This window comes from Oculina patagonica, chromosome 6 (genome assembly GCF_052425735.1).
Source record: "Oculina patagonica isolate OP01 chromosome 6, crgOcupat, whole genome shotgun sequence".
Lineage (NCBI taxonomy): Eukaryota > Metazoa > Cnidaria > Anthozoa > Scleractinia > Oculinidae > Oculina > Oculina patagonica.
This window is the reverse complement of record NC_135763.1, coordinates 22,400,433-22,472,521: the sequence shown is the minus strand read 5'-3', so window position 1 is coordinate 22,472,521 and position 72,089 is coordinate 22,400,433. Positions and strand designations below refer to the sequence as shown.

At 38.0% G+C, this 72,089-nt stretch overlaps 2 protein-coding genes and 3 long non-coding RNA genes across 5 annotated transcripts; all 5 read left to right on the top strand.

Moving 5' to 3' along the window:
- The first annotated feature begins 5,485 nt into the window (after window positions 1–5,485).
- Window positions 5,486–12,884, top strand: LOC144658853 (uncharacterized). The gene is made up of 7 exons (XM_078519333.1): window positions 5,486–6,273; window positions 8,185–8,294; window positions 8,982–9,032; window positions 9,179–9,220; window positions 9,746–10,168; window positions 10,562–10,696; window positions 11,249–12,884. Exons 1-7 carry the CDS (start codon window positions 5,625–5,627, stop codon window positions 11,423–11,425), a joined length of 1,587 nt encoding a protein of 528 aa, XP_078375459.1. The 5' UTR covers window positions 5,486–5,624; the 3' UTR covers window positions 11,426–12,884.
- An 8,377-nt stretch (window positions 12,885–21,261) lies between these two features.
- Window positions 21,262–46,855, top strand: LOC144657928 (uncharacterized). The gene is made up of 34 exons (XM_078518268.1): window positions 21,262–21,503; window positions 25,051–25,200; window positions 25,485–25,647; window positions 26,259–26,476; window positions 27,004–27,153; window positions 27,433–27,595; window positions 28,161–28,420; window positions 28,952–29,101; window positions 29,381–29,543; window positions 30,117–30,376; window positions 30,907–31,056; window positions 31,336–31,498; window positions 32,196–32,455; window positions 32,994–33,143; window positions 33,424–33,586; window positions 34,269–34,528; window positions 35,066–35,215; window positions 35,496–35,658; window positions 36,338–36,597; window positions 37,129–37,278; window positions 37,559–37,721; window positions 38,331–38,590; window positions 39,121–39,270; window positions 39,551–39,713; window positions 40,302–40,561; window positions 41,092–41,241; window positions 41,522–41,684; window positions 42,271–42,530; window positions 43,063–43,212; window positions 43,540–43,702; window positions 44,826–44,882; window positions 45,525–45,636; window positions 46,047–46,080; window positions 46,637–46,855. Exons 1-33 carry the CDS (start codon window positions 21,291–21,293, stop codon window positions 46,063–46,065), a joined length of 5,829 nt encoding a protein of 1,942 aa, XP_078374394.1. The 5' UTR covers window positions 21,262–21,290; the 3' UTR covers window positions 46,066–46,080; window positions 46,637–46,855.
- A 2,781-nt stretch (window positions 46,856–49,636) lies between these two features.
- Window positions 49,637–55,317, top strand: LOC144657204 (uncharacterized). The gene is made up of 4 exons (XR_013571475.1): window positions 49,637–49,713; window positions 54,212–54,314; window positions 54,622–54,745; window positions 55,094–55,317. It is a non-coding gene; the product is annotated as an uncharacterized LOC144657204 (long non-coding RNA).
- A 4,920-nt stretch (window positions 55,318–60,237) lies between these two features.
- LOC144657207 (uncharacterized) lies at window positions 60,238–70,474 on the top strand. Its single transcript, XR_013571477.1, has 3 exons — window positions 60,238–60,549; window positions 69,498–69,633; window positions 70,332–70,474. It is a non-coding gene; the product is annotated as an uncharacterized LOC144657207 (long non-coding RNA).
- On the top strand, window positions 64,962–69,491 carry LOC144657210 (uncharacterized). The gene is made up of 3 exons (XR_013571479.1): window positions 64,962–66,636; window positions 67,598–68,406; window positions 69,341–69,491. It is a non-coding gene; the product is annotated as an uncharacterized LOC144657210 (long non-coding RNA).
- Window positions 70,475–72,089: the final 1,615 nt, after the last annotated feature.

Here is a 72,089-nt window from a genome sequence, read left to right as displayed (position 1 = left end):
GAACACAATTGGGACAGGCCTAATGGTGGAAAATTCACCATCCTCCTCCCTTTTCATTTCCCAAAGTATCAAGATGTTAAAATTTTTGCACAGCTAACTGTCCTTGTCAATGGCTGTGGAAGTTGAGCAGTATCATCCAGATCAGAAGAATATACTTGCCCGGTGACCGGCGGTTCGTTGAAATTAGACAAAAACAACAACAACAACAACAACAAGCTTTAGTATATACTCAAACAGTGGATAGCGTTTTTGGCGTGCGCTGATTGGCTACTCAAACTCCGAATATCCTTTGCTATTCACCTTCGAGCAACTCGCGCAAGAAAACTACACTCGTTAACGGAATAAACTGATCAAAAGTCATCCTTTCAGGCTATATTATTATCTCACTGTTTGAGTATATACTAAAACAACTATTCACCACTTCGGTGAATAGTTGTTAATTATTTGCATGACCATTAATACATATAGTATTGCAAAAGCATAAACAGTCAGAACATAGAGCTCGTCAATGATTAAAACTACAGTGTTTTCAAAATCAAAGCTTTAGCAAGAGACAAAAAGGCGATCTTATCAGGAAGATTGACAAGACAATTTGTATCCAATTTTTTTTTCTTGCAACTAATATACTGTGACTTTAATGTCCATTTGGTTGCTGTCATAAAGGCGGCGAGTTTGCAGAATTAGAATATTAACTGTTCCTTTGTTAAACCAGAACTGCATTCCATATGCATGTTTGAAAAATCAGTAAAATTAATCCTGCGCAATGGTTCCGAGCCCCTCCCAGGGGTTTTAGGGAACGAGGGAACTGGAGTACTTATTTTAAGGGAACAGGGGATATTTTCCAATTATTTTCAGGGAACAAAGGAACTCTTGGGTAGATTGTTGGGAACAAGGGAAAACTAATCTACTTTCGATAATATATATATATATATATATATATATATATATATATATATATATATATATATATATATATATATATATATATATATATATATATATATTTAACTTTACGAGCCCCTAAAATATAAAATATATTATGTACTTTAGTGTCAGGCGAGATAATTTCGAGATGATCGTTATTACGAGCTGCACAAGACATCTTGGGAATGTTTTTAACGATTTTTCAAAAAATTGACAGGCCAAACATAACTCCTATTGGTCAAGATAGTATAACTTTGTCGCCTTCAAACATTTGCTAACGAGTACGTCCTTTAAAGACCTCCCCTTTCGGTATGAAAGTAAATTTCTCTAAGTAAAGGCTGACTTTGTATCAAATGACATTTGCTCACAAAGATGATTTTAAGATTAGGCACTGAAGGCGGTACTCTGTTACAAACGGTAAATTTTGTTGTCCGTTTTTTTTTCTGTAGGGCCGACATTCTTTCGCTAAATTTAACTTCTGAGAGAGTCTTGTCTAGAAGGTTATCTGGGTAACCTCTGTCGCGTGATCTACGCTTGAATTATGTAATGTTTTCTTCAAATGTAGTTTTTGAAGAATTGGTTCTCAGGAGCCGTAATCAATGGTAATGCTTCGCCTTTGATAAAACCTTTCCAGACACCTGGAGGGTGACAGGAGGTAAAATGCATGTATTGGAAAGTTTCTGTCGGTTTAAAGTTCGTGCGCACATCAAGAATTGAATCTTTCTTTTAAAAATCTTACGCCCTTGTAAAAAATGTTATTTCTGTATCTGAAATTTCAGCCATGAATTTTATGGTCGGACGATAGTTATTTGCTAGCTCTATCAATGCGTTTACAGTTGACTCCCGATATGATTGGTCTCCCGACTGGGTTTGCTTTGAGAATCTTTGTAAGGGTATGGAATTCGTGGCAGATTTGGTGTTAGGGATAGCCATTTTCCTGTCATTTCATCAATAGTGTGTTCATGGCTGGCATATTGGAGGAGTGAAACAATAACTGAAAATGATTTTACTTTGGGAAAAAAACCATTTTATGCAAATATCTTTTATTGTTTGACTCCTCCAACATGGCTGCCATGAAAACACTCTATATGGTTACCATGGCAGAGCGCTTAAACGGTTAAACGGGCAACAGAACTTTCATACAGAAAGGGGAGGTCTTTGAAGGATATACTCGTTAGAGGAAAACTTTGAAGGTGACAAAGTGATACTATCTTGAGCAATATAGGAGTCGTGTTTGGCCTGTCAATTTTTTGAAACATCATTGTAAAACAAGTAAACAAATATGAGGAACTACAATAAACATTTTCGGGGATCAAGGTAACAAAGCAAAAATTTTCGGGATCAAGGGAACATGAGCTAAAACATTTTTGGGAACAAGGGGTTTTTATTAATGGGGAACAAGGTATTAAATCCAGGGAACATGGACCCCCCTGGGAGGGGCTCAACTTTCGAGCAACATTTTGAAAAATATTGGGCAACTGTTTGGGAAATCTCCAGAAACTTGTGGAAACCCCTAACTGATTTGCTAGAAATCGCGTCTTTCTGGTAGGACAATAATACGCCCGATCGCAACTATTTGATCAACTGCGCATGTACAGAATTAAAATTTTGCTTTTCTCAAATCCTTGAGCGTGTGCACTCGACGACGACGATGACGATGATGATCCAAATCCGCTAGAATGAGGGTGGGGGGGGGGGGGAAGGGTGGGGAAAAAACTGTTGATAGTCGATTGGCCTCTCTTGGCAAAGCGCGAGAACTCTCCCCAGTTTACGCTATCGCAACGCGCAAGGCTAGTTCATTTCGTGCTAATCCAGTCCCTCTGAATACAGTATTCAATCCCTCGCAACTAGGCTTGTCCCGATTGTGCTCGTAAAATGCTGGTAAGTTGCTAAAAAAGGTGCTCCAAAAAAATTAAAAAGGTGGTTTTAAATAAGAAAATTCCCCAAATATATGCTTCCCTTTTAACGCAGTGTAACTGCAACAGAAATATCTAAATAACCGATTTAAGGCTAAAATATGTTGACGTCGTGTTTCCTGACGAGTTTCTAATGAATCCGAAAGTTGAAGCATCTTCTGAACTTCCTCGGTGAAATCGTCGACAAATTTTGTTTGTCTTTAGAAATGTTCAAAAAATGCTCGGAAACGGGCCCTTCGGACAACACTCGGTCAATCTTCGGTCTAAAAATTGCAAAAAGTTGCTCGAAAAGAAAACAGTTGCTCGAAAATGGAAAAGTTGCTCAAAAGATCTCAAAAGTTACCGAGCACAATCGGAACAGGCCTTCTAACAACCCCAGGGCAACTGCATTGTGTTTTGTTTCCCCTGTAGCCTGTTAAGTGTTAGCAAGCCCGGAGGGAGGTAGAGTAAATCTCGTAACGTACAAATCTTAGCTTGTCTGTCGTAATTGGTAAATTTTGTGAACTTAATAATAATATCCTTCCGACCAGTTAGTAAATACAAAGAATGTCAAGAATACCAGTTGTGAACTATTCCACACTCGAACGGTTATCAGTTTAATGTGAGAATGTATAGCATAGTTTAACATAATATGTTTTTCAACCTGGACTCCTTGGAATTTTAATCATCTAATTATTTCCCAAATGCGAAACACCTTGTGAGACCCACAAAAAGCATCTAAAAAGTAAACTTTTAGATGATTACCAACTGAAGTCAGAAAATAAGCTTCGCGAGCCTTTCTGACACGTTTGCTGTGTTTTAGTTCAAACGGTATGAGGCGAAGGTCGTTGACTGAGCCGCCAGGTTGTTAAAGGTAGCGATACCGGAGTGGGGGGGCCCCCCGGGACCGGAACTAGGAGGATTATCCCCCTACGGAGGTGTCATGTATCCCCCAGGCCTGGAAAATAAGAAAATCATTCCCCGCGATCTCCGGAACCTCCCTTTCACTAAAGTAGTGGGTAGAATTGATTCACGGGAGTGAGGATATGTAACTGAAATGGTAGGCGGCAAGATACCGGTTATTTCGTAATCATTAAAACAGTGCAGTACGTGATAAAAACAAAAACTAATGCGAACAAAGGGTGTTTTGGTGGTTTTGATTCATGTCGATGCATGAGGCGTGGGCGACTTGTGTGCACGTGGTAGCATGTGGTAGCAGTACATGTAGCAGCTCTACATTTTGAGCGCAAAACAGCACGCTGCTGTACGTGGCTTCAGACTGTTGCTCCTCAGTCCTCAGTACATGGTCGATCTCAGGCAACAGTCCGCTCCTCCTCGTTCGGCGAAGAAGTGCGGGCTCATCTTTAGGTTGGCCAATACAAAGCGTGATCTTATTTTATGCTCGAAGAACCGGAACTGTTCTAGTGCAACTTATGTCTGTCAATCATGCCATCCACCCCCTGACACCCACCCAACGGCTTTGACGTTAATTCGGTTCAGTATCAGGCAAGACTATACTAGGGTGCACGTAGCAGGTTATAGAAGGACAGTTTTGCGCCTAAAACGCGAAGAAAATGGGGATTGTAGAAATATTCGATCGTTTTGTATCATTCCGTAAAAGAGAGAGTGTGAGACATATCCGAGAAGCACAATCGTCGACGGGAATTAATGTTATTGTTGCTCAATTATTCCTGTCACCACTGACTAATCTTCTAATCGTTTATGGTCACGGAGCACACTGCATTTCCCCCCAAAACCAGGCCCAAAACACAGCGGTTGTTTAACTCCGGCCAATTTTTATTAACTTAGTAAATATTCAATTTTCCGCTGTCGTCACAACATGAATGTATACGTACGAGGAAAGGACAACACTTCATTCTGTAATGTGCGCGCAATGCCGTCAGCAGGATAACGCAACTAAGAGGTGGTGATACTTTCCTTCTTAAAACGTGCACATACCGAGGTCAAGCGTAAATAACTGAGAACATTTTTTCACGGACAGGTTTTTCATTCTACCTCAAGCAATTCTTGTTAAAATTAGTTACCTAAGAATGGCACAATGTGCGTAAATGGTTTTTGTACATCGTATGTAGAAATAAACGCGGTTCTGGCTTTCCGTGATAGTACACTCTTGCTTTGATCTGGCTTGAAATGATAACAGGACATCGGAAATGCCAAGTCGCTCATCATTAAATTGACCTCATTGGTGGTCGTTGAAAGCCAAGAAGGCAGATTTCTTTGCAAGGTAAACAAGTAAACAATTTTAAGAGTCAGAAAGTAAACAATGCCGGCAATTACATCTGAGAAAAGAAATGTCTTTAATACACGGTTTGTTTCATGGTCTTCATGATTATGTTCGTACCGATAAAATATATATGCGTATGCCCAGGTGCCGGAATACATGAAAGCTAATATTATGTCTGTAACGGAAAATTCCTGCTGTTTTTTTGCTTGTGAAATTTAAACATGCTACCGGTGAAACCGCTGTGAGAAGGTACATTATGTTGCGCAAATGATATGTGTGTGTCTCTGGCTGGCCCCATGACCCTTTGCATGAAACAGGACATGTCAATTATACTCGACAAGCGGAAAAAAAACTATCACACGTGACTGGAGAGGGTTCGCAGGAGGTCGTGTTGCGCGTATTTAGAGCGTAATCAACTAAAGTATCAAATAAACCACTTATGATCAGAACACGTACGTTAGCTCTTATATGTTAGGTTTCGACTGCTGATTACACAGTAACAGCAAGGGGAGCAATAATAGCTAGACAACAAAAGTTTCCAACTTTGGCGAAATATATTCATGGAACCAACGATGTCTTCCACGAGTGGACAAAGCATGGATTATTTATACCCGCCATATGCGAAATCCAACAGTGGTAGCCTACGTAGCTACGACTCAATCTGTTCATCGATTTCATCCAGAGGAGGAGGAGAAGTACACATCAATGCCGCTTACGATTGTTCGGAAAGAAGCGATGTGATGTCGAGTTCACATCACGATTATGAAGACTTACAAAGTGTAAGAACAGACGTGAAACAACTACCCACCCAAGGTCCGAGAAGAAAGGCAAACGATCTTTATGAACCAACAGGACCTCTGAAGGAACGCGTCAGACAAATCACACAATGTTTAGACGATGCAGACTTACAAAGTATAAGAACAGACTTTAAAGATCTATCAGTCCATAGCCCAAGAAGCAAGACAAACGACCTTTACGAATCAACTGGGCCTGCTATGAAACACCGCGTCAGACAAATTACAGAATGTTCAGACGATTCGACCGCGTCATCCGTGTCTACTGACTCGTTTCCCTGGAAGAGAGACAGTTGCCTCAGCAAGTTGATCCTGTTTCTTATCCTTGCCTTTTCAGTAGCAGCGTTGGTGCTAGTAATTTTACTCATTAACGGAACAGTGGGTCCCAACTGTGGATGTAAGGATTTCAACGCAGGTATGTCACTGTACCTGGGGGTGTGTCTAGTTTTATTATTATTATTTTTTCAGTATACCAAAAAGGCAAAACCTGTTTGAATGAAAATCCATTCTTGCGTGCATGTGATAGTACCTTCTAAGAGCAGTGTGCCAAGTGCGCGTCAAATGTCAATACGGCTGTATATGCATACTCACACGTACTAGGAATTTTCTGGGGAGTGTCAAAGTGGTTAGACAGTTTTTTACAAACACCAAAACCTATACGGGAAACTTTTGCTGATTACTTCTGAGAAGAAATCATTTAAGTTTAGAGCACGTGGAGAGGCGATTCATTCATTTATTGACTTACTCATTCATTCAAAAGGAATTTACAAATGTCAATAATTTTATCAAGACGCGCTTTTTTCGTTCATTAACCGGAAGTCTTTGAAGCTTTGTGATTCACCCGTACCCCACGGTTTTCCTTTTGATAGATAAGATAATTTATTTAGCTGCGTGGGCCTTGCATAAAATACAATGCGAGGTTCTTTTATTTAATTCGCCGTCAGTATGCGCTTCCAGCCAATGCAATAAAATACAATGCGAGGTTCTTTTATTTAATTCGCCGTCAGGTATGCGCTTCCAGCCAATGCAATTAAGTGTCAAAAAATGGAAAATTGCATAACAACTGAAAAATCTTTAATCGTTTATAAGTCTATTCTTTACTCTAAATTGAAAATTATGCATGCTTGATGCTTTGAGGTGCCGCGTGTACACGAAAAACGGTGGAATTTCTTGTTTTGCGCCAAAGTACTTTTTTCAAATTTCCAACCTTCTGTTATCCTGTAAAAATTCATATGCTGCCTCTTGTCAAAGTTTTATTGAACATGGGGAGTAAAACAACAGAATGTTTAATTCATAAATGTATCCGCCCTATACAAATGCCTGATGAAAACAGTTTTATTCGGTACCGAGTTAGGTATGTAGCGTGTGAAAAGTGCGAAGATCTTTGATAAAAAAATGCCGCCTTAGAAAAGAGAAGGTCACATTTATTGCATTCCAATGAACCCACAACGGAAAAAGGAAAGAGAGCCTGTTGATTCAACCATGGGATGTAGAAATATGAACTGTCTTCCCAACACAGCAACCCGCAGGCAGGCAGCGATCCGAGCGGGAAAACAAACCCGCTTCTGGGTGGTGGCATTCTGTAATGTCTTTATTTCTGAGAATGTCCTCTGAGCTATTTTCTGACTAGTCCTAGACCTTTGTATAAACAATTTCGCTTATTAAGATTCTGTTTGCAGTTGGATTAACATTTTTGTGTGGTGACATCAATAAATAATCCACAACCTTTTCTCTCATTTTTTCCTGTTTCTGCAGTTGATAATCTGATCTTGGCGAGTTCAAAATTCTAGGCGTTCTTCTGTTCCTATTTTAAGGCTATCAATGTTTTGGCGGGAAAGAGGGTGTCAATGAGCGGGTCACAGTTTGGGCGGGAATTGCGTGTGTGTCTAGAGCCCTTTGGCGTGCTATTTACATTCATAGCGTACCGTGTATTTTATTTAAGGACAACCTTCTGTTCTTTTCTCTTTACCTATGCATGGTCTTTTTTCGTTTGCTAATAACAGGCTTGGCAATAATGGTTGTGTGTTGTATCTCCAATATTTTTTAAAAATATAAATTTATCTATTGATGTTCATTTAAATAAAACACATGTTTATTCTATTTATGTGGCATTCTCGGTTGGGGTTGTTGTTAGAATGCTCGTGAAGTGGTGTTTACTTTCCCAAACTCATGTGCTGATAGTCTCATTTTGTTTCTGTCCTGTTCGAGTCATGTGTTTGGATTATAAACGTTCACCTGCAGTCCTCTCTTGGGCTAAATTTCCGGTCAGACCTCCAACTTGGAAACACTATTTTAAATTTATTATTCTTTCCGTTTTACTTCTCAGAAAACAAGGATCCTGCACCAAGCACAGGATTGCCGAGTGTCTCGATACAGAATTTGCTGAGACGAATTGAAGATTTGGAGAATAACATGATGGCAATGGAAGCTAAAATGGTACGAAATTCTGTAAAATATAACGTTATAAAGATTACATTTTGGCGGAATGCGGAAAATTAATTCACATTTCCTGAACTTAGCCGACGTTGAAAGCAAATGAACCTTCATGGTTTGGTCGGGTTACATGCTTTGATCTCTACTTCAGTCGAATCGGATATCTTTTTGGGGACAGTGCGCCTTAGTGTCCCCTGCAGGGAGCCCCTAGTTTACAGTCTTGAGAGTTCTTGTGTGGCCGTGACAGCAGCTCTTTGTTCTTTTCAGTAATACCACTGAGGTTTTCGGCCTGTATTTTAAATTATCGCCCCTCGGAGAGAAGAAATGGTTTACAAGGGATAAAACAAATAGCGTCAAAAAACACTTTTGGGTGTTTAAAAATAACATAGGGCAAGCCATGCCATAACCTGTTTGTTCCACTGCTCATCTGTTAACCGGCTAGCCCTATACCTTAGAATAAAGGTTTACATGACTGGTCTGCAGTCCAGCTGGTTTTTCACTAACTCGGGCACCCACCACGCAATTAAGGCTGAGTTTTGGCCAATCAATGATCAATTTATATCTCTACTTTATCGTTCTAAGGTTTCACAAATTGGTATACCTTACATCTTTGGACACATGCTTTTGATTTAGCTTCGGAACGAATGTTCTTAAAGTAATTAATGTTTGTTTTGTTGTTTCTTTATCTAGAAAGCAAGAGACAGCGCAGTGGAGATGTTTGTCACAAAACATGAACGTCAGGTTGGTTTGTTTTTTTTATTGTTGTCATTTACATGAGCTGCAAAGCTACGGGCTGTGTAACAGCTTTTTCAGTAAAAATATATTTCTAGAGCAAACCTCGCATTGCCACAGATGTTATATCACGGATTTCTTATTTTTACCGACAGGTCAAAGTCCTGCAGGCCCAGGTCAATAAGACTGCCGACAAGGTATGTTCTGTCAGCAATATTGCATCTCTTTATTCTCTATATTTTGCGTGGGAGACGGCATCATCGTAACACGCGCGGATATAGGGCGTTGTTTTTAGAGCTTCGCGCGGGACCAACATTTACGTCGTGGAACTTCGTGAAACGACATCTTGCCCTGTTTCTGCCTCCTGTCGCACGGCTTTTTTGTTTCTTTTTTTTCTCTTACTATTATATTTTTTTCTCGTAAATGTGAATTTGTGCGACAAAGAAAATAAACTAAAACTTAAGGGATTTTATCATATCTGGCTGAGGAAAAGAAGAAGCTTTTTTTCTTTTTTTAAAACTAGTGACTATTTCAGCATTTCATTGCCGATAGTCGATAGAGTTAAGTAGCAACAAAAGAGAGCGAAACTCGTGGTCATATTCATAGTCATTAAATCGCCTCCACGGCAACCACCCTTGTTGTTGGTTTTGTCTTGCTGTGGTATTTTCTTTTTCTGAATTGTTTATTGTTTACACCGCTCATACAGAATATTTCTCTGTCAGGTTGCCGTTGTGGATGGTGTGTGGGTTAACATGACCAACACACGAGATGCCTTTGAGAAGAAACTTGACACTGAGTTTAAACAACTAAATAAATCAGTAAAGGAACTCAGTAACAGTGACAACAAGATAACATCAACAGTGGATGAACTGAGAGAAAATCAGATTCTAACAAAGAGGATGAACGAGAGGTTGGCCGTCAATGTTACACAACTCAAGTCACATGTTCAAGAGTTGAGAAAAACAGGCAATAATATCAGCAACAGAGCAGCGAGTTTGGAAAAAGGATATACCAAGATGAACAATTTGATGAAAACACTTCAAGCAATAAATGGTGCACAGAATGCTTCTCATCAAGACCTTCAGTCTGTGCACAATCTTTTGAGAGACTCTATAAATGCAGTTAATACAACATTGTTTGACAAGGTAAGATAAGAAGATATTTAAAAAAACTTTTGCATTCGAGCCAAAGTACCGCTGGACGGTGTATGCCGATTTCCGTAAAAACCGGACAACATCTAGGACTGCTACAGTCCATCGCAAGTTTCCTCCAGCATTAAACAAGACTTAGAATAGTTAGGGAATAATACTTAACGATGCATGAACACGCGAAGATTTCTATTCGAGAAATGTCCACTAGACTCTGGAGTTCTCTATGCAATAAAATAGGAAACAGTGCTTTAACATAAAAAAGAAAAGGAAAAACTGAAGTTTTGTCAACGCTATCCTTCATTTTAAGAGAATTAGGTTCAAACGCGTCAAATAATTTATTGATCTCTTTGAATTTTTTCTTTCTTTTGTTTTTCGTTCCTTTTCCAGCTTAAACCTCTTGGCTCCAACAGCGGCAAGCCAGCTGCAAACTTCAGCACGTGCAAGCACAGGCGTATAGCAGGGACTGCTACAACAGCTACTAGCATAAGCGGTACATCAGACGTTTTTTACCGTGAACCAAAGGTAAATATTCACAAACTCTAGTTTTATAATAAATTTAAGTCCCCGTCTTGCTCAAAAGAAAATACTGCATTGAAAGAACTTGTTACAACATAATAATTATAATAATAATAATAATAATAATAATAATAATAATAATAATAATAATAATAATAATAATCGAATGTTTATCCAGGATAGCCCTTCAGTACATGCGTACTGTTATCAACTGGGTCCTGCTAATTAAAAAATTAAAATTTTAAATTACTAATAATGTGAAGACTCGGGCTGCTTTGTTAGTTAATCGAGTCCTGGTGGTTACGATCAGACTTTCTGCTCTCATCTGTCTAATGACCTTGCAAATTTGCAAATGCATGCTTCCCACGGGCTCAGCTAGACAACATAAATTTGTGCATCCCTCCGCCACTATTTCCACCCGCCACCACCCCCCTCCCACTCCCATGCTACATGTGTCTGAAAATGAGGTGCGGTTTATTTATTTATTTATTTATTTATTTATTTATTTATTTAAATTATTTATTTATTTATTTACTTGTTTATTTTATTTTTTATCAGGGTCAGCGAGCTATGGGGATAACATGTTCTACTGATTATGGCCGACATTACAAACTGAGTGAAGTTACTCAAGGACCATACAAATTCAGATGCATCTGCAAACACTTGTCTCCAGTTTTCGGTTCTAAGCCAAAAACGATGAGGTGCTATTTACATGTATGGGAATGTCCTATTTGATCATTTTAGAACAATTTCTAATCTCCAATGGTTCTCAACGAATTTCTGGTGAAAGCATTAGAAACTTTCTTACCAGAAACAGAATAGAAAATAAGCCAAGACACTCGGCCTTACCGTTCCTTATTCGACAAGGATTATGTTGTCTGCATTGTCAAATACATTTTATAAGATTCAAATAAATATATTTTTCGCAGTATTAAATTAAGCAAAAAAATATTTAATAGATATTATTGTATTTGAGGCCTAATGAGGGGCTTATGACGACAATGATGAAATTATGGTTTCAATAAACAGCAGCGACAAACTCAGCATGTCACAAAATGAATTCCACCACTAATATCAAAAGTTGTACGACGGACAAAATCTTCTCATTTAACTGATACATTGCGAACTTCCTGTTTGCTATTAAACAACTCTATCGTACTAGTTTGATAACATGTTGTTTTCCAAATCAAGTAGGCTTAGTGCCGAGTGATAAGGTCATTGTCCATCAAAAAAATCAAAAGAAAAAAAAAACGATTATTTTATAAGACGAAATAATTTTAACGACGAAGCTCGTAACTGAGCCAAACAAAGGGTAAATAAACCCAGCGAGTGCAATCAGCTTGCAGAAATTAATTATTTGAGCAACATGGACATGAAAATGTTTTTAGGGCTATATTTAATTCACTTCATCTGATAGTATTATTCTACAGCAGAGTAGTGATAATGACATGTTCACAAATTGCCTCAAGGCTTGTAAATGTAGCTTAAACAGGGATACATATTCTTTACGAAATAAGTTTGTTTTCATTTCATTGATTTCGACCATAAAAGCAAGCACAAAGAAAACTAATCTCCTAAGAAGAACAGTACAAATGACCTGAAAAAATTTAGAATTTTTTTATAATTGAAACAATTGTTTTTATCAACATATTTTATACCGTGATACAATGTACATAAGAAACAGCTTAAATGATGATATTCGCTAGGTTTATATTATTAAGTTTTAATTATTAGTAATTAAAGAAAGTAAATTAAAGAAAATCTTAGTTTTTCGCCTGTTTTTTTTTTTTATTAAAATGACAGCAAAACAGTTCCATTAATTGTAAATAATTGATTGAATAAGTGTGAACATGATTGGGTTGAAACACTGTAAAGTGTTTATGACACTTCTCTTGGATCTTTTGAAAAAAGACGGACTCAATGAGTGTTTTGTTAATTTTTAAATGATTATTCGTAATTCAGATACCTTACGTTAATAAAAAAAAAATTCGTCTTGGGATTGTTGTATCTGATATTCAGGAATATTGTCCTGCAAACAAGGATATGTAAACTTGGTATAGATAAATTAGAGATAGTATTATGTCTATAGATAAATTACATGCAAGTCAAGGATTGATGATATATTTCTAATTATAGCGTTATATAGCTTGAGGACTGTTAAGTTTTTTGTTCTCAGAATAAATATCTATTTTGATATCATTTGTCTAATACTTAAGCAGACGACTCACGCAGAATCGGTTCATACCGGTTCTTGCCTTACCCACAGACCACCCACAGCCACCTCCCCCTCGGATAAACTGTGTAAAGTAAACTATATGCTGCGATTTTGATGAAGACGATGAACTGAAATTGTTTTAAGTATTATGGAAATCGTCAAAACTTTTGTACTCATACGAGACCCACCACTATGCAATATGCAATATACCCCCCTTCCCCACCTTAAATGATGGTGTCTTGTTTGTATAGCCCCCACTCTTTCAGGAGTAGAAACTGAGCCTGCGTAGCAGGTGTACCCCCGCCCCTAGCCTGCAGAACAGGCGGATTATTTTTCGGGGGGATTTTGCGAGTCGCTCGAAGCACGAGACCGACTTCGCGCCCCGCTCCCGACTCGCAAAATCCACCCGAAAAATAATCGGCCTGTTCTGCAGGCTACCCCGCTCCCTTTTTACGCATGCTTGTAGAAACTAAGAAAAAGATTAAAAACCCATGTCTCCAGCAGTGCAAGTTTCATGCACACCAAATATTAAAATTTCAACTGAAATTTTGAGGACAATATTTTTTCCGTTTGGCTAATTAGACAGGTGGTATCTTGCATAGCCCTTTACCCCTACACGAAGTAGGTCCTCGTTGAGTACACTTGCTATGACCACTTCACAAACGGACCATCTTGAGTTTCTCAAAACATCTGTAAAGAAGACGAACAACTCAGTACGGCAAGGAAGGCTGTGCTTAGATTTATTCTTCAACATGCAAGCACTGTGTCTTTAAAATGAACTGAAAGACAGCCTCGTATGCAAAGTCGAGAAAATTACTTTAATTTGAGAGGCCATTTCATATATAGAATGTTTTATCAGCTTAAAATAACCTCATTCTTTGGTTGTCGCTTAAAGCGAAGACTTGCGTCTTGGTAGCCACTTTCTTTCATGAATAATTCGTTTGGTTAGTACCGAATTTTCTCGATTAAACACCTCTGGCGTTGTTTGCAGTCCTAAATATAGCATGCTATTATATCTCTAGCATGTCAACACCTTTTTATTTTAATCTTTTGTTCTATTAGTAACGGTCTAAAGCTCACACTGTGAGTAATTACTGTTCTAGACAGTACCAGACAGTACCTGCCACTTTGTAACGGCTTTACCGTTATCTTTTGTTATTGTAATTTTACTTTGTATACATTTCTATTTTTTGTATTTGTAGCTTGGGTATATACACAGGCGGCCCAGGCTCTCTCGTTAATTATTTGCAACGGTCGTTGTCGGTTCGGCTCAAGCGATCGAAAAATATGCTTCATAAATTGACGAATTTGAGATCTTTCGTTCCTAAATTACAATAAACTGTAAGCCATATAAATAAAGATCACTTACCTATTGTTGATTGTCTGCTTTTGTGTGATTTTGAGGGTTTTGGGACGTTTATTCCCCACTTGCCCTGACGCCCCCTACTAATACCAAAGTATTAGTAGGGGGCGTCAGCGGAAGTGAGGAATAAACGTCCCAAAACTCCTCAAAATCACACAATAACAGAAATCAACAATAGGTAGTGATCTTTATTTATATGGCTTACAGTTTATTGTTATTTAGGAACGAAAGATCTCAAATTCGTCAATTTATGAAGCATATTTTTCGATCGCTTGAGTCGAACCGACAACGACCGTTGCAAATAATTAACGAGAGAGCCTGGGCCGCCTGTGGTATATATATAGCCCTAGATTTTAAATTCTCAATAAACTGAAGATGGCATAAGTCATGCCGAAACATGTCTTTAAAAAGTTGTTTCGTGTTTTTAAAATTAGTAATTTTATTATACCTCCAATAAATACTTGAGGGGCGTACAACTCTGCCTTGAAGACCTGGCATTTATTCGGTTACAGTGTAATTCAGATAATTCCTACTCTTGCTTCAGTGAGGGATCAATCAGCTGTGACGGAAGACCAATCATCTATTCTCGCCACAACCACTCGCTGGTAGCCGAAAGAAAAACACTGCTTATAACGACCAAGAGAGCCTTTCACTGTAATATCACTAGTTGCTATTTTTCAAACCAAATCCCATCGGACACAATGACTCCCCTTAGTACCAAACTCTCCAGTTCACAATCCTTCTCTATCTCCATCACGCAAGAAAAAAGAGACTTAGCCTTTGTTAACTAGTATTCCACAGCCCAAACGTTCACCTTAGAAGGCCTGAAAGCTCCCACTAGGTGATGTATAGCTGTATAGCAGGACACTTCAATGATGTATATGAGACCATTGGTGAGTTTTGTTTCTGCAAAAATTAAAACATTTTATCGCGAGTCCCGGATAATCTCCAACGACCAGAAAAGAGCAAAAGTATTACCAAAAAGGCCGGCTGTCTATTGTGAACAAAATTTGATTAAGGTGGCTATGTACAGTGATGTGCAATACAGTCAACTCTCGTTATAGCGGACACGCTCGGGACTTCGTTTAGTGTCCGTAATAGCGAGAGTCCGTAATAGCGGGGTGTGAGAAAAAAATGGCGTTAACATAAGTTAAATAGTATGGGCTATGACGAGCTTATCAACAGTCGTGAAAAGACTCAGTAGTCGTTAGGTATGGAGAATGACAATGGTCGAGGGTTTGAGGGTTTGATCTCTCAAAAGGAGTCGTTTGAAAGAAAAGGGCGCAAGCTGAAGTGAAAAAGCAAAGTCTGGTGTACAGCTACTGACGCAATTGATGCAAAAATAATTATTGCAGAAGACTTCTGAAGTGTGTTTCGACAAATAGTATTTAACACACTGCAATTTTCTGCAATAATGTTATGTGAGAAGTTCATGGTGTCCGCTTTATCGAGAGTCAAAACAATAAAATTGTTCTTTTGGTACCACGAAAGTGTCCGTTATTCCGTAATAGCGAGAGTCCGTAATAGCGGGAGTCATTTCCAGTCAAACCTCTATAACTTTCGCCGGGGATCTGAATTTTGTCCGTAATATCGAGCGTCCGTAATAGCGGGGTGTCCGCAAGGCGAGAGTTGACTGTATAAGGTTGTGCAAGGTACTGAGACTGCATGCATTAAGTGATTTATTTAATCACAAGACCCTCAGTTGCGCTGAATTTCCGGTGAGACCTTTACCTTGGAAAAAAGTTTACTTAATAGTATGCCTTTCTTGCTTTCTTAAAAAACAGACTTACACCAACAAGAAAATGCAGAATTTCTGAGACGAATTGAAGATTTAGAGAATAAAATGTTGGCCATGGATGCTGAAATGGTACTAAAGTCTGTGAAACCTTATGACATAAATATTTTGGCGGAATGAGGCAAAGTAATCCATATTTCCTGAAACTGGCAGGACGTTAAAAGAAAATAAGCCTTTCATGCTTGGTCGTGTTACATGCTTTGATCCTTGCTTCAATCGAATCGGATACCTTAATAGAGACCATGCAGGGATTCCTTTTCAAAATAACGGAGTTTATAGCGGATATAGCGTTCTTGTGTGGCCGCTACAGCAGCACCTGCATTTCAAATTATTGCCCCACAAAGAGAAGAAATGCCGGGCCTAAAAGATGTAAAACAAATAGCGACAAAAATAATTTTAGGTGTTTAAAAAGAACATACCGTAAAATTCCGGTTATAAGCCCCCTCGCTTATAAGCCCCCCCGGTTATAGGCCCATCATCCTGGAAACAAAAAAATACATCCGATTATAAGCCCCCCCCCCCCCCCCCCCCCGGATATAAGCCCCTCCGCTTATAAGCCCACCCAAAACCCCTTACGAAGTTGTATAAGCCCAGGGCTTATAACCGGAATTCTACCGTGTATGCCAAGCCAAAGTAACATCTGTGTTTCATAACTCGTTTATTCCATCGCTCATCTGGTGACCCTTACACCGTTTATATAACCGGTCTGCAGCCCAGCTGGTTTCTCGCTAACTCGGGCACCCGACACGCAATCTTGCTGAGATTTGACCAATCATTGATTATATTTCAGACGGAAAATAACTGAGATACGACGCGCGCTCTAATTGGTCAAAAATCCCACGAACTATTGAACCAATAAACATTCGGCTTCCGATGTGGCAACACTACACACGACAGGACAAAGCAATAAGTTGCTCAATTCCAGTTTAATATCGTGTCTGCAGTGGTCGATCAGATTACAAACATAGAAAAAAATAGTTCTATGTGTTATTATAGGCTTGATTTCCGCCGCCTCCTCGAGTCCGGTCTTTGTTCCTCTCCGAGAGAGACTTTCGGGGGGAGGAGTTTTCCCGAAAAGCGGCTGGAAATCGAGCCTAGTGTTATTAGGGCGATCAGTGTTTGACATAATAAAAATTTTAATTTTTATTGGTTTGTATCTGATCTTAAAATCGGTTTAAAAAAGGTGGTAAAAAACGTAGACTGAATTTTCGGTAACTCTCTGTTACCTTCATCAGAGTTAAAATAAGTTCAGTTTTGCATAATAAGTGTTTATACACCGCCGGTCTCTAGGGATGTTCTCAATGTTAAATAACCTTGTGGGAAATGCACATGCTCATTCACAGAGTTAATGTCCTGGATAGAATGTAGCGCTCTAGGAATAGGCGTTGTTGCCTATTGTTGACATTTCTTTCTAGAATTTCTACATAATCCGGATGAATGTCATGGTCTGTTGTTTTCGCGTGAAATCTTATTGCGCTTTCGTTATTAGATCTTGTGCCAGGCTGGTGCTCTGCGCCGCGCGAATTCCACGATCTATTGCTCTCTCCCACATAGGCAAAATCAGTTATTTTTTTCAATTTCAAACCAAATTTTTATTATAAATTAGTACTAGGAGTTAAGGAATTGAAAAAATAACTGAAGATACAAAATTAACGAGAAGACCCCCCCCCCCCCCCTTCGCCGTCTCTTATAAACTCCCTTCCCTCTTACGCCTTCCCCCTTCCTGAAAGGCCTTTTAAAAAATGAAGGAGGACTCCGGGGACTTTATAGGGTTTTTATAGTAACATAATTGTGGTCTCGAGAAAACTGCATGCTTGGAACAAGTTGAATCAGTGTCGATTGAACCGCTGATGTGGCAATTTTATCCGCGTTATATATCTTGTGAACTGTTTCATTATTTCTCAGGATAAATAAATTTTCTTTTTACTTGACACTTCTATCAGGAGGGCTGTAGTGATCAAATGACGGGTAACGTGCTGATGATGAAAGAGATCGCCCTCGATCGCTGATGATAAAAATATTGGGGAAAATGATTATGATGACTTGCACACTGCCTTCAAACATAAATCAAACTTGCCGATCGTTGTATTTTTCATTCGCAGTTTGTCCTTTCCATTCTAGGGTAAACTCCTGTATAATGACATGTAAAATAACATCCATTCTTACTCATCTTAACATGAACTGAGTATTCTACTGATCTCAACTTTCTTATCTACTATACAAGGAGGCAAATTCACCATCCCTCTCCCTTTTCATCTCTTTTAGCATCAAGATGTCAACATGTTGGCACAGCCAGCTGTTCACGTCCAATAACCTTGTCAGTGGCTGGAAGTTGAGCAGTATCACCCAGCAGATCAGAGCCGGTGACCGGCGGTTCGTTGAAAGAACCGTCAGAACAGAGTCTGAGAGCTCGTCAACGATAAAAACTACAGTATCTCCAAAATCAAAGCTTCAGCAAGAGAAAAAAGGCGAACTGATCAGGAAAATGGCCAAGACAATTTATAAACAAAATAAACCTTTTTTCTTGTAACTTATGCCGCAAAATTCGCTCATAAGCCCTGGGCGCTCTCTCCTCCGCAAAAGCTTGTATTCTTTTGTAACTTTGCGTCTTGAATAAAGAATGTATGTATGAGGCTCCTTCAGTGGGGGAAGGCGAAAGACACGAAAAATGAAAAATAGGGGGAGCGCGGAGGGGGGGGGGGGTTCGATTCTCTCCAGGCTCCGCGCGCTTACTTTTCACCTTCTTCCATTTCCCAGCCCGTACGAAACACAAAAGAGGCCTCTGCAGAGGAGAGAGCCCTGGGCGTATAAAACTTTGAAAGGGGTTTTGGTGGGCTTTAATATAAACAAAAGGGCCCAGGGGAGGAAGGGGCTTATAAGCGTAATAAAAAAATTGTTTCGAAACGAGCCACGGCAGTGTTGATCGAAAGCAACATTAAGCCCTGTTTAGTACTGTCATCCAGCAGAGGGGGGCTTATATCCGGGGGCTTATAACCGAAAGCATTCTTTTTTTTTTCCAGGTACATGGGCCTATAGCAAGGAAGGGTTATAAGCGGGGGCTTATAACCGAAATTTTACGGTATGCATGCATTTGTTAACCCAGAACTTAATACCGTATGCATTTTTAAAAAATCAACAAAATTAATCGGGCTGTGCAATGGTTCTAGCACATCAGAGTTCTGATAACAGAAAAGAGCTTCCGAATATTATCCAGACCAACAGCAAACAGGCAATTATGACCAAATAAGGTCAGAAGAATACTCGAAATATGACATGCTATTACACTGTCAAACTCCGTATTGCACTGTAGAGCCTCATTTTGAAGCCAAATGACAAAAGAATTAGTCGATGGTTTAACTTTTATCGAATTTTTCTCAAAGTTCGCAAAATATCGGCGGCAGTTTATCTGTAAAACCATCAAATAAGGTGTAAACAGTGAACAGCATTGGTAAGCTGAGTAATATTCCATTTATTAATAATCAAGATATTTTCTTCATTTTGAGCTTTAATAACACGATTCACACAACCTACCTCATTATAATGTTTATTCTGTCATAGAAAACGATTTATTTTTCCGATTTCCCAGTAAACATTTAGGTTGCATTGTTCATTGTTTATGCCTTTCATGGTTCTAAAGAAACAAGTTAGTGCTGACGTCATTCTTTACAACAGGCTGATGGGCACCGATGCACGACATCGCTTCTGTGTGATGTGTGAATAAAGTACTCATTAGTGAGAAATTCGGGTTAACGAGTTCTTTGAGTATATGTTTACGCTAGCAGCCAAGAAATTAATTTTTTTAATTCCTTTAACTCTGAATAATGTACTAAAAACCCGTCTAGTAGAAAATAAGAATTAATTGGTGATTTGTGGTCACTGAGCCTTGAGACATTTACTTTGGCAACATATTTGCCGACAAGGTTTGTGATATTTTCAGATTTCGTGATGTTGATGTCAATCTTACCATAACTACGAATATTGGCATCATTTATCTATCTCAGCTTCACAATATGGAATCTTTAAATACTCGACAATACTGTTGCGTGTATCCGTTTCTTTTTGAAAAGAAATGCAAATTCCGTTGTAAATCATCGAGTGCCCGCTTTGTACAAAACGCTTACAAAGAAAGTCCTTTATTTACAAATTAAGATAAGCACGTCATTGAGGTCATTGTCTTTTCAAGTAGGCGTGCTCTCCCAGAACTAGTGATATTTAGAATTTAAATGTTTTTTCTATCTATCAAGAGAGTCAGAAAATTCATCAAAGTCAATAAGCATGAATGGATACATGAATATTATAATACCTGGCTCCTTGTATACCGAGAACGCAGAGAGAACGACAGCCGGAACAACTAGTTAGTTTCTATAGTTAACAAGTTTCTAGCCACTTTTCAATACAATTTTTTAAATTAAAAATAGAAATAGCTTTTAAAACAACAGCAAGAGTTATTATATAAAAGTTAGCTTCTGGTCGTGTTGTCATGAACTGGTCGACTCACGCGCCGTAAAGACAATATCGTAAAGAAGTGAAATGTTTGTTTAGGAAGGTAGATTGTTCTTCTTTTGTCTTTTCATTTTGATTCTTGTTGCTTTTTTTTATTTTTTTTTGTATTCTACGCTAAAATAAAAAGCTAAAGTGTGTATTTGTTTCAACGAGTAAAACAAATTAAATTGAAATGACTCACTTTCTGTCAGTGCACTTTTAAACAAACCTCGAAAAGCACAGTCAGCAAGCGGTAGTAACCAATATTTCTGTTTTGTTTCTCAAAATATTCACAACAAAAAACTTGATATTGATCATTTTCTAATCAATTTCTAATTCAAGTATTTGCATTGTATCCACTTTCGGTGGTTTATATTGTCAAGTAGCAGTATATAGGCTGTGGATTATGCGAGTAAAATAGCATCTTGTACAAAGTAGTATTATTTTTATTCCGATTAACTAAAATAAAAGGTAGAATAGGCTTTCATTATGTTTTAGGGCACGACTGACCACATTCCGTGCACTTTTGCTATATTTGTCTTTCTTTTGTTGCTTTTGTTATAAATGATGATTACGTGGGAATAATAAGTCAGTAGCCAATCAGTAACAATATCGTTCAGGATTTCTTTTTTGGTAAAGCGACACTTGCCACATTGCTACGACAGGTTTAGTCATCTAAGCAACGCAATTTGATGTTGCAATGGAACTTTTAACATGTATTTTAATAGTTTTAGTAGTTCCAGCGATGGGACAAAACATGTTTTCAAACGTGATTGTTCTTGATAATGGGAATTACAATGTTTCGTGGAACTCATCTTCAGACACAGTAGAGTTTTTGGTGGAAGTTAGGACGACCGGCTGGGTTGGGTTTGGTTTGGCTTTGACAGCACCCAACAACATGATGAACTACGATGTTGCAGTAGGAGGAGTGCTGAGCAATGGAACAGGTTATCTTAAGGTAACAAATGAATTTTAAAATACTTTACAATTTAATATTTAAAATGTTGACAATGAAAAGACCATTTTCACCTGTGCAGAGAGACAACGATTTAAAAAGAAAAACAAACACGCTCAATCTCTTTTATTGAACAATAAATTTAACTCCTTTTCCAGGATTTATGTTCTTCATTGCTGTTTTGCGAAATATCTGCCGGTCATTATGTTCCCTCGTAGTGACTATGACTTTTAAAATTAAAATTTCTATCGACCACACGTAACATTACTGTAAGTGAAAGCGTATTTCAATTTTCTATTTTTGGCTATGTGGTCAATATGGTAACTAAAACTATAATATATTAGTGGGATCCAACCATCACGAAGTCAAATTTCCGGAGAAGTATTTAAGCCCTATCACGAGGTCTACTGGTTTCTTCATTTCTTTTTGACTTAAAATCATTATTAGAGGTTCAATAATATAGTTTCCACAGCAAGTAACTGGTCTAAAATCACTCGATCCAACTTATATACCAAGCGGGTAAGCTTGAACACACTTTCTTACAAAAATGCGAAAAGAAATCCGTACAGTTGTAAGCGTTATAGCTTGGACAGTATCTCGCTTACATGGTGAGAACCTTTTCTCACATAGCGACTAGCTAACAGAATAATAACTACCTGCTGGACATCAAACACTTAGTAACTCTACATCGGTTTTGAAAAGTCTCGGTTAACAATTTGAGAAAGAATGTGATCTGACCTCTTTCAATGTATATTTGGTTTTGTTTGGCTTATTACTAAGGAAACAACCGAACAACAAATATAAGTCGAGTGATGAGTCATCGAGGATGCCCAATAAAATAGCTAATAATATCTTGTTGAGATTAACGCAAGATCAAATATCTGCGAAATCATGTTTTTTTAAATAAGACAAAAACACCTGAAAACGCTATACAAGTATGTCGTTTAACAATTTAGTGTTACGATGACCGTAAACTGACAACAACAAAAACAACATTGGCACAATTTCGTATATAATGGGAACGAAAAATCAGAATATGAAGATGAATTGTTTATTTATGACACGAGTATGGGACAAAGAAAATCAGGAATCGAACCCATGGCCTCCTCTTCCTTTTTTCCTTGTCCCGTGCCTCGTCACATTGTTGAACAGTTCATCTTGATAATTCATCACCGAGCTTAAAATTTACTATCTTTATAATTTACTAATCATAAAATAGTTTATCAAAAAACATATGATTAATGTGACGTGATTTGTGCTGTGCTGTTTAGATAAGCCAATAAAATCTAATATTTGATTGTTTCAGAGATTTGATTTTTCCCGTAAAATTACTAAAAATTTGTTACATTGTTTTCATAATATTGGTGATACTTTTAGCTTTTGCACATTCACTTGATTGGGCATCAAGTTTATTTAATAAATAGCCAGTTACCTTACTAAACTCTTATGAGTATTGTTAGTTAAGGATCTTTCTATTTGAATGCTGCTACCAGATCTCAATTAAGCATCTTTCGTGTTGAAATACATTAAGTTTCAGGTAACTTGGCCAATATGAGTTGTGAAGGGCTTTAAGAGTTACCTTGAGTAGGTTCCATTCGCGTTGTTCCTTTACTGACAGGGATTTGAGTTTCGTAAAAGTTTCGTAAGGATATCTTCGGAGGAGGCGAATCTACCAAGCACAAAACTAGCTGTAGACTGTCCACAGCCCTCTATTTTTTCGTGTCAGTTCGATCGATGAGCGCGCGGTGAGAACGGCGAGAGAACTGGACGCCAGCGCAAAACGGAAGGAGCAAGAGGGTGGGGGGCGGGGAGCGAAAAAAATAGAGGGGCTGTAGACATCTTTGGAAATATTTAATTCCAGAAACGGAAAATTACCATTGGCTGAAAGGCGGAAAAAGTGTCATCGCCTTAACAACGGCCGATCATGATTGCTTGCAGGCGGCGTCTTGCGGTTGCTCGAGTTGTCATCACTATTGACATACTGTGATTTGCGATGGATCGATTATTGGAAGGCTCGTTGAAGAAATTTCCAAAAGTTTCGTCGCTCAAAGACGAGCAGAAAGAGGCTGTTCGCCATCTTCTTTGTTCGAAGGACGTAGACTACGGTAGTTGGAATTTTACCGACTGTACTACGGCGAAACAAATGCAAGAAGATGGGAATGTAAATGTAAACTTTAATAGTCAGCTCCCCACAGGGCTTTGTTGTTCTTGTTGTTTCGCCGCTAAAAGGATCATTAATGATCAAATAGAATCACTTGGCCGGCATAACTTTTGCGGCATAACTTTTGGCGAATCACTTGGCCGGCATAACTTTGCCTCGCCGAAGACGCGTGAGGCGAACGTGACATTCTTTTGAATCGCTGGTCACGATCAACTTGCCTTGTAGGAGATTCTACGCATATCTATCGGTCGCGCTAGAGATTTCTTTATTATTCAACATGCATTTCTAGCTTTAGATGCACAAGATGAACACAGCTACTAGAACGAAATTCGACCAAGACGTCTGCCAACTTTCGCCGTAAACCACCTTCGCGTTTTGGCTCGACAAAATTCCGTAGAGATGTACGGTGTCTTGCCGAAGTTTCCCATGCGAATCGCGAATGAGCACCGCATATTCTGCAACAGTCGGAGGGACCGCTTGATTTCGGCTTTCTGCCTCTTTTTGCAGGTTTTTTAGGGATTGAAGAAGTCGTCTCAGACGCAAACTCAACTTCGAAATAAAAAACTACGGGTGTTTTGAAAACTGACACTAGTAGTCAATTAAAACACTTTACCGCTCAAATTTAATTGGTCCGATTTAATTGAAAGGTCAAGAGGCGGAGTTGTAAATTACAAGGCGATGACAAGGGGAGGAGTCTAATACTTCCACTTTTATTCAAAGATGTCTACAGCCTCTCTATTTTTCCTTCGCTCGCTTCCCGCCCCCCTCTCCCGCCCGCTCGCGCTTCGCGCTAACTTCGTCTGCTTTTTTGCGTTGAAAAATCGAGAGGTTGTGGACAGTCTAAACTAGCTGTAGCCTTTTGTACTCTCTGGAGGCGTTTCATTAAATAATTCACTAAAACTCACACTAGCTGTTTTCGATACCCATAAACTCAAAATGCAGAAAACTTCATGTTCACAAGGTCATGAGCTTCACAAGAACTCATTTTGTTCGAGTCTTAACACCTGCCTAGATACAGTCAACTCTCTGTTAACGGACACCTCTATAAGACGGACACCTCAATAAGACGGACACCTCTATAAGACGGACACCTCTATAAGACAGACACCTCCATAAGACGGACACCTGGTGCTGGTCCTGCCGTTTTTCAGTCATTTCACTGTAACACAACTCTCTGTAAGACGGACACCTCTCTAAGACGGACAACGGACACTTTGAAACCGCCAACGGACACGCACAAAAAGTTATTTTCTTAGTGAATAATACTTCAAAACTTGGTATCGACATACATATAGCATATTAAGACAGCACTACATTACAATTTCGCAAAAAGTATATGTTACAAATGCCACTATAAAAATTTAAGTCAAATTATAATTATTTTGTCAGGATTATTGGACCATTGGCCGGCAACAACCTCAGTTGGATTCTCAGCAGGACTGGGTGTTGACCTACTCCAGAGAAGAAAACGGTGTAACAACCTTACAGTTTTATCGTCAGCGAGACACCAATGATTCTGTAAATGATATCGCTATTCAGGTAAAATCAATTCACATTCCAAACGTCCTCATTTTATTTCAAGCGAGACTTCAGCGACACAGTTAAGAAACGTTGTCTGCCAACTTACCTGTAATATTGAAGAGGTGTCGACCACAGTTCTATCAATTCTGTGGCCACTGTTAATGTTTTTAAGGCGTCATTTTCAATATAACTATATATCATTGTTGGGGAAAGGAGAGATGTTTTGCGTTTGAGAAAAGTATTTTTCCTAGGAACCACGTGTACTAAGTTAAACTTAAACTTCTCGTGCATTGATTCCGCAGCCAGGGATGCCTCCTTTTGTTGTATGGGCCTATCACTTTACACTTGACGTGGAACCATCTAACTTCCCTTCGCACGGTGGCAGCAATGGTGCACAAGGTGTCAGGAACCAACCACTTATACCGGCCATTACACCGACAATGATTACACCATCACCAACACCAGGTAAGACAGCACAGCCAAAGATTAACAGCATTAAAAAAAAGAACCAGTCAATGAAGTTAATTTGCCGAATTTCTAACATTTATATGTAAACATGCGTCAAAGGGTGTAAGAAAATTGAGCAGTTTTGATCTTTCTATTAAACGGTTTATGTACCTTTCGTTTTGTTCTAATCGACGCATTAATTTAAAGGTGGATTAATAAGGTAGCCTTTTTATTCCTACTTCTTATCTCAAAAATTTCCAAAAGTACCCAAGTTGTTAACTGATTATGAATATATATTTCGTACTTATATTTTGAAAAACGGAATGAATGAATGAATTAACAATTGTATTTCTTTGGTTCTTTTTGTAATATCAGTATATAGTCTCAGTTTTTGTATGCAATTGGAAGCAAGGGAGAACTTTGCTTTCTAGGAAAAGTTAACGTCACCGGACTAGCACTATAATGATAAAACCTCATGGACACAAGTGCATATGGAACACTTAATTAGTTTTTGACACATAGGAATAATGCCAAATATAATTTTTAAAATTCGTTGCAAATCAATATTACTGAATTTCCTTTGTATTTTAGCGTGTCAACGCCTTTAGCAACTACCACTCCGTTATGAGAGTCCAACCAATCACTTCGCCAACTTTCTTTCTTTCAACAATGGCAACTACAACATGTCTTGGTGTTCAATAGTAGCATGGACACTTTGCACTTTCTGGTCGAGGTAAGGACCACGGGTTGGATAGGATTTGGTATTGCTAGACAAGCCCCGAACACAATGGTGGATTACGATGTCGCCGTAGGAGGGGTGTTGACTGATGGCACAGGCTACTTGAAGGTAACACGTCTAACTGCCATGTTTTGTCATTGTTGTGTTTGTAATTCATTATTATTGATTCAAAAGTCAATTGCTGGTTTGTCGATCTTTGATTTGCTTACAAAATAAAGATCTTGTTTCCGAATCCATATTTCTGCAAAGGAACACTATGTTTTTCTAAAATTAACGAAACCCATACTCTCGGTGTTGTCTTTATGAACAAGAATTCAATAACGTCAAAGCAATTTCTATTACAGTCAACTGTCTGTTAAGGGACACATCTATAACACGGAAACCTGGTGCAGACACCGACAGCCGGTCCCGACGGTTTCCTTCTTAGTGAGAATTGGCTGTATTTTGCAGACTCAAGTAAAATCTATATAAAAGGACTACGTGGTCATTAAGGCAGAAAAACGCATTTTTTGAAAAAATATTATTTGAACAAATGGGTGTGGAAAACGAAAACCAAGTTCTGAAATACATGCAGTAATATAATTCTGAACTAAAAATAGGTTCAACGAATTTTTTCATTTGAATTATTCTTCAAGGATTATTGGACCATTGGCCGGCAACAACCTCAGTTGGATTCTCAGCAGGACTGGGTGTTGACCTACTCCAGAGAAGAAAACGGTGTAACAACCTTACAGTTTTATCGTCAGCGAGACACCAATGATTCTGTAAATGATATCGCTATTCAGGTAAAATAAATTCACATTCCAAACGTCCTCATTTTATTTCAATCGAGACTTCAGTGACACAGTGAAGAAACTTTGTCTGTCAACTTACCTGTAATATTGAAGAGGTGTCGACCACAGTTCTATCAATTCTGTGGCCACTGTTAATGTTTTTAAGGCGTCATTTTCAATATTGCTATATATCGTTGTTTGGGAAAGGAGAGATGTTTTGCGTTTGAGGAAAAGCATCGTTCCTAGGAGCCACGTGTACTAAGTTAAACTTCTCGTACATTGATTCCGCAGCCAGGAATGCCTCCTTTTGTTGTATGGGCCTATCACTTTACACTTGACGTGGAACCATCTAACTTCCCTTCGCACGGTGGCAGCAATGGTGCACAAGGTGTCAGGAACCAACCACTTATACCGGCCATTACACCGACAATGATTACACCATCACCAACACCAGGTAAGACAGCACAGCCAAAGATTAACAGCATTTAAAAAAAGAACCAGTCAATGAAGTTAATTTGCCGAATTTCTAACATTTATATGTAAACATGCGTCAAAGGGTGTAAGAAAATTGAGCAGTTTTGATCTTTCTATTAAAAGCTTTATGTACTACTCGTTTTCTTCTAATCGACGTATTAATTAACAGGTGCATTAATATGATAACCTTTCTATTTATACTTCTCTTAAAAAATAAAAAAGTATACACAGTTTTTTATTGATTAAAATAAATCTTTCGTACTTATGTTTTGAAAAACGAAATGAATCAATGAATTAACTGTTGTATCTCTTTGGTTCTTTTTGTTATATTATATTGTCTCAGTTTTTTGTGCAATTGGTAGCAAGGGAAAACTTTGCTTTCTAGAAAAATATTAACGTCGTCGGAATAGCACAACAAAGATAAAACCTCGTGGAGGCAAGTGCATGAGAAGTACTTAGTTTTGGAGACAATAGAAATAATGCAAATATAGATTTCTAAAAGTCGTTACTTATTGGAATGTTACTGAATTTCCTTTGTATTTTAGCGATGTCAACGCCTGTAGCAACTGCCACTCCTGTTATGAGAATCAGACCAATGCACTTCGCCAACTTTCTTTCTTTCAACAATGGCAACTACAACATGTCTTGGATGTTCAATAGTAGCATGGACACTTTGCACTTTCTGGTCGAGGTAAGGACCACAGGTTGGATAGGATTTGGTATTGCTAGACAAGCCCCGAACACAATGGTGGATTACGATGTCGCCGTAGGAGGGGTGTTGACTGATGGCACAGGCTACTTGAAGGTAACACGTCTATCTGCCATGTTTTGTCATTGTTGTGTTTGTAATTCATTATTATTGATTCAAAAGTCAATTGCTGGTTTGTCGATCTTTGATTTGCTTACAAAATAAAGCATCTTGTTTTCGAACTCTTTTTTCTCCAGATGAATACTACCTTTTTCTATAATTAAAGAAACCCATAGTCTCGGTGTTGTCTTTATGAGCAAGAATTCAATAACGTCAAGGCAATCAGTTTCTATTACAGTCAACTGTCTCTTAACGGGCACCTCTATAACACGGACATCTGGTGCAGACACCGACAGCCGGTCCCGACGGTTTCCTTCTTCGTGAGAGTTGGCTGTATTTAGCAGATTCAAATAAAATCTATAGAAAAGGACTATGTGGTCCTTATGGCACAAAAACGCATCATTTGAAAAAATATCATTTGAACAAATGGGTGTGGAAAACGAAAACCAAGATCTGAAATGCATACAGTAATATACTTCTGAACTTAAAATAGGTTCAAAAATTTTTTCATTTGAATTATTCTTCCAGGATTATTGGACCATTGGCCGGCAACAACCTCAGTTGGATTCTCAGCAGGACTGGGTGTTGACCTACTCCAGAGAAGAAAACGGTGTAACAACCTTACAGTTTTATCGTCAGCGAGACACCAATGATTCTGTAAATGATATCGCTATTCAGGTAAAATCAATTCACATTCCAAACGTCCTCATTTTATTTCAATCGAGACTTCAGTGACACAGTGAAGAAACTTTGTCTGTCAACTTACCTGTAATATTGAAGAGGTGTCGACCACAGTTCTATCAATTCTGTGGCCACTGTTAATGTTTTTAAGGCGTCATTTTCAATATTGCTATATATCGTTGTTTGGGAAAGGAGAGATGTTTTGCGTTTGAGGAAAAGCATCGTTCCTAGGAGCCACGTGTACTAAGTTAAACTTCTCGTACATTGATTCCGCAGCCAGGAATGCCTCCTTTTGTTGTATGGGCCTATCACTTTACACTTGACGTGGAACCATCTAACTTCCCTTCGCACGGTGGCAGCAATGGTGCACAAGGTGTCAGGAACCAACCACTTATACCGGCCATTACACCGACAATGATTACACCATCACCAACACCAGGTAAGACAGCACAGCCAAAGATTAACAGCATTTAAAAAAAGAACCAGTCAATGAAGTTAATTTGCCGAATTTCTAACATTTATATGTAAACATGCGTCAAAGGGTGTTAGAAAATTGAGCAGTTTTGATCTTTCTATTAAACGGTTTATGTACCTTTCGTTTTGTTCTAATCGACGTATTAATTTAAAAGTGGATTAATATGGTCGCCTTTTCATTCCTACTTCACTTAAAAATTCCAAAAGTACCCACAGTTGTTAACTGATTATAAATATATATTTCCTACTTATATTTTGAAAAACGAAATGAATGAATGAATTAACTATTGTATTTCTTTGGTTGTTTTTGTTATATCAGTATATAGTCTCAGTTTTTATATGCAATTGGAAGCAAGGGAAAACTTTGCTTTCTAGGAAAAGTTAACGTCACCGGACTAGCACTATAAAGATAAAACGTCATGGACACAAGTGCATGTGGAATACTTAATTAGTTTTTGACACACTAGGAATAATGCCAATAAAAAATTTTAAAATTCGTTGCACATTGCAATGTTACTGAATTTCCTTTGTATTTTAGCGATGTCAACGCCTTTAGCAACTGCCACTCCTGTTATGAGAGTCCAACCAATGCACTTCGCCAACTTTCTTTCTTTCAACAATGGCAACTACAACATGTCTTGGATGTTCAATAGTAGCATGGACACTTTGCACTTTCTGGTCGAGGTAAGGACCACGGGTTGGATAGGATTTGGTATTGCTAGACAAGCCCCGAACACAATGGTGGATTACGATGTCGCCGTAGGAGGGGTGTTGACTGATGGCACAGGCTACTTGAAGGTAACACGTCTACCGGCCATTTTTTTTTTGTCATTGTTGTGTTTATGATTCATTATTATTGATTCAAAATTCAATTGCTGGTTTTTCGATCTGCGATTTGCTTACAGAACTAAACATCTTGTTTCCGATCCATATTTCTGCAAATGAACACTATGTTTTTCTAAAATTAACGAAACCCATACTCTCGGTGTTGTCTTTATGAACAAGAATTCAATAACGTCAAACAATTTCTATTACAGTCAACTGTCTGTTAAGGGACACATCTATAACACGGAAACCTGGTGCAGACACCGACAGCCGGTCCCGACGGTTTCCTTCTTAGTGAGAATTGGCTGTATTTTGCAGACTCAAGTAAAATCTATATAAAAGGACTACGTGGTCATTAAGGCAGAAAAACGCATTTTTTGAAAAAATATTATTTGAACAAATGGGTGTGGAAAACGAAAACCAAGTTCTGAAATACATGCAGTAATATAATTCTGAACTAAAAATAGGTTCAACGAATTTTTTCATTTGAATTATTCTTCAAGGATTATTGGACCATTGGCCGGCAACAACCTCAGTTGGATTCTCAGCAGGACTGGGTGTTGACCTACTCCAGAGAAGAAAACGGTGTAACAACCTTACAGTTTTATCGTCAGCGAGACACCAATGATTCTGTAAATGATATCGCTATTCAGGTAAAATAAATTCACATTCCAAACGTCCTCATTTTATTTCAATCGAGACTTCAGTGACACAGTGAAGAAACTTTGTCTGTCAACTTACCTGTAATATTGAAGAGGTGTCGACCACAGTTCTATCAATTCTGTGGCCACTGTTAATGTTTTTAAGGCGTCATTTTCAATATTGCTATATATCGTTGTTTGGGAAAGGAGAGATGTTTTGCGTTTGAGGAAAAGCATCGTTCCTAGGAGCCACGTGTACTAAGTTAAACTTCTCGTACATTGATTCCGCAGCCAGGAATGCCTCCTTTTGTTGTATGGGCCTATCACTTTACACTTGACGTGGAACCATCTAACTTCCCTTCGCACGGTGGCAGCAATGGTGCACAAGGTGTCAGGAACCAACCACTTATACCGGCCATTACACCGACAATGATTACACCATCACCAACACCAGGTAAGACAGCACAGCCAAAGATTAACAGCATTTAAAAAAAGAACCAGTCAATGAAGTTAATTTGCCCAATTTTTTTTCTAACATTTATATGTAAACATGCGTCAAAGGGTGTAAGAAAATTGAGCAGTTTTGATCTTTCTATTAAAAGGTTTATGTACTACTCGTTTTCTTCTAATCGACGTATTAATTAACAGGTGCATTAATATGATAACCTTTCTATTTATACTTCTCTTAAAAAATCAAAAAGTATACACAGTTTTTTATTGATTATAAATAAATCTTTCGTACTTATGTTTTGAAAAACGAAATGAATCAATGAATTAACTGTTGTATCTCTTTGGTTCTTTTTGTTATATAGTATATTGTCTCAGTTTTTTGTGCAATTGGAAGCAAGGGAAAACTTTGCTTTCTAGAAAAATATTAACGTCGTCGGAATAGCACAACAAAGATAACTTAACTTTCGTGGTTTTTAAATTTTTTTTATTTTTTTTTTTTTTTTTTTTTTTATTTTTTAATTTTAAAAATTATTAAAACGTTATAAAAAATTTTTAAATAATTTTAGCGCTATATAAATTAATTATTAGGCAAGTGCATGAGAAGTACTTATTACTTTTGGAGACAATAGAAATAATGCCAAATATAGATTTCTAAAAGTCGCTACTTATTGGAATGTTACTGAATTTCCTTTGTATTTTAGCGATGTCAACGCCTGTAGCAACTGCCACTCCTGTTATGAGAGTCAGACCAATGCACTTCGCCAACTTTCTTTCTTTCAACAATGGCAACTACAACATGTCTTGGATGTTCAATAGTAGCATGGACACTTTGCACTTTCTGGTCGAGGTAAGGACCACAGGTTGGATAGGATTTGGTATTGCTAGACAAGCCCCGAACACAATGGTGGATTACGATGTCGCCGTAGGAGGGGTGTTGACTGATGGCACAGGCTACTTGAAGGTAACACGTCTACCTGCCATGTTTTTTGTCATTGTTGTGTTTGTAATTCATTATTATTGATTCAAAATTCAATTGCTGGTTTTTCGATCTTTGATTTGCTTACAAAACTAAAGCATCTTGTTTCCGAACTCCTTATTTCTCCAGATGAACACTACCTTTTTCTATAATTAAAGAAACCCATACTCTCGGTGTTGTCTTTATGAGCAAGAATTCAATAACGTCAAGGCAATCAGTTTCTATTACAGTCAACTGTCTCTTAACGGGACACCTCTATAACACGGACATCTGGTGCAGACACCGACAGCCGGTCCCGACGGTTTCCTTCTTCGTGAGAGTTGGCTGTATTTAGCAGACTCAAGTAAAATCTATAGAAAAGGACTACGTGGTCCTTATGGCACAAAAACGCATCATTTGAAAAAATATTACTTGAACAAATGGGTGTGGAAAACGAAAACCAAGATCTGAAATGCATACAGTAATATACTTCTGAACTTAAAATAGGTTCAACAAATTTTTTCATTTGAATTATTCTTCCAAGGATTATTGGACCATTGGCCGGCAACAACCTCAGTTGGATTCTCAGCAGGACTGGGTGTTGACCTACTCCAGAGAAGAAAACGGTGTAACAACCTTACAGTTTTATCGTCAGCGAGACACCAATGATTCTGTAAATGATATCGCTATTCAGGTAAAATCAATTCACATTCCAAACGTCCTCATTTTATTTCAAGCGAGACTTCAGCGACACAGTTAAGAAACTTTGTCTGCCAACTTACCTCTAATATTGAAGAGGTGTCGACCACAGTTCTATCAATTCTGTGGCCACTGTTAATGTTTTTAAGGCGTCATTTTCAATATTGCTATATATCGTTGTTTGGGAAAGGAGAGATGTTTTTGCGTTTGAGGAAAAGTATCGTTCCTAGGAGCCACGTGTACTAAGTTAAACTTCTCGTGCATTGATTCCGCAGCCAGGGATGCCTCCTTTTGTTGTATGGGCCTATCACTTTACACTTGACGTGGAACCATCTAACTTCCCTTCGCACGGTGGCAGCAATGGTGCACAAGGTGTCAGGAACCAACTACTTATACCGGCCATTACACCGACAATGATTACACCATCACCAACACCAGGTAAGACAGCACAGCCAAAGATTAACAGCATTTAAAAAAAGAACCCGTCAGTGAAGTTAATTTGCCCAATTTTTTTTTTCTAACATTTATATGTAAACATGCGTCAAAGGGTGTAAGAAAATTGAGCAGTTTTGATCTTTCTATTATAAAGCTTTATGTACTATTCGTTTTGTTCTAATCGACGTATTAATTTAACAGGTGCATTAATAAGGTAGCCTTTCTATTCCTACTTCTTATCTCTAAAAATTTACAAAAGTATCCACAGTTTTTTATTGATTAGAAATAAATTTTCGTACTTATCAATTTTGAAAAACGAAATGAATGAATGAATAATGAATGAATAAATGAATGAAGAAGAAGAAGAAGAAGAAGAAGAAGAAGAAGAAGAATGAATGAATGAATGAATGAATGAATGAATGAATGAACTATTGTATCTTATTTGGTTCTTTTTGTTATATCAGTATATAGTCTCAGTTTTTTGTGCAATTGGAAGCAAGGGAGAACTTTGCTTTCTAGGAAAATATTAGCGTCGTCGGACTAGCACAACAAAGATAAAACCTCGTGGAGACAAGTGCATGAGGAATACTTAATTAGTTTTTGACACAATAGGAATAATGCCAAATAAAAAATTTCTAAAATTCGTTACATATTGCAATGTTACTGAATTTCCTTTGTATTTTAGCGATGTCAACGCCTTTAGCAACTGCCACTCCTGTTATGAGAGTCCAACCAATGCACTTCGCCAACTTTCTTTCTTTCAACAATGGCAACTACAATATGTCTTGGATGTTCAATAGTAGCATGGACACTTTGCACTTTCTGGTCGAGGTAAGGACCACAGGTTGGATAGGATTTGGTATTGCTAGACAAGCCCCGAACACAATGGTGGATTACGATGTCGCCGTAGGAGGGGTGTTGACTGATGGCACAGGCTACTTGAAGGTAACACGTCTACCTGCCATTTGTTTTGTCATTGTTGTGTTTGTAATTCATTATTATTGATTCAAAATTCAATTGCTGGTTTTTCGATCTGCAATTTGCTTACAAAACTAAAGCATCTTGTTTCCGAACTCCATATTTCTCCAAATGAACACTATCTTTTTCTATAATTAACGAAACCCATACTCTCGGTGTTGTCTTTATGAGCAAGAATTCAATAACGTCAAGGCAATCAGTTTCTATTACAGTCAACTGTCTCTTAACGGGACACCTCTATAACACGGACACCTGGTGCAGACACCGACAGCCGGTCCCGACGGTTTCCTTCTTCGTGAGAGTTGGCTGTATTTTGCAGACTCAAGTAAAATCTATATAAAAGGACTACGTGGTCCTTAAGGCAGAAAAACGCATCATTTGAAAAAATATCACTTGAACAAATGGGTGTGGAAAACGAAAACCAAGATCTGAAATGCATGCAGTAATATAATTCTGAACTTAAAATAGGTTCAACAAATTTTTTCATTTGAATTATTCTTCCAGGATTATTGGACCATTGGCCGGCAACAACCTCAGTTGGATTCTCAGCAGGACTGGGTGTTGACCTACTCCAGAGAAGAAAACGGTGTAACAACCTTACAGTTTTATCGTCAGCGAGACACCAATGATTCTGTAAATGATATCGCTATTCAGGTAAAATCAATTCACATTCCAAACGTCCTCATTTTATTTCAAGCGAGACTTCAGTGACACAGTTAAGAAACGTTGTCTGCCAACTTACCTCTAATATTGAAGAGGTGTCGACCACAGTTCTATCAATTCTGTGGCCACTGTTAATGTTTTTAAGGCGTCATTTTCAATATTGCTATATATCGTTGTTTGGGAAAGGAGAGATTTTTTTGCGTTTGAGGAAAAGTATCGTTCCTAGGAGCCACGTGTACTAAGTTAAACTTCTCGTGCATTGATTCCGCAGCCAGGGATGCCTCCTTTTGTTGTATGGGCCTATCACTTTACACTTGACGTGGAACCATCTAACTTCCCTTCGCACGGTGGCAGCAATGGTGCACAAGGTGTCAGGAACCAACCACTTATACCGGCCATTACACCGACAATGATTACACCATCACCAACACCAGGTAAGACAGCACAGCCAAAGATTAACAGCATTTAAAAAAAGAACCCGTCAGTGAAGTTAATTTGCCCAATTTTTTTTTCTAACATTAATATGTAAACATGCGTCAAAGGGTGTAAGAAAATTGAGCAGTTTTGATCTTTCTATTATAAGGTTTATGTAGCTATTCGTTCTGTTCTAATCGACGTATTAATTTAAAAGCTGGATTAATAAGGTAGCCTTTTTATTCCTTCTTCTTATCTCTAAAAATTTCCAAAAGTATCCACAGTTGTTAACTGATTATGAATATATATTTCGCTACTTATATTTTGAAAGACGGAATGAATGAATGAATGAATGAATGAATGAATGAATGAATGAATGAATGAATGAATGAATGAATGAATGAATGAATGAATGAATGAATGAATGAATGAATGAATGAATGAACTATTGTATTTATTTGGTTGTTTTTGTTATATCAGTATATAGTCTCAGTTTTTATATGCAATTGGAAGCAAGGGAGAACTTTGCTTTCTAGGAAAAATTAGCGTCACCGGACTAGCACTATAAAGATAAAACGTCATGGACACAAGTGCATGTGGAATACTTAATTAGTTTTTGACACACTAGGAATAATGCCAATAAAAAATTTTAAAATTCGTTGCACATTGCAATGTTACTGAATTTCCTTTGTATTTTAGCGATGTCAACGCCTTTAGCAACTGCCACTCCTGTTATGAGAGTCCAACCAATGCACTTCGCCAACTTTCTTTCTTTCAACAATGGCAACTACAACATGTCTTGGATGTTCAATAGTAGCATGGACACTTTGCACTTTCTGGTCGAGGTAAGGACCACGGGTTGGATAGGATTTGGTATTGCTAGACAAGCCCCGAACACAATGGTGGATTACGATGTCGCCGTAGGAGGGGTGTTGACTGATGGCACAGGCTACTTGAAGGTAACACGTCTACCTGCCATTTTTTTTTGTCATTGTTGTGTTTATGATTCATTATTATTGATTCAAAATTCAATTGCTGGTTTTTCGATCTGCAATTTGCTTACAGAACTAAACATCTTGTTTCCGAATCCATATTTCTGCAAATGAACACTATGTTTTTCTAAAATTAACGAAACCCATACTCTCGGTGTTGTCTTTATGAACAAGAATTCAATAACGTCAAAGCAATTTCTATTACAGTCAACTGTCTGTTAAGGGACACTTCTATAACACGGAAACCTGGTGCAGACACCGACAGGCGGTCCCGACGGTTTCCTTCTTAGTGAGAATTGGCTGTATTTTGCAGACTCAAGTAAAATCTATATAAAAGGACTACGTGGTCATTAAGGCAGAAAAACGCATTATTTGAAAAAATATTACTTGAACAAATGGGTGTGGAAAACGAAAACCAAGTTCTGAAAAACATGCAGTAATATAATTCTGAACTAAAAATAGGTTCAACGAATTTTTTCATTTGAATTATTCTTCAAGGATTATTTGACCATTGGCCGGCAACAACCTCAGTTGGATTCTCAGCAGGACTGGGTGTTGACCTACTCCAGAGAAGAAAACGGTGTAACAACCTTACAGTTTTATCGTCAGCGAGACACCAATGATTCTGTAAATGATATCGCTATTCAGGTAAAATCAATTCACATTCCAAACGTCCTCATTTTATTTCAAGCGAGACTTCAGCGACACAGTTAAGAAACGTTGTCTGCCAACTTACCTCTAATATTGAAGAGGTGTCGACCACAGTTCTATCAATTCTGTGGCCACTGTTAATGTTTTTAAGGCGTCATTTTCAATATTGCTATATATCGTTGTTGGGGAAAGGAGAGATTTTTTTGCGTTTGAGGAAAAGTATTGTTCCTAGGAGCCACGTGTACTAAGTTAAACTTCTCGTGCATTGATTCCGCAGCCAGGGATGCCTCCTTTTGTTGTATGGGCCTATCACTTTACACTTGACGTGGAACCATCTAACTTCCCTTCGCACGGTGGCAGCAATGGTGCACAAGGTGTCAGGAACCAACCACTTATACCGGCCATTACACCGACAATGATTACACCATCACCAACACCAGGTAAGACAGCACAGCCAAAGATTAACAGCATTTAAAAGAACCCGTCAGTGAAGTTAATTTGCCCAATTTTTTTTTCTAACATCAATATGTAAACATGCGTCAAAGGGTGTAAGAAAATTGAGCAGTTTTGATCTTTCTATTATAAGGTTTATGTAGTATTCGTTCTGTTCTAATCGACGTATTAATTTAAAGCTGGATTAATAAGGTAGCCTTTTTATTCCTACTTCTTATCTCTAAAAATTTCCAAAAGTATCCACAGTTGTTAACTGATTATGAATATATATTTCGTACTTATATTTTGAAAAACGGAATGAATGAATGAATGAATGAATGAATGAATGAATGAATGAATGAACTATTGTATTTATTTGGTTGTTTTTGTTATATCAGTATATAGTCTCAGTTTTTATATGCAATTGGAAGCAAGGGAGAACTTTGCTTTCTAGGAAAAATTAGCGTCACCGGACTAGCACTATAAAGATAAAACGTCATGGACACAAGTGCATGTGGAATACTTAATTAGTTTTTGACACACTAGGAATAATGCCAATAAAAAATTTTAAAATTCGTTGCACATTGCAATGTTACTGAATTTCCTTTGTATTTTAGCGATGTCAACGCCTTTAGCAACTGCCACTCCTGTTATGAGAGTCCAACCAATGCACTTCGCCAACTTTCTTTCTTTCAACAATGGCAACTACAACATGTCTTGGATGTTCAATAGTAGCATGGACACTTTGCACTTTCTGGTCGAGGTAAGGACCACGGGTTGGATAGGATTTGGTATTGCTAGACAAGCCCCGAACACAATGGTGGATTACGATGTCGCCGTAGGAGGGGTGTTGACTGATGGCACAGGCTACTTGAAGGTAACACGTCTACCTGCCATTTTTTTTGTCATTGTTGTGTTTATGATTCATTATTATTGATTCAAAATTCAATTGCTGGTTTTTCGATCTGCAATTTGCTTACAGAACTAAACATCTTGTTTCCGAATCCATATTTCTGCAAATGAACACTATGTTTTTCTAAAATTAACGAAACCCATACTCTCGGTGTTGTCTTTATGAACAAGAATTCAATAACGTCAAAGCAATTTCTATTACAGTCAACTGTCTGTTAAGGGACACTTCTATAACACGGAAACCTGGTGCAGACACCGACAGGCGGTCCCGACGGTTTCCTTCTTAGTGAGAATTGGCTGTATTTTGCAGACTCAAGTAAAATCTATATAAAAGGACTACGTGGTCATTAAGGCAGAAAAACGCATTATTTGAAAAAATATTATTTGAACAAATGGGTGTGGAAAACGAAAACCAAGTTCTGAAAAACATGCAGTAATATAATTCTGAACTAAAAATAGGTTCAACGAATTTTTTCATTTGAATTATTCTTCAAGGATTATTGGACCATTGGCCGGCAACAACCTCAGTTGGATTCTCAGCAGGACTGGGTGTTGACCTACTCCAGAGAAGAAAACGGTGTAACAACCTTACAGTTTTATCGTCAGCGAGACACCAATGATTCTGTAAATGATATCGCTATTCAGGTAAAATCAATTCACATTCCAAACGTCCTCATTTTATTTCAAGCGAGACTTCAGCGACACAGTTAAGAAACGTTGTCTGCCAACTTATCTCTAATATTGAAGAGGTGTCGACCACAGTTCTATCAATTCTGTGGCCACTGTTAATGTTTTTAAGGCGTCATTTTCAATATTACTATATATCGTTGTTGGGGAAAGGAGAGATTTTTTTGCGTTTGAGGAAAAGTATTGTTCCTAGGAGCCACGTGTACTAAGTTAAACTTCTCGTGCATTGATTCCGCAGCCAGGGATGCCTCCTTTTGTAGTATGGGCCTATCACTTTACACTTGACGTGGAACCATCTAACTTCCCTTCGCACGGTGGCAGCAATGGTGCACAAGGTGTCAGGAACCAACCACTTATACCGGCCATTACACCGACAATGATTACACCATCACCAACACCAGGTAAGACAGCACAGCCAAAGATTAACAGCATTTAAAAGAACCCGTCAGTGAAGTTAATTTGCCCAATTTTTTTTTCTAACATTAATATGTAAACATGCGTCAAAGGGTGTAAGAAAATTGAGCAGTTTTGATCTTTCTATTATAAGGTTTATGTCTGAGTATTCGTTCTGTTCTAATCGACGTATTAATTTAAAGCTGGATTAATAAGGTAGCCTTTTTATTCCTACTTCTTATCTCTAAAAATTTCCAAAAGTATCCACAGTTGTTAACTGATTATGAATATATATTTCGTACTTATATTTTGAAAGACGGAATGAATGAATGAACGAATGAACTATTGTATTTATTTGGTTGTTTTTGTTATATCAGTATATAGTCTCAGTTTTTATATGCAATTGGAAGCAAGGGAGAACTTTGCTTTCTAGGAAAAATTAGCGTCACCGGACTAGCACTATAAAGATAAAACGTCATGGACACAAGTGCATGTGGAATACTTAATTAGTTTTTGACACACTAGGAATAACGCCAATAAAAAATTTTAAAATTCGTTTCACATTGCAATGTTACTGAATTTCCTTTGTATTTTAGCGATGTCAACGCCTTTAGCAACTGCCACTCCTGTTATGAGAGTCCAACCAATGCACTTTGCCAACTTTCTTTCTTTCAACAATGGCAACTACAACATGTCTTGGATGTTCAATAGTAGCATGGACACTTTGCACTTTCTGGTCGAGGTAAGGACCACGGGTTGGATAGGATTTGGTATTGCTAGACAAGCCCCGAACGCAATGGTGGATTACGATGTCGCCGTAGGAGGGGTGTTGACTGATGGCACAGGCTACTTGAAGGTAACACGTCTACCTGCCATTTTTTTTGTCATTGTTGTGTTTATGATTCATTATTATTGATTCAAAATTCAATTGCTGGTTTTTCGATCTTCGATTTGCTTACAGAACTAAACATCTTGTTTCCGAATCCATATTTCTGCAAATGAACACTATGTTTTTCTAAAATTAACGAAACCCATACTCTCGGTGTTGTCTTTATGAACAAGAATTCAATAACGTCAAAGCAATTTCTATTACAGTCAACTGTCTGTTAAGGGACACATCTATAACACGGAAACCTGGTGCAGACACCGACAGGCGGTCCCGACGGTTTCCTTCTTAGTGAGAATTGGCTGTATTTTGCAGACTCAAGTAAAATCTATATAAAAGGACTACGTGGTCATTAAGGCAGAAAAACGCATTATTTGAAAAAATATTATTTGAACAAATGGGTGTGGAAAACGAAAACCAAGTTCTGAAATACATGCAGTAATATAATTCTGAACTTAAAATAGGTTCAACAAATTTTTTCATTTGAATTATTCTTCAAGGATTATTGGACCATTGGCCGGCAACAACCTCAGTTGGATTCTCAGCAGGACTGGGTGTTGACCTACTCCAGAGAAGAAAACGGTGTAACAACCTTACAGTTTTATCGTCAGCGAGACACCAATGATTCTGTAAATGATATCGCTATTCAGGTAAAATCAATTCACATTCCAAACGTGGTCATTTTATTTCAAGCGAGACTTCAGCGACACAGTTAAGAAACGTTGTCTGCCAACTTACCTCTAATATTGAAGAGGTGTCGACCACAGTTCTATCAATTCTGTGGCCACTGTTAATGTTTTTAAGGCGTCATTTTCAATATTGCTATATATCGTTGTTGGGGAAAGGAGAGATTTTTTTGCGTTTGAGGAAAAGTATTGTTCCTAGGAGCCACGTGTACTAAGTTAAACTTCTCGTGCATTGATTCCGCAGCCAGGGATGCCTCCTTTTGTTGTATGGGCCTATCACTTTACACTTGACGTGGAACCATCTAACTTCCCTTCGCACGGTGGCAGCAATGGTGCACAAGGTGTCAGGAACCAACTTCTTATACCGGCCATTACACCGACAATGATTACACCATCACCAACGCCAGGTAAGACAGCACAGCCAAAGATTAACAGCATTTAAAAGAAACCGTCAGTGAAGTTAATTTGCCCAATTTTTTTTTTCTAACATTAATATGTAAACATGCGTCAAAGGGTGTAAGAAAATTGAGCAGTTTTGATCTTTCTATTATAAGGTTTATGTAGTATTCGTTCTGTTCTAATCGACGTATTAATTTAAAGCTGGATTAATAAGGTAGCCTTTTTATTCCTACTTCTTATCTCTAAAAATTTCCAAAAGTATCCACAGTTGTTAACTGATTATGAATATATATTTCGTACTTATATTTTGAAAAACGGAATGAATGAATGAACGAATGAACTATTGTATTTATTTGGTTGTTTTTGTTATATCAGTATATAGTCTCAGTTTTTATATGCAATTGGAAGCAAGGGAGAACTTTGCTTTCTAGGAAAAATTAGCGTCACCGGACTAGCACTATAAAGATAAAACGTCATGGACACAAGTGCATGTGGAATACTTAATTAGTTTTTGACACACTAGGAATAATGCCAATAAAAAATTTTAAAATTCGTTGCACATTGCAATGTTACTGAATTTCCTTTGTATTTTAGCGATGTCAACGCCTTTAGCAACTGCCACTCCTGTTATGAGAGTCCAACCAATGCACTTCGCCAACTTTCTTTCTTTCAACAATGGCAACTACAACATGTCTTGGATGTTCAATAGTAGCATGGACACTTTGCACTTTCTGGTCGAGGTAAGGACCACGGGTTGGATAGGATTTGGTATTGCTAGACAAGCCCCGAACACAATGGTGGATTACGATGTCGCCGTAGGAGGGGTGTTGACTGATGGCACAGGCTACTTGAAGGTAACACGTCTACCTGCCATTTTTTTTGTCATTGTTGTGTTTATGATTCATTATTATTGATTCAAAATTCAATTGCTGGTTTTTCGATCTGCGATTTGCTTACAGAACTAAACATCTTGTTTCCGAATCCATATTTCTGCAAATGAACACTATGTTTTTCTAAAATTAACGAAACCCATACTCTCGGTGTTGTCTTTATGAACAAGAATTCAATAACGTCAAAGCAATTTCTATTACAGTCAACTGTCTGTTAAGGGACACTTCTATAACACGGACACCTGGTGCAGACACCGACAGGCGGTCCCGACGGTTTCCTTTTTAGTGAGAATTGGCTGTATTTTGCAGACTCAAGTAAAATCTATAGAAAAGCCCTACGTGGTCATAAAGGCAGAAAAACGCATCATTTGAAAGAAATATTATATGAAGAAATGGGTGTGGAAAAACGAAAGCCAAGCTCTGAAATATATACAGTAATATACTTCTGAACTTAAAATAGGTTAACCAATTTTTTTCATTTGAATTATTCTTCTAGGATTATTGGACAATTGGCTGGCAACAACCTCAGTTGGATTCTCAGCAGGACTGGGTGTTGACCTACTCCAGAGAAGAAAACGGTGTAACAACCTTACAGTTTTATCGTCAGCGAGACACCGAAGATTCTGTAAATGATATCGCTATTCAGGTAAAATAAGTTCACATTCCAAACGTCCTCATTTTATTATTATTATTATTATTATTATTATTATTATTATTATTATTACTATTATTATTATTATTATTATTATTATTATTATTATTATTATAGCTAGACTTCAGCGACACAGTTGAGAAACTTTATTTGTCAACTTACCTGACATACTGTAGAGCTGTGGTCAGTGTAAACGTTTTTTAAGGCGTCACTTTAGTTATTGCAGTTGTTGGGGAAAGGAGAGATTTTTTTACCTTTGAGGTAAAGTATTGTTCCAAAGAGCCACGTGTAAGATAAACTTCTCGTTCATTGATTCCGCAGCCAGGGATGCCTCCTTTTGTTGTATGGGCCTATCACTCTACAGATGACGTGGAACAATCTAACTTTCCTTCGCACGCCGGCGGCAATGGTGCACAAGGTGTCAAGAACCAAATACTTATACCGGCCATTACACCGACAATGATTACACCATCACCAACACCAGGTAAGACAGCACAGCCAACGATTAACAGTATTTAAAAACAAACATTGTCAAGACCAGTATTAAGAATAACACGGCGTATAACATTTTTGATGTTTTAATAATTTTTTTGTCTAATAATAGTGGGATTTAATAGGTATACAGTTTTCTAAACTAACGGTAGTGTTTTGTTATCTACTGTCTTGTAAAATCGTTTCACTTGTTTTCGTAATTGATAAGTGGTCATATGCTTTATGTTTATTACATGTAGTTATGAATCACTGATTCACTTGAAATTTTTATCTCTATTTGGTTTGTTATTTTATATTCTAACTGGCCAACATGGGAAACTCTGTTTTGAAGGAAATTCAAACTCAACAGAATAGCACTACAGTAAACTATGTGTTGTGGAGTAAGGGGAATTTACATGCTGATATGATAACGTGATATTAATAATAATAATTTCACTGAAATACAAGAGGTTTCTTAACCCGGTAGAGTTCTTGATTGAATAAAATTCAGACTCTAACTGGTAATCAGCAAGAAGGATAAATGAATTAATGTTAAAGCTTTGGTCTGAAAAGGAACAGAAAGGTGAAGAAGAGAGCTTAACTATTTCCTCTCTATAGTTCTTGTACAAGCCTCTTTTTCGTGGTCACTTTTTCTGGAGTCTTCTGCAAAACTCACTCTCTTGTTTAAAAGCTAATTTTTTTTATATTTCATGGCTACTACATGTTGAGTTGAAACTGAGGTTTGGTTACTTTAATCTGACAACTTAATTGACCGGACCTTTTCAGTTGTTCAAAGAGTGTATAACGCAATCAACCGGATCTGAGAAATCGCTTCCCATGCAGAAGTTTTTTTTGCTTATTTGAATGTGATTTATCGTTATTGCATTATTTACCCTTTGAACAACAAGAACCTGTTCCCAGTAAATAAACTACGAGAAGAAAGTATGTTATGTTGTTACTCAAGTTCTCGATTTTCGAATTTCTAGCTCTTACTCCTGTTTCCATCGTATCAGTTGTTGTCTATAATCAGTAGTGTATCGCTATAACTCGCCATGCAGCAAAAAAACATCGGTTTTCCTAATATATCTCTTAACGTGCTGCCTCCCTGAATGTTGTTGTATAATTTCATTTCACAGTTGATCCAGACCAAGGAGATGGTGCCGGTCAGGGTGGTGACCAGGACGTGGAAGATGGTAATTATTGTAGATGTTACTTTGCATGTTATCACGTCATTTGAGTGACGGCTTAGTTCCACCAAGAGTCGAAATAAAACAGAAGTACTGTTATAAATGTTCCATGGAAAAAATGTGCGTATACTCATTTCGTTTCTTTCAACTTTCATTCAAAGGTGGTAAAACCTGCAAGAGGCCCTTTTTTCAATACACGTTCGGCTTAGTTCGGCTTCCTCTTCTCGCGAGATACAAATTCGGCAAACTTTAACTCGCATTCAACACTTTCGTTGTAGCAATCATGATCGCATATTTCATGTAGGGTTGCAGATATCTGAACATTAGAGACACAGCGCTTCGTTCTGCACGAGCAGTCCCTTTTCCCTTTGTTCTTTTTTTTACAGTTAACAGATAAATGCAACTTTATTTGCCCATCATTGACAACAAAGTCGTCTTATTATTACAATCAGTTGTGGAGATCTTAGCAAGCTCAATAGAGCTTTTCCAAGAGATCCCCACTTCTTTGTTTGTCGTTGAGTGACAAGCAAAAAAACGAGGCAAAAAACTTAGAGAAAATATATGGACTTTTCGTAGTCTAACTTGTACTTGCCAACCACATACATCTAACTCTGGTCAAATTTTACTTTCTTTACTATTTTGTGTCAGCAAAAACACAGGAAGCACGAACAACCATAACTATCCTGCTGGCTGTGTCCTTGGGACTGATTGTTGTTTGTATCATCCTGATTTCCATGGGCCTTGCTTACTTTAATAAAGTGTAAGTACTGTCATTTGTTAGCAGGGAATTCACTGATTCATCGACTAAACAAAGTTATTTTACTGATGTAATAAGCCAGATAGCTTATCTACAATGCATTAGCCTCATACTCTTTGATCAAATGATCTAGCGACACAAGGACGGCTTTGCTATTTTAAACAAAGCGGCAAATCAAGCCTCAAATGTCGGTAACTAGTCAACAACCAAGTCCTGTACTGTATCTTTATCTTGTAACTATCGAGAGAAAGGATATACTTAGATTGACAAATAGTTTTAGAAATGTCTTTGTTCGGTTGATTATAATATAATAATTGCAATATTTAAAATGTTTAATAAAAATGAATTATTTTTCAATAACTGAATTCACTTAATTATTTGTTGTTGTTTTTGTTTTGTTTTGTTTTTTTCAGAGTGACCTCTGCTGTGTAACCTGCCGGATGATAGGTATATTTTTTCACATGAGATATTTGTTTCCAAGGAAGCCTCTCAATTAACATTAGTTAAAAAGTGAAAGTTATAAAATAAGAAAACGTTATCGAAATGAAGACAAAGTGGACAAAAGGTATTAACTGGAAACTATGTTCTAACCCGGTTCTGTCACCTTCATTTGCTTATTGAAGAATATTTTTTTTTGCTCCGTCAGATTTTCGCGGCGTGTTCGTGATAAATGTTGACCAATGCTAGTACATGTACTTGTGAAGTAAAATCAAATTAAACGCTTATGAGATTTTTTTAATGCTTTACAGTTAATTAATGAGATTTTGTTTGCTTATAAACATAAACACAGATCGTTTTCCTTTCCTTTTAAGTGGCTATTTCCGGCAAGAAATCAAATGAACTGCATGATCTTGGTAATTAAGAAAAGTCAAGAAAAATTACGTTTTGCGAAATAACGACTTCATGAAATCGTAAACCATCCTGTAATTAATAGAGAACTTCAGTGCTAGTCTTGCTGGAGAAGCTATGCTATGACTTGATGTTCCTCTTTTCATTACTTTAGGAAAAGAGCTGAAACCAGTAACAGCTCATTGGCAGGTCCTGCCCGGCTGGAATGGAACGGTGTTTTTTCTTTCTTTATAATGAATTCTGACGTGAAGTTTGTAAACATACTCTTAAACACGTGATGTTTTTGTAAAACAAGACGGTCATCCAATGTGGTAACTGTCTGACGACAGTATCATTTGTTATTGATGTTATCAATAAAGGCAAAGTGTTCTTATGTGTGCCGTATATTTTGTTGTTCCTCTGTGAAGAGACTCTCCGTATTTGGCTTATATGAATCAACAGAGGCATGAGCTAACCTACCAAGCTTATCCGTGATTTTCTTCATCTGAATCCTGAGTTGCTAGGAAGTGTGCAATTTGTAAAACGTTTAACATGATTCGCCTGTAAAACCTTGTCAACTTTGCAGGGAAATCTAGGGATAAATGTATAAAAAGTGCATCAGCCAAACAATGACGCCTCAGCATCAAGGAGTTTATTCATTTCGTGTTGGCTAACATTCTGCAGTTGACCAATTTTCTTTTCGAAGACGTCGTCCTCCTTCACTATGTTTTTGTTTTTAATGGCGTTAGTCACATAATTTGTGCAAAGACATTTTGCAAGGGTAGTAGAAAGATATCGCGCTTCGGCCGTGAAAGTCTCAATTTGGGGGCTTTTCTTTACAACCCTTACTTCAATGTTCTTGGGTTAAAAAATAATGGCCCACCGTCTCGCTCAACAAGATTAAATTATTCATTGCAGTGGTCGCAAAATATTCAGTCTGCACAGGCGCAGTGCTCTCATTTGAGTCTGAGCCGGGATCATATAGACGTTATTAATTAAGCAGGGTCGGGTTGTTCGAAAGCAGTGTAACACTAATCCAGGACTAAGAGTTGATCGAGGGTTCGATTTCTCTTGTATAAAAGTGTTTTATTGCTTATGTTTTGTGGAGTTTGAGATTAACCGGCGTCAAAACTGGAGGACAGAAAATATAAACAGAAAACCTCACTGAAAAGTAAAAAATAACTGAAATACTGAAATCAAAGTTCATCGTAATCCTCGATTAGTTTAGTGTTGCTTTCAGCAAGCCGGCCCAGGTCCCTTTTACTAAGTACTTTTTCTAGCGGAGCTTTTCTATAGAAACTGAAGTGCGCACTTCGATAAGTTAAGACGTTTATATTTGTGCCCTTTTCTCCCCCCCCCCCCCCCCGCGTGGGGGGGGGGGCGCCCCCCCCCCCCCCCCCCCCCCCCCCCCCCCCTTTTCCCCCCCTACCCCCCCACCCCGCCAACCGCCCAGGACAGCACCCTTTTCTGTGTGCTTATGTGAGAGTGCTTTCATTTACAGTAGAACCCCGGTAACTCGAACTCGGATAACTCGAACCCCCACACCCCAAAATTTTACCGCTAACCAAACCCCGCTAGCTCGAACTGTTTTTCGTTTTCCTTCAGAGTTCGAGTTACCGGGGTTCACCTGTATAATTGTTGTTGTTGAAGGCAAGATGATAAAAAGGGATCTGGAGGATAAATAGGGCTACCTGTGTTAGACTTGCTTCCCATTCAGGGTAATGGCAATATCCTAGTTGCTTCTTGCAACGAAAACCAGGATTCGTTCCAGCAGTTTATGGTGAAGAGAGCCCTTTGAAGTTGAGGGGTGATAATAACGGTACATTTGCGCGCTCGACGGAAGAACGTCGCGATAGTTAAATCACTCCTATTAGCCTCGCAACTGTTTGTCACAACGATGAATTGAGATTGGAATTTTTTTCCACGGAAGTTATTTAAAGTTTAACTAACACCCAGTTATGTAATCTAGAATGCAAAAATAAAACACAATATGTGGCGGCTCGAAACCCGAACCGCAAGAGCCTGAATACGGCGTATTAACCATTCGTCCTCCGCGTCTCTCACTTACCTGCGAGAGCAGACGCATTTCCGGCCGTCACCTCGGCTTATGGCCATTTATATTTAGCTTATTACTAAATCTTTTGTAAACGCTTTTTCGATTTCTCAGCACCGATTCAAGCAGTGGGGTTACTGGGAAAGAACAGCTTAGCTTGCCTGTGTTCAATCTAGCCTACTTTTCAAAGAAAAAAATTATTTAAAAAAAAATCATATTATTGCGATCATCAACAAAAAGATATTTTCTTTAATCGTTATGTTTGCTAGCTTACTTAAAAAAATTACCATTTATTCCTATAGTTTACACCTTAATAGGCCACGTGGGATATTGCAAAACACGAAACTGTGACTGTACATCACAAACCAAAGTGCCAAGTGAATTTCCAACTGAGTTGTTTGTTTTGCTGATAAACCTTATAAAAGCGCCGTGATCTCTAGCTTTTAGGAAATTAGAACAATTTTCCAGGTGGTTTACCGGTAATGATCAATGCGCCGGTGCCCCACTCAGTTATTGTGTTGTAAATTAAAAATGATGAAAACAATATCCAAATTTAAAATCTGTATGGAAAAAAACTTCAGATTAAACTGGACTAACATATTCAAAAACACTAAGTTGAATTTATGAAATGGAATCTTCACATAAAGGCATACTCCTCTCACAAATTCAATGAGCTGATTCCTTGTCGTGTGAGCACTTTAATCTTGAATTTTTAAAATAACGCAAAACCATAGTCTATTAAAATCAGGATTTGTTTGCAGGTGGGAGAGATATTTTGCTTGTTCTCGTTTAAAGGGACCTTTAACAGCACTCTCACAGAGTCACATGCCTCATGATAAAGAACAAAATGCTGAAGTGACTTTTATTTTATATTTTCAAACAAAAAACTGAGTGATTTCTCAGTGTTAATGGCAAGATAAGGTCATGATTATCACGAGTTAGGCAGGTGCTTGGAATATTACTTACTTATTGTGTTGATTACCAAAAATCACTTGACAGGCTATAAGCGAACTTTTCCACCAATAGTTACATCGTTCGTAATTATGATTCGAGTGTTGTTTGTTGTTTGAGTGACAACGGGAAAAGTCTTGATTTTGATTGGTGCTAACTAATTGGTGACTGGCATTGTATAAGAACAGAGCGAAAGCTTGCATTTCACCACTGACGAGTTCCACTGCCATCACTGAAGTTTAATTCAGGTAAGATGCTTGTTTGATGCTCTATGTATTATTTTGTTTTCCTATAAACCAAACCTCGCCCATCGGTTCCCTTCAATGTTAAAGCAAACAAAGCAAAATGTGCTAGCCTTTTTTCCAACGATTTTTTATTATTTTTTGTAGAAGGGGTTAAATTTTTTTCGTCGCGTAGTAATATTACCCTGTTTGCGCGCTAGAATTGAAAGACTACCCGTTTTTATTGCTGTTAAAATCATGTCAGGGCGTCAGCAATTTCTGAACCCAGCTGTCAATCAGACATTTTTTTCTCAGATTCAGCGTGAATTTTTTTTCAGTAAGTTAAACCGCACTGACGGTTCTTTCATTCTTCTATTAGAAACATCTTTATCATTAGTCTTTATCATTGAGAAGCGAAATGCAGAAAACATCCCGGCTAATAAGATAAAAGGTCAATCTTTGTCAAGCGCAGTTTTTTTATCGCCCTCGTTTCATCACTCCATTCAATAATTCAGTCAGTAGCATGCCAAAATGTGAAAAACTCTTCATTCGTCTGAAGGGAACTATTACCACGTAATGATCAAAGGAAGGATTCAGAAGTCTTATCGTCAGTTAAACTGTTTGATCGGTGATAGCTGCATCCTCTTTGAAACAACCGTTGTCGAAATAAACTTATAAGCAGTAAACAGTATCCCGCGCAGACATTAAAATCGCACGGTATGGTTAATATTCAACATCAAGGAAAATTCGGCGCAAAATAATGGAGAAAACTTCATCAGGTTCGAGATCACAGAGACTCCAGTTTGCGTTTAAAATGATGTAAACTAAATAAATATTTTGGCATTGAAACTGAGAAAGCTTTGATAAATAATAAGGCTTCTGCTAAGTGTTTTTTTTTTGTTTAACCCACCATTGTAAGCTTAGTATTGGGCATAAGTGGCAGTACATGAATTGTTTGGCAGCGCAAACCTTTAGGCCTCTCTTCATGTTGCTTAACATGTTTGTCTTCTTAATCTTTTCAATTAGTCATAATCCTAAAGTGATTTGATTGTTGCCTCACCAAGATACCGCTTGATTCAAAACCGTGAAAACAATGAGGAACGTCATATAAAATATTTCTTTTTTCTTATCTTTCTATTTTTCGGTTCTCGCAAAGGAGATTAAAGTTCATCACATTGGAAGATATTAATGCTTATTATTTCGTGAACTAAAAGCCCGCATGCACTGTTTGAAAATCCCGTGAAATCAAGTGAATAAAAAAAATTAGCACGCCAATTAACGCTGTGGCACACTTCATCATTAGAGTCAAAAGACTGGAAATTTCGGAATTTCATTGAATATTGCAACAGATGAACGAGCGCTTTTGGAAGATCAGAAAAAAAAAAGAAACTTGAATAACAAATTGAAACTATAACAACTGTTAAAGGTGGTCAATTTTCACATCGGAAACAAAGAAAAAAGGAAAATACCAAGATCAATTAGAAACCGACACCCCCAACAGAACGCCTTGATTACACCAAGCCTAGCGGGGAAAAAGAATCTTTCTTTCGGGCCACACTTGATAAATTATAAATTTATTCATCTTACGAACAAAGGACCAGATTGAAAACAAGACAGATGGTTGTGTCGATGCAATAGAAAAGCGGTAATCTTTGCCCACGCTGTCTTTGTTAAGGTGAAAACAGAAGTACGTGCGCTAACAATTGATGCTTTTTGTTTCCGGCAATTCAGCGCTTTCAAGTAACAGGTTGAAAACCAAGCTTGAACATAATTTCCGTTGTATAATACACGGCCAACTATTTCAACTTCACGGAATAGCAACTGATTTTGTCTTTGCAGTTTGTTATCTTTGGCAGCCGTTATCTAATATAAGTAGATAATTATATTTAATACATGGGAAGGTGTATGAAACAGTGGCTACGCCGTCGAGATAATTCATTAAAACATGGAAGGAAGTGATATTGATTTGTATTTTAAAGGGCCGTAGCATTTGAAAGACACCTTTCAACGCTTTTATTAAAGAAAAGGTATCGCTTAAGAGATTCAACCCAAATCAATAGAATCGTGGAACCTTCCACAGTCCCTTCACAGTTTTCCCTTTCAACTTCAATTATTTCATATGCCTCTTCTTTAAATACTATTGATATTATAGTGTAAACAGTCGTGATCACCCCAAAAAACTAAAGATTAATGCGTACAAAATTTAGTTTTTCAAAAAATAAGAAATAAAAAAAGTTGAAATCAGTGACAACAGGCTGAGAAAAAAGTATGTTATCGACAAATTGCACGAAAAGGGAGATTTTGGTGTTGTTGTAATTAGTAAAGAAGATACACTATTAACGGAGCTTTTATTAAATTAAATGGGCGCACTCCAGCTATTTTCCTTACTCGCCTTCAATTTAAAAGCAACAAGCAAACACTGACCATTTGAGTAATTGAAAGACAAGCTTTTGTTGTCGTCGTTGCCGGGTTAAGAGGTACTCTTTACATCCTAAAAAAGTTACGATGAGTTATAGGCAAAGAATGATCTGTCAAATATAAATTAGCAAGAATCAATCTTCTCGCGATAACCTACTTTTTTTCGTTATGCCTTTTTGTAAGAGCAAAGAAAGCCAAACCCAATTTCTTAGTTGTTTCCCGTGTTTGTGACCATGATTATTCATATACTGATTTATTTGCGCGTGGTGTTAAAGCTATACTTTTTTTTTTTTCCATTTTTTTTTTTTTTATATTTATTAAAAATTTTTTTTTTTAAAACACTCCCTCCCCCAACCACCCCAACACCCCCGAGGGGCCCATACAAGCTTCACTTAGTTACTTCGCAAATCTACCGCTCATCTGTTCCTAGGATGGGACTTTTTGACGGAAATTAAGGCAGTTTTGTCTTTCAGACGGTGCCTTAGATTTGCTCAATTTTAACATCAGCTACATTACAATGGAAGTCTTTTATGTAACATCAACTAATGCTTGTCGTCTTTACAAACGACTTCAATGTTCAATCTCCTTTAACCCAAATACGATGATTCGACTAAGATTACAACACAGCTCAATTTCATTAAATATTCGGGTACCGATGAATGGAATATCGGCAAAATATTTCCCCAAACTTGCGTTGAATGTCACCTTAAGTGAACTGAATTGCTTTTACATTCTGTCATGAGCTTGAGTTTTCCGTGGTTGAATTGTGATCCCACAGAAAATTCCGAAATAAAAGGCATTAAGATATTAAAGGTATTGAGTGAATCTGCAGAGACATTAAGAGCTTGTATTTTAAAGGTCTCAGTTTTTACTGTCTGAATATGTGAATTTCCGCAACACTTTGTTACAGTGTTTTGTTGTACCTATTCATTTATTCTGCTTGAAAAATTAAGGATATTAAAATTAATCACACAGTATTTAAGATACCATGATGTATATTTCGCAGCTCGCACGTACTGCTTTTCTGTGAGGGTCCAGAATGAGGGGCTATAGATCCCATTCCCCAGCCTATTGTTTTCCCAAGTTTTGTGATTGTGATTCCCAGTGCAATTGTTTTGTTCATGATTCCCAGTCCTAGTGAACCACATCTCATTTTCCCAGTGAAAATTTATCTAAATCCCAGTTCCGTATTACACCTTCAGGTCCCTTTTCTTTACGTCGTTTTCATAGCCAGCTGGATCGTAGCCATAGGCGTACGAGGCGGGGGGGGGGGGGGGGGCGAGGGGCGGCTGCAGCCCCCCCAGTGCCGAAATTTTTCGGGCAAAATGCTTAGAATTCGGGCAACAAGCCTAGAGAACGCATAAAAAATAAGCCGACAAATCTCAACATTACGATCGAAACGAATTTTGCGCGCGGTGGATCCAGTGTAAGATCTTGAAACAAAGCTGTTATTTTTACAAATGTGATGAAGCTAGTGCTTTGACTCAAATATTAAGTTCTTAGGGCTAACTCAAAACTTTCAACGAGATTTTTTAAGCCATTCATCCCTGAATGTTTGACGCGCTTTTGTATAATTTTCAAGTTGGGAAAAAACAATATAAAATGGCTTTCCCAAAATACTTAAAGTTTTGCTAAAAAAGAGTCAAGTGAATAAATAAAATATTTCCGAAGAAAAGATTTCGGTGCAATGACACGTTCGGGTAACGCCACGAAATTTATAAAAGAACTATCGTTCCTTTAATCAAGCAGGCAAGGTTTGTACACAACTATTTCAATGCACGTTTTTTATTTATTTTACGTGCCTCTTCATTTGGCTTTATTTATTTACCCATGCCATTTTTTTTTTCGGGCAATAAGGTATCCTCTCCCCCAGGTCCGAAGGTGCCCGTACGCCTATGATCGTAGCTGGACAAAAAGGCTCAGAATATGCGAATTCCTAATGTTACAGGCCAGTTTAAAACCTCATAACTAACTGACCTGCAGTTAAACAAATAAGATGAGCAATAAGTGATATGTGTGCTATTCTTTCTTCTTGCTTCCCATAAAAAATCTGAGTCTTGTATCACGTTTTTAGCAGTTCATAACTAACTTTCCTTGGAAATTGCAGAAATTCAGCTGATTGTTCAACATGAAGATTGTAATCATTTTGCTTGCGACCCTGTTGGTTTGCTCCGCTAGTTATCTGGAAGACACTGAAGAACTCGACTCCTGTAAGTAGATCCCTTTATACCAGTCAAATAAATTAAATCCACAGATCGTCCACACCTTTATCCTGAAACCTGGTAACAGAAACGACAACAGTTATTTCATTTATTTCCCGGCGATACAGCCACAGTTTAATGTTTGGAGTCTAGCGCCCCCGCCAGGAGAGAAGGGCAGTAGTTTCTTTGTCTTTATGGGGATCCTCCAAATATTATATCAAGTGAACATCAATGGTGGATGACCACCTCATCCACAAACTGTGATGATGTTAATTTTATCAATAAACTAAGCCTAATTGTTTTGAATTCTCCGCAGTTGACCGCCAAGAGCGTTCTTGCATTGAGAATAGGAGGATGTGCATCAAGGCTCGTTCAAGACCCTTTCTGTGCCAGAAAGGATATTACGCAAGATTTTGTCTAGATACATGTGGATTATGCTGGTAAACAAATTGAAAACTAACAAAACGCACTTTATAAACTGACATTCATTAAACACGCATTATCTTTATGTCTTAACGTTACATCTTTATGTGTTTGTTTGTTTTACTTTTTCATATATTCATGTCATATCTTCTCCATCTACGGGTATATTACGAACTCACAAGTGACCAGCTCCCAGTTGGCTTGATAGCTCAGTTGGTTAGAGCGCCGCACTAGTATCGCAGAGGTCATGGGTTCGAAAATTCAAGCCTGAATTTTTTCAGGCTTGCTTTTCTCAACTGCTTAAGTTGAGTACATTACTTCGATGATCTTTCATTTGCTTAAAATGTTTTACTTTTCTTTTACAGATCTAACAGCGCTGATATCTGCGTTTAATTGGTTGTACGTGAATTCAGTTTTCCCTCTAGAAGAAGTCATGGCTGATGGATAAAGCAAAGTTACAGCATTATGCAATCCTTCAAGTTTCTAGCTATTTAGTCCACTTGTATACATGTGTTTCATCTCAAGTCAGTAACACTGTTACTGCACGTTAATTAGCCAAGACAAAAATAAAGAAATCCATTGAAAACAGAAACAATGTTGTCTTCTTGTTTCCATATTGTTTAACAACTGTCCACCATTGGCCACCGACACTAAGGTGAATCAATTCTCATTAGGTGTGACGTACAAGGACAGTGGCAAAATATCGACGATCAAGTCGAAGCCCGGTCGAAGCTCAGGTGTTTTACGAATATTTAAAACAAAAATCTAAACCAGAATATGAACTGATAAGCAGAAAATGATTTATCATCATCATTACGTTTCGCGCCAGTAGACGCATATGGCCGCAACATTCTGCCTCCATACCACCTTGTCAATGGTTACCGCTCTCGCACTGTTCCAGTCTTTCCATCCGGCTTGTCGTCTCTTCACTTCCACTGTCCTCCTCCAGGTCTGTTTAAGTATTTCTTCTGAATTTACCCTCTGGTCTCCACCTAGTCCAGTCCCTGAACTCTCCCTTCCGCTCGGACTTTACAGGAGTTGTACTCAGGCGTGCAAAGAGAGAGTCCAGGATCACTTGCATGCGCATGCTTAGAACGAACCAATCAGAAGCGAGGAATGTGGCGTCACCAGCTTGAGACGCGCGCGCTAGAGTGAAAAAGCTCGCTCAAATGACGAATTCAGCTACGCGACCAAACGCGCGAATTAATGCAAGAAAAAATGTGCTAAATTGCATCCAAAACCAGTTCAATAAACAGCTACAAAATCTAGGAATAGTTGCTGGATAGCGAATCGTTGTGTTTTGGCCGTTAGCTTTAAGTAGACACTAACTAGCTAGGCTTTTTTAGTTATTCCACTGATCCTGCTTTATTACACGGTCGCTGAGGTGAACTTATCATCTGTGCGCGCGCGTTTTCAAAAGTGCTGTCAAATATGGTTTTCCCCGATTTAGGGGGGAAAACTGGCGCATGCACATGCAAGTTATTCTGGACTCTCTCTTTGCACGCCTGGGTTCTACCCCTATAAAGGGCGCGCAGAAGGGGGAGTTTAGGGACTGGACTAGTCTCCACCCTTAAGCCACTATGCATTCACAGGTAGGTATGTCCGATTCAATTCCAACACCGTCTTTTTATCTCATCCGTGATCGGGTTCATGTGCGCTATTTCGGTGATTCTTTCATTGCTCACTCGTATTGTCTATCTAATCCTTCTTTAACATTTAGACTGGAATGCATGTTTTTTCGTTTCTTCACGCTTGGTCATCCTCCATGTTCACATCCGTAGTGGAGTACTGATCTAACTAGTGTCTTATACAGTTTGACCTTGATTTTCTTTCCGATTCTTCTTGGGTTCAAACCCCTTCTTTCGACACTGACGCCCAAGTAGACAAACCCGTTTTAAACATCTTCAGCCACCACCTTGTGAAGTTTCATCTAATTCCCGTTCTTCTTCCCTCCGTTGTTTTTTTCATCGCCTAATCCAATACAAGAAGAAACAAAACTCCTGGCATGACACAGCCTTGCCTCACACAAGACAAATGTGTAATTTTATCAGTGATGAAATTAGGAAACAGTTTGTTCATAATTTTACAAGGCTTACACAATACATTAATTGGATTCTACTCTTTTTATAGTCTGTTCACATCTTTCTGCTATTTTCTCATTAAAATCCGGCATCCAGCGCGAGGGCAAAATAAAAGCCGCAAGAGATTTAATGAGCGCGAAAACAAGGGATAGGGTTTAAGGGGTGTGGTTAAAAGGGAAACTGAACCTTTATCTTCAGAGCAAAAGTGTAGTCTAAGAAACAATATAATGCTTACAGGCTTGCAGCACTTCTAAGTGACAGTTTACGTTGTACAGAAAAATGGTCGATAAGGCGCCGGTGTATTATGTAGTGTTCGGTATTTGATTAAATGTATTTTAGACATAAAAGGGTTCATCTAGTCATATTTACGTTTAACAGTTAATTATTAACGGCCATTTAACTGATAAATGACAAACGGCCCAAATTTTAACTGACAACTGACATTTGCATCCCTCATCCAGACCCTCATAGTGGTGAACTTTGGCGTTGCTTGTGACCCTGTCGGCTGCTGTGCTTTCCGTAGGTTTTCATCAAGCGACGTTATTTTTTTTTTTCAGTTTATTAGTTTCCGTCCACTATCACCTTTATGCCATTATTGTTTGGATTTCCATTCGGTTTCCTTATTAAATAGTAAGTAAATAGCGGCGCTTTAGCGCGCGAAGCGCGCCAGCGGAGCACCATGGGTAATAAAATTTGGTAAACCCATGAAGCAGAAAAAAATTAGTTATCGAATGCGCGTACGCACGCCCGCCCGCGCCTACAGACTCTCGGGGAGGGGGAGGGGAGTCACAAGGTAACCCGACCGGGGGGAGGTGAATGTATCTTATCATAACCCAAATAACGTTGAAGTTAACGACGGCTTGTATCTTTGATATTGGTCATCCGTGTCATGATCAATTGACAGCTGTCAAAACAAGGTATCCGCTGACCAGTATTACATGACCATATCGCGAGCGCAGGTGTACAACTTATCGAGGTCATGTGTTTCTTTAAGCTTACCGATGACCAGGTTATAGTTTTCCATTGAATCGCGGGCTCAAAACTTACTTGTTTTATCCAGGGTAATAACAGGATTTTGTAAGCGCAATTTCTGCGATTGGAATTGATGATTTATTTCGACTATAGATCTTTCTTGAGTAGTAAACGTTTAAATTTAAAGAACCAGAAAATAAGTGTGGAGCTCCGCTTTTAGGCTTGGCTTAATCTATATATTATAGCAGTGGCTTATAAGCGCTCGGCCTAATGCCCAAGCCTGGAGGGCCGGTTAATTTTTTGTCAGAGTTGTCATACCCTTTGTGTTTGTCTTCAAGGGCTTATGAGTGTCCATTCATCCGGAATAGAATCAGAGTTTTCCTTCTCCTAAACAGGTTGCCTTTCCACAGTCGCGAGGGCCGTCTACCCGGAGCAAGCTGGTTTTATGGCCCCAGCCACACGCCTTTGTACCTTCAGAATCTGCAATGGTAGCCCCGCGACCAGCACGCTTCTCGGATAGGAGCTAGGTTATGCTATTTGAGACGCTGGCAATGATAGGAGCATTTTTTAGAGGATGGGCGCTCGTCTCCATCTCCACCTCTTTTGCTATACCTAACCCATTAAGGCGCAAGCAGAAAATTGGACGCACAAAATACTTACCGACTGTTTCGTTTCTAAATATGTCAATAATATGACAAGACCATAATCAAACATCTACATTTGCAATCCACCTATCTGGGACCTGTGTACACTGTTTAAAATGGTTACTCGAGCATGCTCTTCTTTCACGTGACTAAGCACGCCAGATCAAGCTTGACTTTTCTTTGTTTTGTTGTACAATGTGTAGCCCATCATGCAGTATGGCAGACTTTTTACCATGTCTGTCTCACCGGTTCCAAAAGCAGCAGTTTATTCAGAACATCGTTTGTATTAAATTGGCGAAGAAATCGACGATGTAATCGAGAAACGTCTGGAAACTTTACAAGCTCGGTTGTTACTATTTGTATGCACAAAGTACAAGTGTCGGTACAAAGTACAAGTTCCTAATATTTTGATTTTGCAACGTGGCTAACGTAAAACCACGTCACGGGTTGAAAACGCTATATTGAATACAACGCATGTGGCATTTTACAAACGAGTGAGGTACAAGGTTTGCTGAAAAAGAAATCACAGAAGGTCAATTGTACCATACCGTGTGGCACTGCATTTTTGCAGACGTTTAAATTTGCGGACTGGCCATTTTTTGTTGCGGGAGCTATATTTTTGCAATTGGTAAAAAAAATGTTTTTTTCTTTCAGGGAATTCATTTTTGCTATTTTCAGGAAGTTTCGTGCTGTTATTTAAAAGACAATTTAAATATAGGTCAGACAACAGCGGATGTTGAAACGTTTTATTTTATTTTTTTTTTTAATTCTCAGTCTCGACTTCTTCTAGGGTGGTTGGTGGTTTTTCTTTGCGGCAACTTTTTTTGGCGGATCATGGGAAAAAAACTCGCAAAAATGGCCAAACTTAGAACCCACAGAAATAAAGTGCCACATTGAAGCACAACCGGGAGCACAGGTACAGAATGAGTAAAATTTTATACAAAATTCGGAAGATCTGGCTTTTTTGACAACTAAGAACTACTCTTGGCTTTTGAAAAGGGGTTTAAAATGTTAAATACGGATAAACAAAGAAATGACTAATTCAATATCACTCTTCGAATAATGTGGCACGCAATCCTACTGACATCCGTTGCTTCAGTGATTTCCGGCTCAGGTGAGTAATACATGTCACACGTCTTCTAAATAATCATTTTATTGTATTTAGATCAGTCAGATGAGAAGGCAAAATATATTTAACAGATACATTGAGGATTTGAACAGTGAAATAAATGTGATGCGAACTAAGCACATTTTAAAATAGGTTGTGACATTTTGTTTCTGGAATTTGAATAAAAGAGGGTTATCTTGTGTGAGCAGTGGCTTGGCGCTATATAAATTTTTAAATTAAGTTTAACGTAATATCTGAGCGCCTCCAATGTGCGTGGGAGTCACATAAGAAAGCTAATCTCATTTCCAAAACGTTAAATTAACTACAGGTAAGTTACAGGTAAGAGAATAAGAAAACCCGAAGAAAAACCGAAAAAAAAAAGTGAATGTAAAGTTTAAGTCGATATGCCTCACCCATATGAAGTTAACCGATCTAAGACTAGACTGACTGTGCGGAATAACTATTATAATGGATAAAAAAAAACTTGTAAAAACACTTGTAACTGGTAAAAAAAAAAAAATCCCTGAAAGCAGCCAATGAATGACACTTACAGATAGTGAGATTTTCACTGAGCTTATTAAGAAAGCATTATCGGCAAAAAAAGATATTATCTCTAATTCCTGACCAAAACAATGAATAAATATGTCTTTTCAGCGCCAATTGTCGTACATTGCACCAAACGTATAACCACACTTGATTAATTCCTTCACTCTTCCGGTACTTCTTGGCTCGCTTATCGGTTGATTCAAACATATGGAAAGAAATTAAGACGTATAACACCCATAAAACAAAACCTTAAAAGGTGACCTTCAAATTAACAATTTATATCATCAAGCTGTTCAGTTCAGGGCGTCCACCTTTCTTCATATATTTTGCTATTGTGGCAAACTGCAATACTGACGCAGATAATCTCAACATGAAGCTCGCTGTCTTTTTCCTCGCGTTGTTAATCCTATGTTCTGCGTTGGACTTTGATTTTGAAGACGATATTGTAGATGTGGAAGATGTCAACAATTGTGAGTAGGAAGTGAAAGTTTTCCAAGCATAAAATTCACAACCTATTTTTTGTAATATTTCGACTTTCATTTGAGGAGTTGTTCTGTAGGTAAACGCTTACTTGTCAATACATAATCGTTTTTTTTTTAATACAAATCTAATTTCTTTATATAAAGACAACATTGGGCTTCTCTAAGAATAAATCAATTTGATGAAAACAAACAGCGATAGCCATAAATACCAGCTGATTATAATTAATTTTATAGTTGTGAAATCCTTTTTTTCAAAATTCTATTTTCCCTGTAATCGTAGAAGTTGCTTGTCTGAAATCCAGTACCGTTTATATGGATCATAACGAGGCTAGTTCTCATACGACCCGGCCCAATTATATGCCAACACACCAGGGATCGTTAGCGACTGCTCAACCGCCGGGAATGTAATTTCTCTATTGGCAGCCATAATGACTTGAGAAAACGTTTTCAATACATGAAGGCGTATGTTCCAATTTACCGCTAGCTGACAGGTGCTTTAGCAAGGTTAGTTCCACAAAACAAAACAAAAAAATGAGTAGCGTTCAATAAATTATATCATAAGTGAAATAAGGGGTTTGAACAAATTTCTTTCTGCTATTACAACAAAGGAGAATGTTTCTGACGACCTCTGGTGTTTTTTGGTTGGCAGTGAGCATATTTTCATTTAACAACGAAATAAACCACAGTGGTTTGTAGTTGAATAGTTAATTCAGTGCAGACTAAAAATCATGTAAACAAACGCAGGTTCAGATGGATGATATGTTGTTTTGACTGCTTATTTGCCGAAATCCTAGCATTGTTATGAATTCTACGAGAATCAGCTCCGTAATTACATCGGAATCGGATCAACTTAGTCGACATGCAGCCCCTTTACCTACACTACCATAATACTGTTTGGCGGTCAGGTTCTTTTTTACGTCAAAACAATTTATCATCCAAAATGAATATAAAAATACTGATTGCTCGGTTGCCTTTCTGCTGCCCACGTCAGACTAAAATGATCAATATGAATAAATAAAAAGATTTATAGACGATGATTCAACTTGTTCTGGTCTTTGAAGGATGCAACGAAAGGCAACAGCGTTAGTGATATAAATAGTATTCGTATTCTCGGACTGCAACTAGCTTGCAAAGACGACGCAAGCGAGCAATAAAACCTTTTTTTGTGTAACACAAAAGTATTTTGAAAATTTTCAAACTAACGAAATGGAATGTCCCATTTTTAATTCTGAATTTTGTCAACAAATAAAAAAATAACAAACTTGGTATCAATTAGACATAAAAGGACACGAATGGTTAAGACTGGTCCCCGGAACATTGACATAAATATTATATGCCAGTCACTGGACACCCTTTGTGTGGTTACGTTTTGTGTGGCAGATAAGATGGGGCGCTTCTCTGGAAAAACCCCAAACCACTCCTACAGGCCAGCGATCAAATAAAGCGACGCGACGATATTGTCATCACGAAACAGGCCAAAGGATCAGGAGTAGTTATCATGGATAAGTCGGAATATTTACGCTTGCTGTCAGAGGTATCGATTAATGATTCAACAAAATTCAGAGCACTTGATAAAGAGAGGCCAAAGACTAGAGGCAGACCACCCAAATATTATCATTCACTTCTTCAAAAGGAGATAGACCTGGAATCTACAGTCCGGAGAATTCTGCCCGAACCGATTGTGGATTCCGTGCGCCTCGACAGGCTCCTGCTGCCTCGCACACTTATATGGTTTGTCTAAGATGCAGAAAGAACGTCCGGCTATGTGCCCCATCTTATCTGCCACACAAACGTACAATTACGGATCGGCGAAATGGTTAGAGAAGGAACTTCAGCCTCCTTCCTATAACCAGTACACAATAACTGACACTTCTGAGTTTGCAAACGAAATTCGCAAGTTAAAGATCAACGATGCCAATATTATAGTGTCGTATGATGTTTCCTCGCTGTTTACCAATGTACCCCTGAAGGAAACCATACAGATACTCGCTGACAAAACGTTTACAAACAACTGGTTCAATGAAACGGGTCTCTGTAAAAAGTTGACCGGATGGCGGATGGCGGATGGCGGATGGGTAAAGCGGATGTCAAAATGCGGATACCAAAAAAAATTAAAAAAACTAAAGAAAGAATTTTTTTTTTTCAATAACTTAATCAATGAAATAATTAATTGATAAATTAATAAATAAATCGAGAGGTAAATATTAGCACATTCAGTCCAGGAGATGTCTGACAAGACGAAAGAAACAGAGATAAAAACTTTTTTTCGAAAAAAAACCTTGACTTTCCTTTATCATCGGACTCCGGGGTGTGTAGAAGACCTAAATGTAATAATTGAACCTAAATGTAATAAACTCCTAAATGTAATAACATTTGACCTTAAATGTAATAAACTCCTGAGTGTGACAACATTAAGGTTTAAATATATAACGTTGTACTAGCGTCATCAATAAAGTAATCAGCACGTCTTTACCCTTTACCCTATTCAGACCGGGCTTTTTTGCTGTTTTGACCTTCTCTGACCGGGGGGGGGAGCTTCAAAAGCTGAACTTCGAGAATATTTAAGCAATCACAATGAAACTTATTAGATATATAGTATGTTCAAACATCTTTCTTTTGGTAGATGTCACGTGGGGTAATGACGTCGCATCACGTGACAATTACATCATGATGTCAAAACAGCCGCCATCTTGGATCCGCCATCTTGGATTTCCAATTTTTTCCAAAATGCCAGAAAACCACCCAAAATTACTGCAGAGTACACAAAATCAATAGAACTGTGCTTTTAAAACCGCAAAAAGGTAAAAATTAATTGCATTTAAGTTAATTTTCATTAATATGATATGAACGGCGAAAATTACAAATTTGGGAAAACATGCTAAATACGGTTTAACATAGAAATGACTTAAAATACGGGAAATTCTCCGTAACACAAAGTGATTTTTTGAGCCATCTGTCACACCATCGGACAAGTTGCTGTATTCATCATGAATCAAACGTAACTAATTAAAAACATCAATCAAGTGACTTCAAATTAATGGTCTCAATGGGATGGTGGCTTTTGCGGTTAATGGTTAAAATTTAGGCGTTTTTACGGCTAACGGTTAATTTATTTCCATTACGGTTAACAAAAGTTAAAAATGAATTCCCGTTGTATTTAAAAGTTGAAAATTAATTTCCTTTATTGAAAAACATATTTTAGGTCTCAGAGGGTCTGAATGGGGTTTAGTGTTTTTAAAGTGTTGTGTATTTAGCGTTCTTTTACACTAAACATTAAACATTAAAATTAAATATTAAGCATTAAAATGTTATTTACCCATAATTTTTAGTACTTGCTGTTAAATTGGCCAATTTTTTAATGTTTGCTGTTTCCGGAGAATACCCATAGTGAAAAATCCATAGTCTTTAAAATTTTAGCATTGTAAATTATTATCTGCCGGAACATTGAGCATGAACATTGAGCCCGTGCTATATGTTCTCCTCGTAAATCTTCGTTATTCTTGGGACATTTTCTTGATCAAACGTAATAAAACGTTGCAAAAAAAACCCTAAAAGGTGAAATTTATTGCATTCAAAATAATTTTCATTAATAGGAACACAAAAACTACAAATTTGAGATAACAAAATCTGTCAAAATGCCGTTGTCAAAGTTCCTCAACACATCCTATCCTACCAACACAACCTATCCTACCAAATGATTCCCAGATAAATTTAAGATAAAATCGCAAAGTTTGGAAGCGTTTGGTTGAATCTTGAAAACAAAATAAAAGCGTTCAAAGTCAGCACGTGCACTCCCCCCCCCCCCCCCCCCCCCCCCCCACGGTCTGGATAGGGTTAATGAGGTGATGTTTACGTCATTGATGACGTTATATTAACGTTATAAGTATGAATTTGTCACACTTAGGAGTTTATTACATTTAAGGTCAAATGTTATTACATTTAGGAGTTTATTACATTTAGGGTCAGTTATTACATTTAAGTCTTCTACAGGGTGTTTCAAAAACTGAGGATCAGCAGACCATATTTTTGTTCCTTTTTTTCCCACACAGGCCACAGTATTTGTGGATGGTTGCTCGACTTTGTCCCTAACAAACAAACAATAAATATATCCCATACAATAAAGGGTTCCTACATCGAGGTCGATCTCGAGCCTGGATTTCAAGATAGGACATCGAGTGAAGATTTCGTTAATTCACAGAAGACTTTCTCGCCCCGCTCGAGACAATGAAACGTAGAAAGTCGAAGTCAATGAAGCCGCAAGAATGAATATGGATGACCTGAAAGTTACTAAGTTCGTACTGGGAAAAGGAAACCCACAGCAAGGGTATTCCAGCTGGTGATTGATCTAAGTAATAACCCCGCCCAACAGGGCTTAACTTCTGCGATCGAACCCAGTATCAGTCCCAGACGAGACAAAGCGTTTAAAGAATCTTGCAAATAGATAAAAGAAATATCTGATCTTTAAAACGATGTTTTAGCATTTCTCATGCTATAACTGGAGTTAACTGTTATAATCTGATTTACCCGCCCTTTCTGATATCACATAGAAGGCACCGGTTCTCGTCCGATCGCCGAAGTTAAGCCCTGTTGGGCGGGGTTAGTACTTGGATGGGTGACCAGCTGGAATACCCCTTTGTTGTGGGTTTCCTTTTTTTAAATTTCCCATCATCATCATCATCATCATCACATCCTTTATTTAAACACGATTAGATTTTAAGTTCCAGTACGAACTTAGTAACTTTCAGGTCTTCCATATTCATTCTTACGGCTTCATTGACTTCGACTTTCTACGTTTCATTGTCTCGAGCGGGGCGAGAAAGTCTTCTGTGAATTAATGAAATCTTCACTCGATGTCCTATCTTGAAATCCCGGCTCGAGATCGACCTCGATGTAGGAACCCTTTATTGTATGGGATATATTTACTGTTTGTTTGTTTGTTTGTTTGTTTGGGATAAAGTCGAGCAACCGTCCGCAAACAATACTTTTAAAAAAACTTTGGTATCCGCCTTTTCTCATCCGCCATCCGCCATCCGCCATCCGCCATCCGCTGCTATCCGGTCAGCTTTTTACAGAGACCCCAATGAAACACACCACTTGAACCTCAGCAGAACGGACCTCGTAGAGCATCCATCAAAGACCAGCTGTTCCAATTCAATGGGCAATTGTATGAACAGACCGATGGTATCGCCATGTGTAACCATCATGCCAGACCCAGCATCAGTTGCTACTTTTTTTCAGGCCCTTAACAATTGCCACCAATCAGTAAAATTCACCATGCAAACAGAGAACAACGGAGTGCTTTCCTTTCTTGGTATGCAACTGCTGAACAGAGCCACTAACTACGAGACCAAGGTTTACATAAAACCTACGAACACGGGACTATTGCTCCACTACCAGAGTCAAGTCGATATCCGTTATAAACGAGGGCTGTTAAAAACCATGCTGGATCGGGCCTACCGCTTATCGTCTTGTTGGTGGAAGAATGTGACCGATTGAAAGCACTTTTCTCTCGGCTGAAATATTCGCAACAGCTCATCAATACAACCGTCGGATGTTTTGTTCGTTCAAAGACCGAAGATCGGCCACCAATACCTTCCCCTGGTGAGAGTCCAACAGTTCGAATAGTACTACCCTTTAAAGATCAGTATTCTGCAGATTTTGTACGGAAACAACTCAAAGATCTTAGCCAGAAAACGCGCACAGTCATTCAACCAGTTTTTGTAAGCATCAAAGATCCAACAAAAGCTTAAAGTACAAGACAAAAAATCGTCATTTGTAAACCAGCAGGATATACGCTGAGGCATTTAAACCAGAAGAAGAAGAACAACAAAACCAGAAAACATCTTCCATTGGCAAGCATTTCCAGACAGACACTCTATGTCCCGAATGAAGACCTTGATAGTTTCATGTCCTCACGGAAGTGCAAGAATAAGTTTAATTGTTTGGTGCATGAAATGCTATTCAACAGAGAATTGTCACCATCTTTAAATGTCCAATCCGGACTCAATCCGAGCCAAACTATTTGCGTGATATTGCATATTTAATTATATAATTATTTATTAGGTTGATCTTAAGGTCGCGGGGGACACCTTAGGCTCATCATTATGCATTTATTTAAAGCGTATGCACGAAGTACAACGACTCACATCGACAACTTTACGAGATATTTATGACTGGAGAAAAATATGGGCGCGTGCACGTGATTTGTAAAAAATCCCTGTTTCTTTGATATTTTAACCAATTTAAAACAACACTTAGCGATATACGTTCATATAGATTGTAGGAAGTCTTTGAGCTTATTTTTATTTAAATTTGACTATTTCTGCAACTAGTGTACTCAGAGTAATCACAAAAATATTCGGCATAAACAATCGTGTCCTTTTTGAAAACGCATTGTTCTCACCATTAAAGCGTGGAATATAATTACCATAATTACATCTCTCCTTGGCAAAATGATCGTATTTAGGTCGGGACACCTTCGGAAATCTCAAAGTTTGGACTTTTCCGACAATTTTGTGGCAGAGAATACAGCGCGGATACAGAACTTCATGACTTGCCACTTCAGATAGGTAAACTATGAATACTGTAGTGTGTCATAACAGAAGCGGAATTTTAAAATAGCGCTTTTAGAAAGAGGTAGAAGACATTAAATTCAAATTTGCGCACTTAAACCGCCATCACTTGCTGGCAAACTTTAAATTAAAAAATCCGCTTCTGTTATGACACTCTAGAGGTATTGACTGATTAGTTTTTGTCAAAATCGCAGTGTGCTGTCTTCTACTCGTTCCGCAAACTCTGCCACAAAATCATGTTTTCCCCAATTTGGCACTAACGAGGCTATAACATCGCCGTAAAATGCAATCTACCAAATAAAAGATGACATTCACAATCTTTCATCATTTCGTTGTGTCTCTGTAAATTTTGAGCTTAATCGCACCCATAACAGCCGAGAAATAAGCGTTTTAAAAGATGCAGGTCAAGCAAAATTTCCCTTCATGAATTTATTCATGCTGTTGGTATCCCCCGCGACCTTAAGGTCGCGCAGGACCCTTGCTCATTAATATATTCATTAGCCAAATTTCTTGTTGGAGTGCTATCTTGTAAAGCTTTAATTCACTACATTTTGAATATCGATTCCTCTTAAATTTAATAAGGATACTCAGGGATGATGGAATTACATCAAGATCGTCCTTTTACTGAGAGATGACCGTTGTCTGTGATGTTACGAGCCCTTAAAAGTTTAACTGAAGATAATGCGATTTTGTGTCCAAGTTTTCAGCTAGCACAGCGTACCAAATTAAATGATTATATAGCCTAGTGATAAATCGTAACTTCTTTTGTGCTCCCACTAGAACGAACGAAATTTTCGATTTCAAAAACTGCTACAAGTTAATGGCTTCTAAGAGAGTTAAAATGTGAAATCTAAACTTTGAAACATGCTATCTTCATTTTGAGAAGGAAATTTAAAAATTTGCTCTAGCCAGAGCACAATAGAGTACACCAAGTTTATGTTCCTCGCGAATCAACTCTTGAAATTCTATATCGGCGGAGAAAACTTGGACACAAAATTGCAGGATTTTCCGCTTCCGAAGACCTCCCGAGTCAATGTTTACAACAACGTGTGATATATTCAAAGCTGTGAATCTAATTATGATAATTCCCTTTGTTCCAGCGCACGTGGCACAAAGTTGAGAACAATTACTACTAATTACTTGTACAAAGGAGTTTAAAAACAAACATTCTCATGAATATTTCGTTTGTTGTCGGCTTCAGTCGTCCTGCGTTCGTGCATACTCTTTAAATAAATACATACTAATGATTGCAAGGGTCCTGCGCGACCTTAAGGTCTCGGGGGACACCTTAACTCATCATTATGCATTTATTTAAAGCGAATGCACGAAGTGCAACGACTGACATCGACAACTTTACGAGATATTCATGACTGGATAAAAATATGGGTGCGTGTTTCTTTGATATTTTATCAAATTTTAACCAACACTTGGCGTTATACGTTTATATAGATTGTAGGAAGTCTATGAGCTAATTTTTATTCAATTTGTTTTTGTTTCTGCAACTCAGAGTAATCATAATAATATTCGGCATAAACAATCGTGTCCTTCATAAAAACGCATTGTTTTCACCATAAAAGCGTGGAATATAATTACCATAATTACATCTCTCCTTTGGAAACTGATCGTGTTTAATTTTGGTCGGGACACCTTCGGAAATCTCAAAGTTTGGACTTTTCCGACAATTTTGTGGCAGAGAATACAGCGCGGATACAGACCTTCGTGACTTGCCACTGAAGATAGGTAAACTATGGATATTGTAGTGTGTCATAACAGAGGTGGAATTTTAAAAGAGCGCTTTTAGAAAGAGGTAGAAGGCATTAAATTAAAAATTGCGCATTTAAACCGCCATAACTTGCTGGCAAATTTTAAATTAAAAAATCCGCTTCTGTTATGACACTCTAGAGATATTGACTGATTAGTTTTTGACAAGATCACAGTCTGCTGTCTCCTACTCGTTCCGCAAACTCTGCCACAAAATCATGTTCTTCCCAATTTGGCACTAACGTGGCTATTACGTCGCCGTTAAGTACAATCTACCAAATATAAGATGACATTCATAATGTTTCATCATTTCTGTATGTCTCTGTAAAATTTGAGTTTAATCGCACCCATAACAGCCGAGAAATAAGCGTTTTAAAAGATTCAGGTCAAGCAAAATTTTGCTTCATGAATTTATTCATGCTGTGGGTATCCCCCGCGACCTTAAGAGGACGTTTTCTGACAGTTTTTTTTTATTTTTAGTTTTGAACTTGAAAATTGTGTCATGACGACTCCGAAACGTCGTTCAATTTGTTTGTCCTTATTATAACTTGCTTACGATAATTAACATAAGGGTTAATACCTCTCTGTTAATTTATTTCGCAGTAATCCGAGAGGGCCGTTCGTGTGGTAACAGGTTTGGCTCACGAGCCTGTTTTCTGGTTAAAAAGAGAAATCGCAATCGTTTATGCAGCCGAGCGTTCTATGCCAAAGGCTGCCAAAAAGCATGCAGAAAATGCTGGTAAGAATTTTTATAAATAACCTTGTCTTGTTGTTAGCAATAACCTCCATGTTGTGCAAAAATATTTATTAATTTTCGTGCGAAATCGCGCGGAAATCACCTGATACGAAGCCGACAAGGCCGAAGGCCGAGTTGGCTAAAATCAGGCGATGTTCTCCAAAATTGTGAGTATTAATTGTTTTACTATTCAAGAAATGGTCAAGTACAAAAAAAACATTTTTCAGCCAGATAAACTGTGCGGATCACGGATAACAAGGAAATCCTGCCCATGTATAGGCATCGTGACAATTTGTTAAATAATAATCATGACGATGTTTTTGCTTCAAATGGAAGTTGATATTTATTTATTCATTACACTATTAAGAGGCGCGATCAGTGGGAAACGCAGTGGCCTAATGGTTAGCGCGCTGGACTCCGGATCGAGCGGTCCGGATCGAGGCTCGACAAGCTGTATTGTCAAGACCTAGGCTCGATATTTACCCAATACAGCCCTCGCGTATTGGGTGGACATTTCTGGGCGTTAAAGCAATACCATACCATCCACTCATGGAACCGTTTGATAAAGTTGATAAAGTACACCCCATTTAAAAGAAATTGATTTAAAATCATCATAATGCTCTGGTCAACTTTATAAACTTAACAGATATACATTTGATTTGTTAACATTTACGGATATTTTGGGTTTCTTTACCTTTCAGATGATTCAGCAAATACCCTGGAAAGTCGGAATTTTGTTTTAAACTGATTATTACAATGTAAATGCATGTTATACACAGTTGTTCATTTAATTAAAAATGTCTACAACTTTGATTGTCAATAAAATGTAATAAATGACCAGAAAGCACGAGTCTTCTACCTCGCGATAGTTACATAGGGGTGCATGTTTGCGAGTATTTTTTCCATAGACCTCTTCAGCTTCGTTAATTTGTTGTCCATTTCAGACCACGGGATGTTAGCCCTAAGAATTATCTCTTTTAAAACCAACTCAACAAATTCGCGTGAAAATTAATACATAATTTGCCGTTGTAGTCCAAAAACAAAATGTCTGTTCATCAAGGATTTATTTCACTAAATCGAGAGTCTTTAGAAACAGAAAAGGAGAAACATTTATTATTCCACTATTGCTCGGAAAAATACTACGCAACTCGCAAAATATCCGCGCGTATTATATGTTAAACCATCGAATAAGATGTATTTATTCGATATTCACACCAACTGTTTATTTTCGAGGTAAGGCTGAATGTTTTTACATTAGAGCTGCGTTCACTATTTGCGAAAAAAAGGTCAAAAGACAATAATCAACAGATGATGACGATGATAGTAATAGTATTGGTATCACGTACTCTTTTTAGAAATTGTACCTCATGCGGGTGAAAGTGAATTCGAATAAACCATGTTGATTTATTTGCAGCGTCCACAATTAGCACAGCAGTGCAAAATTCTCTGAAAAATTAAAAAAAGCGAATTTATTTTTTATTTATTATTTTTAAGCGATGGCGTGACATCGCTTTATGCCATCGAACGAACGGTTCGGTTTGTCTGTTTGGCCCGATCGAACAGAAAATCAAGTTTTGTTGGTCAGCGGACTTGCGAAGAACTTTAGACTCCCGTATGTTTGTAGCTAGCACGTTGTTGTAGTCGGCCATCTTGGATTGTGAAACGATTAAAGGAGAATTCTGTTGTCAATACTGGCCTCCAGACTTGGTGTCAGAAGTGGGATTATGCAATGGCACATCTTAAAAGACCGGAGCTCAAACTTGTCGGCAATGTGAGCGAGAATTTTAAGAACTTTGAACTTCGTTTTAACGATTATTGTATCCAAACAAACTACCGAAACCTAGCCAAAAATCCCCGCACCGAGCGAGCAGATCACTACAAGAGTCCACTGTTGGAAATTTCCGCCTTACGTTCCGCGCTTCCAGACGAAGCTTTATCTGTCCTCAGGTACACAATCGAGCCACAAATTTCAGCAGATGATAAGACGAAACCATGGATTTGGATGGACAAACTACGCGCGCACTATGCAGGATCTACAGGCAGTTCACTACTCACCGATCGATTCAAGTTTTGGACATCCTCTCAAGCCCCAAACGAGTCCATACAGGAATGGGAGGTCAAGGTACGCCAAGCAGGCAGCCTATGCGCTTATGGTGCCAGAGGCGGATCCATACTCCCCTTTGAGCAGCATTTTTTTATTTGTTTGACTCTTCATAAAAAAAATAATAGAATAAAACTGTTTTATATGTAGTTGTTTCACTTCCAACAATTGACTGATTGTCAAGTTAAGAAAATGATGATATACATTTCGCGAACATTCAATAAGAGCAATTCTTTAACAAAATATTCCCATTCCAGACACCATCTTGAAAACTGAGTGGTGGGTAAAATTAATCGTTTCTTTAGTTTGCAAATATGGAAAACTATGTGGCAGTCAGCAGTGCAGGAACTTCCAAGCA

Excerpts from the sequence above, each read along its gene's own strand:
- LOC144658853 (XM_078519333.1), top strand. The coding sequence starts at position 5,625 with ATGGAACCAACGATGTCTTCCACGAGTGGACAAAGCATGGATTATTTA. Across the intron at positions 9,033-9,178 it reads TCACAAAACATGAACGTCAG|GTCAAAGTCCTGCAGGCCCA; the intron begins GTTGGTTTGTTT and ends TTTTACCGACAG. Across the intron at positions 9,221-9,745 it reads TCAATAAGACTGCCGACAAG|GTTGCCGTTGTGGATGGTGT; the intron begins GTATGTTCTGTC and ends TTTCTCTGTCAG.
- LOC144657928 (XM_078518268.1), top strand. The coding sequence starts at position 21,291 with ATGGGACAAAACATGTTTTCAAACGTGATTGTTCTTGATAATGGGAAT. Across the intron at positions 33,587-34,268 it reads TACACCATCACCAACACCAG|CGATGTCAACGCCTTTAGCA; the intron begins GTAAGACAGCAC and ends TTTGTATTTTAG. Across the intron at positions 43,703-44,825 it reads TACACCATCACCAACACCAG|TTGATCCAGACCAAGGAGAT; the intron begins GTAAGACAGCAC and ends TTCATTTCACAG.